This window comes from Gossypium hirsutum, chromosome D09 (genome assembly GCF_007990345.1).
Source record: "Gossypium hirsutum isolate 1008001.06 chromosome D09, Gossypium_hirsutum_v2.1, whole genome shotgun sequence".
Lineage (NCBI taxonomy): Eukaryota > Viridiplantae > Streptophyta > Magnoliopsida > Malvales > Malvaceae > Gossypium > Gossypium hirsutum.
Window position 1 is genome coordinate 27,787,824 of NC_053445.1, and position 72,089 is coordinate 27,859,912.

Genomic DNA, 72,089 nt, shown 5'->3' on the forward strand with positions numbered 1-72,089 from the left:
GAATTTTAATTTACATTTTCAGTATTTAGGCCTTAAGATAGAAAGTTAATCAAAAATATTGTTTTTAACACATTTTGTGGGTGTTGTGACCTAATAGGCTGACATGGGCCTTAGGTTTTACTAATTGGTTTAATTGAGTGTGTAGGATGGAGATATAAAGACCCAATTAATTTGGAAACAAAGGTCGAGTGATATACAAGATTCTTGGACGTCAAAGAACCAAAATAATGACATAAGGCATATCTTTTGTGTTGTGTCGCGCCAAGAAAGGGGTGTGGCACGACATACGTCAACGTGCTGCCCAAGTTCACTCAAATTATTTTCCTCCACATAATCAAAGTTATACAAAGGCCTAGGACATGCTAAAGACCTAATTTGGGCTGTCAATACCTCTATAAATAAGACATTAGGGGTTGAATGTAATCAAGTCGTCTTAGACGCCTTAAAAAACCCTCGTAGTTTAGAATTAGTTTTAGTTTATTTACTTTTCGGTTCTTTTAAATTCTTTTTTATTCTTATTCTTGAATCAGTTTTGATTCAAGGACTTGTTTATTTAATCAAAGTATTCAAATTATATTTTCCTTTGCATTTGTTTTATTTCGTTATTCCAATTAAGAGGTTTGCTACTCCATTTCCCATTCGATACTCAATCCATAATTATTCAAATCTCTTTTCTTATATGAATTGATCGTGTTTCTTACATGGTTTGTTCAATCGAAATTGAGATTATGAATAACATGAGTGGAAAAATCCCTTAGGGGAGATTAACAAGTGGTTGAGAGTGTGACTAATGGTGGATTTGGGATTTCTCGGGATGGATTAGTTGGTATAAATTGTGTGTTCTTAAACTGTTAGGCTTGACAACTCTAATAAGTGATCATAGGCTAGATTACATCAGAAGAAAAGTCGAACCGAGTGACTCATAATTTATCCTAGTTGAGAAAGTGAGGTCTGAAGATAAGTGAGTATCAACCAATTGATTAAGTTAATAAGAGTTGGGAAGTTAGTAATTGCTTGATTGGTGATTAATCCATTTTATACCCCCAATCTAAAGTTAGTTACAATCTCTGAAGCGACTTAATCTTCCTAATTGGTTTATTGATTTAATTCATTTGTTTATTTTTATTTATTTATGTTTGTTCCTCTAAATATATTTTATGATCCATCGTAATATAGGAATTAACTATTACTACATTAACTTAGTATTGTAAAAAGTATTTTCATTATTTGTTCCATCCTCCCTTGGGTACAATCCTCAGAATACTTCAGGCATTTCATTGTACAACTATATTACAATTTGACTCATGCACTTGTAGATATTGTCGTTCTCAATTCTTATATTTATGGTGTTATATTTATTCTATAAATGATAACTCATTTATAGGTGGTCATTGATGTTCTAGAATTGGAGGATAAGCAATTAGCTTACCGATCTCTGCTAAGGCTTCTTGAATATAGATATCTACACCTTCCTCCTTGTCCACTAGTTGGCTCCCTTAAGGCTCTTAAAGGACAATGGTAGTGGGCACTACCTCCTCTATTGTGCCTTATTCTACACAATTCTTTTGTTTAGGGTTTGATGAACCCTCCCCTTCACTTTTACGTCTTTTCTGAGCTTTTTCATATTCCTTTTGAGAAGTTATTTTCATTTTTTTCATTGGAAACGTGGACAGATAATGAAGAAGAACAAAAGTTCAGAGAACATGAACTTAAGCAGTAGAAGCTTAAAGATAATGTGAATCAATTAGTGTCACTGCAGAGCCCTTTAAAGACCCTTTTTGGAAATACAATCAAATCAATTTCAAATTTCACACTAATGTAGAAATGCATGATCACTGCCACTCTCCATAAAAACTTTCCCCTCTAAGATTTGGTTAGAGAAACAAGTCAGAATAAAGAAACTTTCCCAACAAATTTTTGAATTCGAAAATATCCATCATCAAAATGGCGTTAAGTATTTGCATTTGGTTGCCTTCCAAAAGTATCTGAGTCACTTAGACTCGACGCACACCAAAAGAGGACCTCAAGCGCTCGAATATGTTTAGCCTTCGAATGCTATCCTAGATTCTTGGAAATATTAATGACACTTATGTTACCATACAAAGTAGTAGTCATATCAAAATCAATGTTGGATCTGGTGCCATGAGTGTAGTATATTTGTTTGTAAACTTGTAATTTTTTCAAACAGATTGATTAATAAAAAAATTCATTGATTACAATTAATATGCTTTTTATTATTGTCCTCAAATGGGTTTTACACGTGAAGCAAAATAGAAGGAAATTTTTCTCATTGGTTGTCTAATGTTTAATTAATACCAAGCGATATTACGTGGTTGGATCGTAATATGTATATTAGTAGGTGAACCTAAAAATGTCTTTAGTCTAATCAGAAATGAGCAAACTGATTGAAAGACTAATATGTCATATATCAAGTTCAATTTGGGAGATGTCTTGTCTTGGGCATCGGAGCGAATGACTCCCAAAAGATAGATACATATATGTGGCTGACATATTTGACAGTACATTGAACTGGACCCAAGTAGAATAGATTCTGAATACTTTTATAGATTTATTCACTTATGACGTTCATAGTGTGACATACCTAAATCCTGAGTGGATGGTGGAGTATGTATGAGTGACTTGTACACTTTGATGTAAGTGAAAGCCTGAGTTCAAATATATAAGGAATTGATAGCTAGTGCATTGGGTGTATGGCTTTTGCCGTACGTAGCATCGTTCACAACAGTGGAATTCATGACCTACGAAATGGGTAAATCTTATCCTCTTATTGGCATTACTTAGTTGATGAAAAGTAAACATGGACATGGGTCTTGCGTTTTTGTGATGGATGACTTAATTGCTATTCGATTGTAATTGACTTTTCATAAAGGAAAATGTAATGGTTACCATGAGATAAAATAGGATCATATTGGGAGAATGGATATTATCCCAAAGAGATCAATGATATCCTATGAGGTTAACACACTTATGACAATGTCATTGGACGAGCACTGAGTAGTTACTTTCGTAATGGTATGTCGTTAGGGAGAGTTCAGTCACAATACTATAGTGGAATGATTTTGTGACTAAGTAAGTTTATAATTAATAGGAAAAAAGTCAAAACCTATTTATAAATCATTTGAGCCCTTATTACATATGTTCAATTGGTCCCTCCGGTAGCTGATTGAAAACATAAATGAATTGCGTACTTGAATAGAAATGAACAAAACGAATAGGAAAAGAAAAATGGGAAACATTCAAGAATGATTATGGTTTTTTTTAATGGAAAAATTGAATCATTCAGAAATGAATATAGGCTTCCAAAATGGAAATGAAAATGGAAATGATTCATTTACAATTCTATATGGATTACTTAAAAATGATCGAAAAGTTTATGTTTTTGAGCTATTTTAAAACCTAAAAATAAAAATAAATCATTTGGCCACATTGAACATGTTGAGTTGTGAATTATTAAACATATTTTCTTGAAATTTTACCAGGGGATAAATCGTCAAAATTTTATCGAGGGTAAAATAGGGATGAGAAAATTGTGTAATATAAACATTAAAGTTTCTTTTCAGAAATAGAAAAATCATATCAGGTTGGCTCACAATACATAGTATTGGGTCAAAAGGCCTAATAAGTACTCATAATTGGACCAAATGTGAGAAAGGCCCAAAACTCCTCATATAACATGAAAAGGGTGACAACCCTAGTAGGAATACTAGGGTGTGTCATCCACCCCACTCCTACTCTAAGAAGGAAGTTTTTTTTTTCTATTTGAAATAAACCACTACAACTCAACAAGGGTTCTACTTTCTCATCTTATATATAGATGACACTAGTAGGGCATAAAACAAAATTTAGAGAGCTTGTTACCCAGTCGAAAAATAGAGTGATTATTCTCAACTATTAAATATATTTTTCTAGGATAAAAATTCAATTAGTTTCTATTAAAAAAGAGAGAAATTTTGTTTTCACCCCAAATAAAATAGAGAAAACTTTTATAGTTATATGTTCCAATTCAATTGGTTCAAGACCACACTCAAAGTAGTTTGTGGTACAAGAATAGTAGAGAAGATCGTTTGGTTGAAATCCGACAACAACGAACTTCCGTTGAGCCAAAAACACAAGTATGAATCTAGTTAGGGTTGCTAGAATATTGTTCTAGTTAGATTCTAAGTAACTTGGTTAGAAATCAACTAAATAGCCAAGATGGATAATTATGATTCGAAGGTGCTTATTTATATTTCCCGCGTAAACTATAGGCTTTTAAGAAGGCAAGTTCTGAAACATATGACACTTGTTAAATTCCACTAAGTAAGTTGAGTCATATTTATTTGTGAGAGATAAGTTGTGAAAGGGTTATTATTTCTTCTTCCTCCTCCTTAAGTGGTATTTACTAATACCTTCCTTAAGCTTGAATGTGTCTTACATCGATGATCTAGAAGTTATGGTTATTTTATGATCAATGGTTACTTCACATTAGGGTAAGTATTTCAGCTTTACATGTTAAGTTCGAAATGAGTAAATTTATATGTGATAATTGAATAGTGACACTGTAAGTATAAGGTTTTTGCATGAGATTATCAACTATTGAAATGATAAGTAATTTTTATGTACAAGAGTAGTAATAGTGAAATTATGTTTCTAAATAGTGGTTGTTGTTGGTTCAAGATGGATATCTGGATTTGGAGCTTTGAACTATAGTAGGTGAGGATTAGGTGAGTCTTTACTCTGACTCTTGCATGTATACTGTTCATTCTAAACTATATCTATATGAAAGTGATCAAGCTAGAAACTGGAAATCATGGATAATATAGTATGAATATGATACTTATACAACTATAGGAATAAAGTTACGATTAGATTAAGATATAATTTAGTCTACTTGAAATTAAGTTCTATGGGATGTATGCAGTTGTTATGAAATTATGAAATCTTGGGTCTGGGATGTGTCTGGTGTGTAGAGTTTGTAAAGTGAGTTAAGTCACTGCTGTGGTAAATAAGGAAGTTTGTTGGGACAATAAACACAAACTCTGACATGAAACTTTAAAGAAAAAGTCCATGGCCATGGCATAATCTGAAAAATAACTGTTGAATGGTATTTTATCTAATAGGGATCTCTGTGTGTCCTAGGGCAATAACGGGCAAACCTCACTCAATGTGATTTTAGGCAATTCAATATCACAAACATGATAGTTTTGGGATGCCTATGTGACATCCTGTCAGACTTTGTGGCGTACTATGAATGAAACACCTTTGTAGCGTACTCTATATAGATAACCTTTGTGACAAAATCTAACTGGATTACCTTTGTCGCATACTCTGAATGAATCACCTTTATGGTAAAGCCTGACTAGATTTCTTAAAAGCATATTTTGTAATAAGGACTTATAGTGCGTTCGGTATATCGTTTGTTGGCCTCTAATGTGTTCTATAAAGCTTGCTAAGACAGTAAACAAGAGATTTTGTATGATTGCTTGTATGGTGTACTCTGTTAGGTCTACGTGGCGTGAACTGTCAGGAATTTTTGGTAAGGGTTAAATCTAAATGTCTATCTCTATGTAAAAGATGAGTAAATTCTTTTAATTTTGTATGAAGTAAGGCTAAGAGTGAATAAATCTTAAGGGTTTTTGTGAAAAAGAGATGTGTTTCTGTATGTTAAGAAGGGTAACCATCGTAATGATCTGTAAAAATAGAAAGTGAGTGGTATTGTGTCATCTTTTAAAATTATTCAGAATCTGATTTAATGTTATATTGAGTTATGGGATTCTAATATAACATGATATGAAATTCGTCAGAATGGTCTATACAGTGATTTATTAGTATGGATATGTGTGGTACTGAATTAGGGTAGATCTGAGTATGAATTGATGGCATTAAATTCTGCATAAGTATTCACCAAACATATATGTATGCTCCCTTGATAAATGTCAGTGAACAATTGTTTGAAATAAAAGTATGGGTTAATGCAAGGATTATTGGAAGTGGTTTCTGAGGGTATGTTCTATTCAAAATTTACTATGGGACAAGAGATTGACGAAATGTTTGGAAGGATTCCTCAGTTACTTAGATACGAAAGATTGCGTATGATGAGAGCATGATAACTGATGCATAAGAGAGTGGTAAACAGTGGCAGTATTCGTCGAAATAAATGATGTAGAATAAGTGGCACCCAGTAGATCATACAAGATTGTAAAGTATCCATCAAAGTATTATTATAATAAGCTCACTAAGTAATCCTGTACTTACAAGATTTTTTTATTGTTTTTCAGGTATGTAAGAGGAGACTTTGCCTGGAGAGGCAACGCTAGAAGTACACCAAAATAGTGGCGTTGTGGGTCATTATGCATACAGTGGAGTTGTGGCGTAGTTTAGGAATACATGCTTTAAGTCTATATTAATTAAACTTTTAACTTGTAAATATTTATGTCAAGATTGTTGTATCCAAATATATTTTAAATTCTTCCTTTATTTTCATATAATAAGTTTTTAGTTAAATTGTTAAAGAACATGTGTAAAGAAATTAAGAAATTTGTGAATTGTTTTTTTAATGGTTAAATCTTGTGTAGTTACACCCAAAATATGGACCCGGTGAATCTGGTCAGGTTTAGGGTGTTACATTTCTTGTGAAAGAAAAGTTTCATCCTTCAATTGCTTAATTTGTAATCTAAGAAAGTAGCTCAGTTCACCAACCATCCTTATCTCAAATTCAACATTCATAAGCTTCACAAAGTTGTCATTGGTTGCTATAGAAGTGGCTCCAAATATGATATCATTAATGTAAATTTGAGCCAAAGTAGTAAACCCCCTCTTCCTTCTGATAAATAAGGTCTTATCAATAGAATCGCTTCCAAATCCTTGAGTACTAAGGAATTATGTTTGGCTTTCATACCATGCATAAGGTGTCTATTTGAGACAATATAAGGCTTTACTCGATTTGTACACATAGTCGAGATGTGTAGGGTCTTTAAAACCTTTTGTTTGTACCACATATACCTCATTCAAGTAGCCATTTAGAAAGGCACTCTTGACATCCATTTGATACAATTTGATCTCCAGAAGAATGGTCGTAGCAAGTAACATTTTGATGGCTTCAAATCTTACCACTTTTACAAATGTCTCATTGAAATCAACTCCTTCCACTTGAGTGTGTCCCTATGCAACTAGCCTTGCTTTATTTCTAGTTATGATCCTCTACTCGTCAATCTTGTTCTTGAAGATCCACTAAGTGCCAATGATGTTGCTATCACTAGGTCTAGGCACAAGTTAAGAAACTTCATTCCTCTTAAATTATTAGAGCTCATCTTGCATGTCTTGAATCCATTTTGTATCTTGCATGGCTTGAATCCATTCTACATCTTGCAAAGCATCTTCAATATGTACCCCTCGCTCGGTTCAGCTATCAAACCTGAGCTATAGGCTGCAACAACAGTACAATTTGCACTTTTGCTACAATACACAGGTTGACGTAGCTCGCGTAATGACATAGCTCGCACGTTATTATAGCTCGCAAATTTACACAGTACGCATATTACTACTTTATAGACCAGGTTGCACTTAGATACTTTACAAAGAGCTCGCACGTAATTACTTTACAAAAAGCTCCTACATAAACACCATACAAAGTCAATTCACACATAACAATGTTAATAAATCAGTTCGCACACACTTGACAAAGTCAATTCGCATATATATTACAGAGCCAGTTAATGCATTACTACTTACAGAATCAGTTCAAACATATGTTATAGTGAGAGTTTGCATATAAACACAACACGCACATTGTCACAGCTTGCATATTTACACGGTCCACACATTGACACAGTTTACATATAAACACAACATGCACATTATCACAGGTAGCATATTTACACAATCCACACATTGAAATAGTTTGCATATGAACACAGTTAGCATATAAACATAGCTCTCTTATAAACACAACTTGCATATAAACAAAGCTAGCATATAAACACAGCTCGTATATAAGCGCAACACACATATAAGCACAGCTCGCACATTGTCATTGTTCACCTCATAACTATTTATATAAATTTCACATATAATTATCTTACAAGTCAAATACAGTGATAGTTCACATATTCAAGTAATCACATATACCTAATAAGACCTAAATAAATTCACCAAGTATTAAAGCATAACAATGACAATCTTGTTAAACAAATGCTTCTTTCACCGCTTGAGGCATTTCCAACAAACACATATATGAATACTACATATAGCCATTCAAAGTCCAAGCCACATTCATGATCCAAAATACCATAATTCAACATCTCATAACATCATGTTTTCTTACCAAACCATACCTACAAATACCATTTGGATGTCATTCAAGAATCACATTAAGCTATCACCCAACCATAACAATTTTACACTATTCTCATAGCATTACTTCAACCATTCCACATTCAAATTTTGGCCATCATACACACTTATATACATATCATGTAAACATCCAAAATCAAGTATCACATAGGCTCATGTTCATGGGCAATCAAAATGAAAAATATGCAATATGACTCCTGTATACATGCCACATAACCAACTTCGAAACGATTAAAAATCTACTAAGACTGAAGCTGGATAGTTTGAACTCTGGGGTGATCCGATAGACACATTCCGCAAAATGCCAACTATAGAAACAGAAAACAAAATAGAGTAAGGATTTCATATGCTTAGTAAGTTCATAGGTTTTAAAACAGTAACTCAACACAATTAGAAAAATGGAATAGCTAAATAAATAACTTTCCTGTCATCACATTTTGCAACAGTAAGGTGAGTTCACAATAACAAAATCATATAATGATTTAATCTATACATATCAGTCCAATTCAGTACCATTAAATCAAAATTGTAAATTATGCTTGATTTACAATAACCTAATATTATATGAATATTTCCAATTTCAATTCATATAATCATTTAGTCAATTCTCTTTTCATTAACAATTTAGCTAAATGAACTATAATAAACAGATACAGATACACTGGTAACAACCAAAACACACCATATTGCTCATTCAAGCGATAACTTCACTACACATTTGAGCATCAAAGTGCTAAGCCCGTAAAGAATTATATATCATAAGACATTACATCTATCTAGAACACACTATTGTTTCCGTAGAGACAATCAGTAACAGTGATCGCAATAGAGACAAAGCTCAGTAATCCTCAATAAATGTTGGATTCCAATATAAACAGTGAATTCTCCGTACATTAGTATCATCACATATTACATCTAGTACAATGTGCAAATAACCCTATTGGCATGCAAATTCTATCTTATCCTTTCTTACATTCATTCGACACATTTAACACATTAATTCATTTATTTACAATTTAGTCATTTTCTAACCTTTTTATCTGAATTCGTATACAATTCGAAATACATTCACACAACATAAATTTATAATTCAAACACATACAATACATTTTCATATAGAACTATACCATATGAACTTGGCAAAAACGATAGTAAATGAGGTGTCGAGGACTAATCTGTAATTTTCTCTTTTCCTTGATTATCTACTTGTGGATACAAATCTTGATCTACTCAATAATTCATTTCAATTTATTAGTTTCAATCACTTATACTATCTCATTCCATGTATACGACATATTAATTTCACCTTTCACAATTTCCCCAAAGTTTCACATTTTGTTCGATTTAGTCCACAAAACCAAAACAATCATATCTTTCACATTGAAGCCCCACTTTGTAATTCAATTTCAATAAAATCATTCTATAGCCCTATAATATCTATAATTACAAGAATTTCATGCTAATTTTGAATTATTTTCATTTTAGTCCTTATACTCAAAACTAACATTTAAACTTTACAATTTAATCTTTTTTTCATTTCTAAGCTTAAAAGCTAACATTTAAACACCAAATACTTCAAATTTCTTCAATGGTAACTTTCATAAACTTTAATAGCTTTACGAATTAATACTCGAGTTAGCTAAATCGAGTACAACAATATCAAAGCAAGTACTTCAAAAGAAATGGAAGCACTTCACACGTAGTTTTCTACCCTTCCACAACTCATAGGGGGTGATTTGAGTCTTCAGCCTTAGGTGTACCCTATTGAACATATAGGTAGTTCAATTAACAACACTTTTTCAGTGACATGACCCTTTTTCAGTCATCGAGGTCCTGCACAGCTTCCTGAAGGCTTCAAAGGTGTTAGACTTGTTTGTAAGAAATCTCATCGAAGTGAATATCGAATAGTCATCCACACAAACTAGCACATATCTCTTGACACCAATACTCTCTATTTGTATAAGACCTAATAGATCTATGTAAAGTAACTCTAATGGCTCAGATGTTTGGACTTGAGAGACTCTTGATGTTTCTCATTATGTTGCTTACCCTTCAAGCAACTACTACAAAATTTAGGGACATAACCATTGAGTTTAGGAATACCCCTGATATCCTCAAACTAGATCAAATTTTGAAGTCATTTCTAATGCAGATGGCCAAGTTTCTTATGCCATAATTCTAACCAAGAGACACTTACCTTGCTACATTTCATAGGCTAGAGCACTTTGTACTAGTTATCAAATGTCCTAACCACTTCCATAATTTTCTATTTTATCTTGGAAGGAACTTAAAAACCATTTTTAGTAAAGTTTAACAATATCCCTTGGTCACATAGCTCACTTATATTGACAAGATTAACTTTCAAACCATCCACTAGGAGGACATTTTTCAACTTAGGTAAACTAGAAGCATCTAGAGTACCTTTTCCAAGAATATACCCCTTTTTTCCATCAACAAAGGTAACTCTTCCACTAGGACAATCTTTAAAGTCAACAAGAAAATTCTAATTCCTTGTTATGTTTTTGGAACAACCACTTTTAAAATACCACACATCTTTATGAGAAACCTTCAGGGATCTATGAGATATAAGCAAGCACTTTGCTTCTTCCTTTTTCTAGAAAAGTTTCTATTTTGTAGCATTTGAGTGGCTATGTGCAATTGACACTTCAACTGACATTGAGCATTTCCACATCAAATCATGTAATATCTTGAAGCACTTTGGTCTGATATTGCCTAGTTTATTACAGTACTGTCATATGATTCTAGAATGAATAGGTACCTTCTTCCCAGTTGCCACCTTCTTGTCAGTCTTGACTGTGGCAACATTAGTTGAACATTCACCAACTTTGTTTTAACTAGATGCTTTAACAAACACAGCTTTCCCTTTGTTAACAAAACACAGTCCACCTCTTCCAAGTTCTCTTTTGCCAAAATATAGAAATTCATCCAGCTTGATACTCCCAACATTTAATTTCTCAGGTAGCAATTTCATTTCAACCAACTATTTCTTGGTATTGACTAAATTATTCAACTCCTCGGTTAGAAAAGACTCTTTAGCCTCAACTTGTTTGATCTGCTTCTTGTTTTCCTCATTCAATTTACATTCTTAAGTGGCAACTAAGTGTTCAACTCAAATAGTTGTTCCCATTTACTCAACATTGTCTTGTATGTATTTAGAAACTCCATATAAGAACCTCCATCAGAATCATCATCTGCCTCAGCCTTAGAACTAGACATCACACTCGAAGTGGAGGAAACAAAGTTGTTCACTTGTTCTTCATTAGATTCAGAATTGCTTGAAGTGTCCTCACCACTTCATGATGCACACAACACCTTTTTCTTCTTAAAAGTGTTAGCACACTCTACCTATATATGTCCACATCCAAGACATTCATGACACTAGATTCCCTTTTTCTTATCTTTCTCATTCTCCTTCTTAATAGCAACACTTTTTCTCTTGTTCTTAGGAGTGTTATTTAATTTCTCAAACTTCTTGAACCTCTAAACTTGCTTTTTAAATGCCTTACTGAATTTTGGAGTAAGAAGAGAAATCTTGACATGACCATGCCCCGTAGTTCAACCAGCCTTAGCTCCCATCCTATCAAGCTCCCTAAAGGACCCATGACTCGAGCTCGAGCTAGACGCCTTCAAGAAGCTGTTTTAACTTTATGTCTTCAACTTTGGAAGGAGATTCAACTAATTGATGATGATGGAGCTCGAGCTAGCACATTAAAGAATCTTTGCACCTTAGTGCAAACTGACTTCAGCTCCTTTCTAGCTCCTCAAGTTTTATTCAACTCCAATCAGCTCACTTGAGCTTAATTCAGCTCAATTTAAATTACTTTCTTCTCGTTTCTTTTATCATTAAAATAACTTAAGTATTAGCTTTAATTTATTCAATTTAATATAGCTCATGATAAAATTCCCTAGCTCAAATCAGCTCATTAATGGTTTCACATCCTTTTGAGCTAGCCGAATTTAATTACTAGCTAGATCTTCATTTAAGTGTTTTTACTTTGCCATAGTATATTATTTAATGTGTCTAGTTGTTGTTTCATTAAGGACCAGCTGAATATACCTTGGAAATTAATGTGTTCATGAATTATGTAGGTACAGCTCAATGTGAAGGTTCATTAAATGTAAGGTGCATGCACGGCTAGATTCATCATAAAGAAGATTGATGCATGACTACCTTCAACGCATGGTGTGCTGATCTTTGAAATCTCAAGCATCCATTCGGTTAAAGAGTAGCTACTAAATAAATTCCCAAATTATATTCATAAAGGAGGTTTAATGGATGGTGCATGAACAGCTAGTTACATTGAATGAGAGAACACATGAATGTCTAGCTTCATGAATTTTTTACTGATTATTTGGCTCATTTAATTGGAAGATTCATTCATACCCAAGCCGAATCTAGACATGGCCGTTTAGCTCTTTGCATCCAAATTCATCCAACTGAATTTTCCCACATTAAAAGATGTCCATTAAAGAACTAATCATTTGAACCTAGACTTCACATTTAGTAACTTTTCCCATAGCAAAATACTTAGCTCTTAATTCTTGTTGTCCATTCGGCTAGCCTTATGTAATGCTATAAATACTTAGCACATTTTGTTGTAAATAACTTTTGCCAAATTATTAATCGAAATTTTGTTCTTGTAAGGTTTCTTCCTCTCTATCTCATTTGAGTCTCGATTTGACTTATCTAGCTTGCTAGTGGCGTCAACCCGAACTCTTTGAACTTATCACCAATCCGGTGTGGTGTTCATCCATTAATTTATACCTTTGGTTCCTACCTCTTTATAGGTAACGGGTCAAGGTCCATCTTCTTCCTTTCATTTATCCACCTTAAGCGATATAAGTCCCGGGGCAATACTCTTTATAGTATTGAATAGATCTAGAAGCTTGAGTTCTTATTTCTATTCCATCCTATCTATCTACTATTTACTTTACTTCTTTATTTAAACTGAACCTATCAAATATTAAGCCTAACTTATCTTTTGGAACCCTTTTATCTACTTCCGCTCATACTTAACCAAAGTATATCTTTTAATGATTCTGAACGAACTTCTCGTCGATGATTAGACAACTTAAGTTAACTCGACTCAACCTTCCGAGCCGGATCACGTCATTTGGTATCAGAGCTTGCAATAACGAGGAGTGCCGACGTTCGTAGCAAGTCCGAAATAGGTTCGTAAAAGAAAGTTCTGAATTAAAAAAACATTTTGTATTCAAAGTTCTTTTGTATTGTTCAATTGTATTTGAAGTTAAAAAATATATGAAGTAAAAAAAAAGAAATTCAAGTTAAAAAAAAAGAGAGAAATTCGAATAAAAAAAAGAGTGAAGTGTTAAAATCTTTGTTATTCATTCTTGTAAGTCCTGATCAAGTGAATTTCATATTATTTCCATCACCCATCTTTAAAACACCACACTTAAACCGATTTTTTTTTCAGCCTACCCTACACCCATTCCATTATTTCCCTTGTTAACCATTTTAAAACCAACCCCAAAGCAGCAAGTGAGTCTAAGTGAGACGAATTACGAAATTACGAGAGAAAGAATCGAGAGGTAAAAGGCAAGAGTGAGTGAGTGTATTAGAGAGAAAGAAAAAGCCTTAAAACGAGTGCAAACATGAGAGTGAGTGAAAATCATTTTCTTTCCGAGTGAATTGTGAGTCTTTGTAAGTGAGGTTTGATATCCTTATGTCTAGCAGCTCTAAAAGAAATATGGCGAAAAGAAAACCTGTTCTGAATGTGCCAGATTTGAACATGCAAGCTTTATTGCGTGAGGTTGAACGCTTGTTTGACCGAAAATTAGAGCCGATCCAAGATAGACTTGACTATGTGAATGGAAGAGCCCGTCGAGAAAGGACTCCTTTAAGTCCACCAAGAAACCGTGGCCGTCGACCAGTTCAAGACGAAGAAATATCTGAACCGAGTGAGGCTGAGAGCGACCAAGCACTACACCAAAACAGGCTTTTAGCGGCGTTTTTAGTGGCGTTTGGATAAAAAACGCCACTAAAAATCAAGCATTAGCGACACTTTTAAAAAAATGCCGCTAAAGATTAAGTATTAGCGGCGCTTTTTTAAAAACGCTGCTAATGCTTATTTTTAGCGGCGTTTTTCAAAAAGCGCCGTAAAAAATCTAAACCCAACGACATTGTTTTTTTAGTTTTCGGGGCTTTATTGGCGTTTTTTAAAAATGCCGCTAATGCTCAGGGTTTTAGCGGCGTTTTTGGGAAAGCGCCGCTAATGCTCGGGTCTTTAGCGGCGTTTTTAATGAAGCGTCGCTAATGCTTAGTGTTTCATACGCCACAAATCTTATTTGCAAAACGGCGCCCTTTTTAATTATGAAATGAAAATCTTTCTTTTTTTCCCCCTTCTTTTTCCCAAAATCGATCCCCCTCACCCTAGAAATCTCTTCTTCTTTTTTTCCCCATTTTATTTTTCCCAAACCATTTCTCCCGTACCCCAATTCCCTTTATTTCCCCCCCCCCAATTTCCCTAAATCGGCAGCCCTCACCCTAGAAATCTCTTCTTCTTCTTCTTGATTTTTTATTTCCTCAAGTCACTGTATCGACGAAGTGCCCCAAAGGAAAATTTATTTGGGTTTTTATTTTTCGAGAACTTCTTTGGTTTCTCCATTAAAAATTGTTCATCTTTTTTTTTTTACCCTGTTCATTTGCATCGTATCCATTTGTATGTCATCATGCACCTATTTTCCATCTTAGCTAAGACGGTAAGCTTCTCTGAGAAAGCTTTCTTTGGGTTCTGTAAGCCAATATATTATGTTGATGCCTTCTGTAAGTTAACTTGAAGTTTGAAAGTTTCTATTCTTCATTGTGAAGGATGCCATTCTGTTACTTTTAGAGTAATACTTGATATTATACATTAATTTCTTTCAGGCTTTATATGCCTTTATGGATAAATACCTTCATGGTTTGTTTGACCTTGCTAATGACCCTGCAGCAGAAGTGCGAAAATTGGTGAATAGTTTCTCCTTTTCTCTTGTATTCTTATTGTATTTATAATCCAACTTTTGCATGGAATGATCTACTGTAAATATTTCCTAATTTTCCTGTAATTTACTATTGAAGCCTATAAAAACTTGACATGAATTACTTGTCATTTCTGATTTTCTGATTTCAGTATTTATATTGAATACAGCCTTAGAATCAGACATGCTTTGTCATCTAGTTTTTGGTGTTAATGGTTCTTGTCGTTTTCTTCTATAATGAAACTGTTGACATGTTGGACTGTGCAAATATATATATCATGTAATTGAATACTATGAAAAGGCTGTTTTCAACTCTTTTCATGATTTCATCTGTATCATATTTCCAATTTTTTAATAAAGCTAGTGATGAATTGTAGAAAGCTCTCTCATTTCTTCCAAGTTTGTGCATTGTCAGATCAATGTTTCCTTTTCTTTTTCATGCCACATGATCAGGTTTGTGCAGCATTTGTTCAGCTAATTGAAGTCCGTCCATCTGTTCTAGAGGTAGGTATCGCAGTATATTGTAACATCTTTAGTTCATGTCATTCTCTTTTTAAGCCTGTTTACAAATCTGCATTTTGTTTTTTCTGATGTCACTTTCCATTATTTAACAGCCACATATGAAGAATGCAATTGAATATATGTTGCAAGTAAATAAGGACACTGATGATGAGGCGGCACTTGAAGCATGTGAATTTTGGTAACTTTCTTTGTTCATGCCATTTTTAGTTTCTTATTGGATTAAGTATTTTTAAAACTATAATTTTGATAGCTTATGCAGTTTGACAAGCTTTAAACTAATAGTCTTTGGTGGAATGCGATGTCTCTGAAATTAGATCCTTCTTTTTCATTTTTATTTTCAGTTTTCTGTCTCTGCTTGTGTCACAATATATGGGTTGTTAAATATGTTGGAAGCATTTATAGTTTGGTTGCCCATCCTCTAGCTTTGTGTGCTAGTATATTTTAAATTAGATTGTAGGTATCAAGGAATTGAATATTTTTGCCATAATTTTCTAAGTAGTTTCTGTTAGAAATCTAGATTCTTTTTCTTTCTTGCACACATGGAGAGGTTGAAGGCCATGCGCTTAACTTTACTAGTATTTTATCCCTTCTTGCCCCTGGCTAATGTTTATGTTTCAATGTTGACCTTGGTTTGCAGGTCTGCTTATTGTGATGCGCAGTTACCACCTGAGATTTTGAGAGAATATTTTACCACGTCTAATTCCAGTATGCTAATAGTTTGCTGACTTTTATATTTTTGTTCTTTTTTTCCTTTTCCTGCAGAGCCATTTATATGATCTTTAGTTTTCACCTAAAACCTCGATTTCATACGGCACGATTTCATGGTTCTGAGGATGCGAAAGATCATGTAAGTATTTTTTTTCCACTTTTCTATTTTATAGGGATCTTAAACTGTTTCATGTTGTCCATTTAAAGGCGTTTAAGAATTGCATTTGCATTCTTCTATTTTTATTTTACTTTTACTAGATATTGCACGTGGAATTGTTAAAGCCATAGGACACTTCAAGGGGACCTGGTGAGTGGTAATTTAGTTTTGTCTTCTATGACCTAATTAATTGGCCCACTGATTAATGGGCGGGAACATACTGTGTAGGTAAAAAATGAGTCTTTGAATAAACTGAATGAGCTTGAGGAAATGCGTGAGAGACTAGAGGCAAGGAAAGTAGTTATGGCAAACATGTCAACTCGTTGCAAAGTTGCAACAGAGGATGCTAAAAAAAAAGAGGAAATGCTTAGTTATTGAAGTAAGATCATTGTTGGTTGCTGGTACCTCTCTTTCTATAGCAAGAAAGCGATTACATGTGAATCATTTTTATTCTAGCTTAAATTAACTTTGGAATTTCATTTTGATATTATCATGAATGCTGAATTTATGATATATTTGAAGGTTTCTTCTTATTCAGCTTTAGATGTTATTTATTCTCCTCTTGGATCAATAAGACCTCTCTCTTTGCACCTCCACCCCCTGTGAAGGTGGTTGAGGGGCTTAGATGAGATGATTCTCATTCTATGAATTCCTTTGCATAGTCAAGGGTAATCCCCTTCTTGCTGTCCTACTTCTTTGTCTCTTTTTTTAGATAGTTGGTTGGAGTCCATTGTCATGTAAAACACTTGCAGAGGCTGAATTGGACGTAAAAAAAAAATCTATTTTCCTAGTGTCCCGGCCCCCTCTAGAAAAAACAACACATAGAAACATAAAAAAAACCCTACAAAAAAAGGAAAGAAGAGCAATAAAGAAACTGGGGTAGTATAAGCATGTCATTCCGAATCACATAATTTGGTATTACTTTTATGCTTTATGCTGGATTGTATCCAAAGAGATTCCATTATAGTTAGAGAGAAGTCACTGTACTTAAACATGTCTGCTACATTGTGGTTTCCCTTGCTGTTTCACTATGGAGATCTAGGAACAACAAGTCTAGTTGGCATGTTGTTGGATTTTTTTCTTTTTTTTGGCACATTAAAAAAAGAGAAAAGGACCCAAAGTATGAAATATGAAAAAAAGTATATTTAATTCTCAGCTTTAATTGTTTCTGTTTATAATTACCATCTAGGTGCCAGCCAAGCATAACTCTGCATAAGTAATAAGGGTTAATGTTGCTTATCCAAAAAAGAAACAAAAAAGAGTACTTTCCTGTTATGCTGCATCACACTCATCATAATAGCTAAAGACTAATAATATGTGAAAATTGATATATGCTTATTTGGATGGAACAAAAGTTGGAGGGTTGAATATCATATTTTATGTAAAAGAGTTATCCCTTTAATTTTTCTTATTACTATTTTTCAAATTATTGTTGTAATGATTTATGACTCTTCTTTCAGTACTGATCTTTATTCTTGTTTCCTCATGCATTTCTTCTAGGATTGCTATGTTTCTAATTTTCTCATTTATGTCCTAATGCAATATCCAGAGGGTCATGTTTTAAGAAGCATATATGCTCTTTTCAGAATGGTCAGTACACCTTCAAGTAAAGATAGCTTATTGGAAGAATTCTTTCCAGATATATGCATAGCAATATGGACTACAACTCCGTGGACTGTTCCAACCAATGCTGGTATGTTTTCTTTGACGTTTCCCTGCATTTGCCTATATCACTATCATACTTGTCCTTTTCAGCTTGTTAGACATGCATCTTACAGAAGTGTCGCATCCTTTCTTTAAGTTGGAATGGTGGTCTGTATTACAATTATAGCACTTTTGGATTCTTTTTAAAACTTGAGTAGGCATCTTATTTTTGGGCCTTTTGGTAGTATTTTGTCACCATTTAAAAGGTTTAAAGAGAGATTTTGGTACAAATATCATATTAGGAAAATACGCTTGTAACCTATCTGATGTTTACAATAACTGATGTTTACAATAGTTTGGGACTTTTTTCACTTTTGATGTTGATGTGACTTCCTATCTGCATTTGGTACTAAGTAGAGCATGCTGGCATAATCTGTTCTATATGGATTACAGCATCTTATGGGAGAAAAGCTATGTTGTTGTTGTCGTAATTGTAACACATGTCATTGCTATTATTTTTTGTATGGTAGAATTTGCTTACTAAATCTTTACTGCTATTACTCTTATTGATTATGTCCACTCTAAGGAGTATCTAAATAATTTTATGAAAAATTTGATGCCAATTTTTTATCATTACAACAAATGTTATGTTGAATTTGTTGTATTCTGCATGTAGTTAACTTTTCCTCTGTTGCATTTATTTTCTAAATATTGATTTCATTTCTTGAAAATACCTCCATTGTTTTAAACTTATGACCAGATGGAGAAGTTTACGGAGAAGGAGAGGGAGCTTCGAACTAGTTCACTGACTAGAAAACAACCAAATACTGGGTCAAAAGAAACCAGCTTAGATGAAGTGCTATGTAGGTACAAGGAGAGAAAACCTTTTGCCTATGGACTTTGTAATGAATGTTATGAAGAGGTGAGCACCCATGTACCTACTAGGCGTTCCTATCTTCTTTTGCCCGCTACAATTGTACCATTGGAAACTGTTCTATCATTGAAGCTCAAGTTCATGCTGTTACTGGTTGGTGCAGTTCATAAAGGTTTCAAGAGGGCTCGATGGAGGATCAGATCCACCAGCATTCTAGCGTGCTGAGAAAGAGAGACTGGCAAAATAATCTATTCAGGAAAATGCTAAAGTATGTTCTGTAATCATACTTTCTAAAGGTTTAAGGACAGTGAAAGGTTGAAAATCCTAATTGTAATCACTTGATATATTTTACTTTGCCAATGTCATGTGGACACTCAAGTTATTCTCTCACAATCTACTTCTCTCCCTTCCTAATGTGCTAACTGATCTCTTATTTGTGTTATTAATTTATTATTTTAAATTCTAAAATTAAATTCATTAATTTTTATATTTAGTTTTAAAGTTAAAATTTTCATAGAAAATTTAATTTAAATAGTATTTTTTTATCCTTAAAAAGTATATTTAAAGTTTAAATTTAAAAAATAAAACATAATATAATATTTATCATAAAAATAAATATTATTTGATTAAGATAATTTTTTTAAAGATTATGTTTTTAGCGGCGTTTTTGCTAGAAGCGCCGCTAAAGGTTTGTTCTTTAGCGGCATTTTTGATAAAAGTGCCACAACTACTCTGAGGCCAAAAAGGTCAAGTAGGCTGCTATAAAATTTTTAGATTACGCCATGATTTGGTGGAACCAACTCATTACGAGTCAGAGGCAAAATCGCTAGCGTCCTATCAACACTTGGGCCGAGATGAAGGCTGTGATGCATTGAAGGTTCATTTCATCGTATTACCATCGAGAGCTTTTGCAAAAGCTCCAAAATCTTACCCAGGGGATGAAAAGCGTGGAAGATTACTATAAGGAAATGGAAGTTGCTATGATTCGTGTGGATGTGCAAGAAGACCGCGAAGCGACTATGGCACAATTTTTAGCTAGACTTAACCGTGATATAGCCAATATTGTAGAGCTTCAGGACTACGTCGAAATTGTTGACATGTTGCATATGACCATTAAAGTCGAGAAAAAAATTAAAAAGAAAGGTTCCGTTCAAAGTTACTCTTCTTCAAATATGTCTAAATGGAACCAAGGTGCGAATAGGAATTTTCTGCCAATCCAACGAAAGAACCAGTGATGCCGATGAAACCGACTAAGCCTGTAGCCGAATCCAGCAAAGGCAAAGCTATTGAGAACTTTCAAAATTGATCAAGAGATATAAAATGTTTCAAATGTCTCAGAAGGGGCCCCGTAGCGAGCCAATGTCCAAATCAGAATGCAATGGTTATTCGGCCCAATGGAGATATTGAATCAGAGGAGGAGGTTGAACAGATGGAAAATGAAACAGATCCACAGTCCGATGATGAGGAAGAAATGTAATACGCGGTTGAAGGCGAAATGCTTGTTGTAAAAAGAAGCTTAAGTGCACAAAGCGCCGAAAGTGAACCGCAACGTGAAAACCTGTTCCATACGTGTTGTTACGTTCAAGGCAAGGTTTGTAGTTTGGTGATTGATGGAGGTAGCTGTACAAACGTAGCAAGCACGAACATGGTAGAGAAACTTGCCTTGCCAACCACTAAACATTCAAGTCTGTAACACCCCAAACTCGGTCTAAATATTATGACCGAATCTGGCGATGTCACATTGTAACACCCCTTACCCGTATTCGATGCTGGAATAGGTTACGAGGCATTACTATAAGACATACATTTGCATACGTATTAAACCGAGTTACAAAATTTCATCAGAATTAAAACTTTCAAATTATTAACGTGCTTTTATAATTCTTTACAACATATCCTCGAAATATTATATTCATAACAAATAGGGCCTACGAGACCCAATATTTACTCATGTAATTCAAAGCTTCATTTCCATTTCATTCAATTCACATTTCTCATGTTCACAATTCAAATCAAGTTCTCAATCCAATATATATATTTTAATCATCTAAGAATATAATTCAAGTTACACGAACTTACCAGGCTAAACTACAGAAATATAAAAATTTAGGGACATTTTGGTAATTTTCTATTTTCCTCGAATTTCCACCCAATCTTGATATAAATTAATATTTAATTCAATTTATTAATTTAAATAATAAAACAATTCATTTCACGCAATTTGGTCACTTTTTGACATTTTTACCAATTTACCCTTAAAATATTACTTTTATTCAATTTAGTCCTTGAACCTAAAATATGCAAATTGACCATTTTTAATGAGAACTCATGCTAGTTGAATAATCATTTATTTTCCTCCTCCTCTCCATTCCACATCCTTAATGTACATAACATGCTTATATGTAACATTATCTATAATTTCACTATTTATTTATTTGTTCATTCAAAGCTGTCCAAAACTGTTTTAGCGCAAGATGTTGATTACTAAGTTTATAACTCCCTAATTCCTTTTTTGTATAATATTTCCCATCATTTTCACTTATTTCCCTTCACTAATATATCAAGAACTTAAGACTTTATTTAAGAAAACTCTACTATAACATCATTTCCATGCTTTTTCAACAATAAAAAACTTTAAAATATATTGAAATCTTGATGTTCTTACCTTGTGCTATTGATTTCAATATTTAACTTGATTTTCTCTCTTCTCCAGCTTCTATTTCTTGAATCTAACTTGACATTCTAGCTCCCCATTGTCTCCTTATTACTTTTCGCTCTTGGAAGCTATGGAAATTCTTTTGATTTCTAGGTGAAAATAGTGAATTTTTGGTGAGAGGACCAAATTGTAAAAAAAGCAAAACTTTCTTTCTTCTCTTCTCTTCTAACGTTGGGTGCATGGAAAGATGATGATTTTTTCATCATCTTTCCTCCCTTTTATATTAATCACTTAACAATAAAATAATACTAAAAATCTTAATAAAATATTAATTAAATAACATTTATCTAATTAATTAATTAAAAATATCACAAACATCATCATTACCTTCTAGAATTCTCTCTCTCTCTCTATTTGAGCACTTTGCCCTTTATAATCTTTTAAAATTTCATCCTTGAGTCATCACTTAATTTTTGTTAAAATTACAATTTAGTCCCTCAAAATTCTTCACCCTTTTCAATTTGGTCCTAATTCATCCATTTCCCTTAGTTTCTAGATTATTCCACTCTTAAAATATTTACACTACTGGTCCTTCAAATTTTTTGTATTTACACTTTAATCCCTCAAATTTTGAGTATTTACTCTTGGGCAACAGAACTTTTCTCACTTTTGCGATTTAATCCTTTCTTGAATTAATATGTCATGATATAATTCCCAATGTTGCCATAACTCAAAATTTCCCTTTTTGTCACTTTATTTCCTTATTTTACTATCAATGATACCTACTTTCTTACTGTAGTAATTTTCGAGATATTACATTTCTCCCCACTTAAAATAAATTTCGTCCTCGAAATTTCCTTGTTTTATTTTGATCATGAACTTTATCATTTCTATATTCTTTCAATTATCCTTTTCTATCCATTCTTATCACTAACATTTCTAGTTTTTATATCATTTTGTACTTCATTTTCAATAATATTATTCTTTTTACTTAATCGAGTTTTTATTTTCTATCTTTCTTCATAACCAGAAGTCCTTTCTTCATTTAGTTTTCTTAAAGTCATCTCTATCATACTATAGTTCTCTTCTGTACATATTTACCTAGCTTAGTATTTGTATTCATTCTCTATCCTTTCATTTCACAATTTATTTTTAATTCAATATTCAAACATGAATCAGAGGTAAACCTTTACCTTGTAGTGAAAATTAATTAATTAATTAATTATTTTTTTAACAAAGGCACAGTAGATTAGATAGAACACTTAGGATATACGAAACTGATACGGAGGTGCATTATTATGCATTATTAAATAGAAAGCACTAAAGTGTTATATAGAGAACATAAATGTGCTAATAATCGGAGAGCACTAGCATGCTATTAATCAGAGAGTGTGCTAGGGTCCTTTAATAATATACCACTAATATCCTAGTAGTTCTAATCTCATCAACTTGGGCAAATTATATCATGCATGCATATCACTTTTACACTTTTCACATAATGCTTTTACATCCTTTATAATTTAATCCTTGTACTAATAATTCATATATTTATATCTTCTCTACCTTTAATACATGTATTATATTTCAAAATTCATTATTCATCCGTAATTTACTAATAATCCATATCATGTATTTCACATATCACGTTTATATGTTTTGCAATTTAGTCATTAGCACAATATTTCTTTTAGCAAAACAATACACTTTCTAAATATGCATGCAAAACTGAACAATAACCAGTCATAAACCGACCAGACCAACAGGGCTTTCGTCTAACATTATAATTAGCTAACATTCTCACAACATAAGAACTCTATTAGAAATGAACAATTACACATACATATCTCTGAGGATAAAAGAATATATATAATATCCAGAAAAGATCATCATGTTCATTTCGACTGTAACCTTCACACACAGACATCTTTACCACTTAATTATCATTTCTCTGACTAATTCTATTATCACAAACCTCACTTTATTCCATTCACTAAAAAAAAACTTCCAGTTAACACATACATTCTTTAAGTATCATACCTGAATATTTTGTCTTATCAAAATTTAACTTCATCTTTTCTTACTCTCTTTCTTGTTTACTTACTTGCTTACTTAAATAACTCATGATTATAGCTTACTCTTCTCTTGCTGAAATGTTAGTTCTCAATTGGTAACATAATATGTTCTTAAATTTTATAACTCACCTGAATTTGCTATTTATGCTTTTACCTGAACTTTCATGAAACATAACTCGTTGACTATCCCGTTATGCCACATTGGAATAATAAGGATACTTGTGTCTCTTTTCTGATAATAACATGCCAAAGCCATGTCCCAGACATGGTCTTACATGAGATGTTTCCTGTACTGCCAATGCCATATCCCAGATATGGTCTTACATGGGAGTTCTCATATTGGTTCCCATGCCATATCCCAGACATGGTCTTACGGGGGACCTCTCATCTCGGTGCCAACGCCATGTCCCAGACATGGTCTTACATGGGACCTTTCATCTCGGTGCCAACGCCATGTCCCAGACATGGTCTTACATGGGACCTCTCATCTCAGTGCCAACACCATGCCCCAGACATGGTCTTACATGGGACCTCTTATAATCTCAACGATGCCAATGCCATGTCCCAGACATGGTCTTACACTGGCTCACATATTGCCATGGTCCAACCATGGTCTTTACCATCAATTCTTCATTGAATGATCATACTCATTTCCTGCTTTCTACTCAATTTGATCTTCCAATTCAATTTTCATACTATTATAATATTCATAAAACAAACATCATATTATTTCTAATTTAACAATTAAACATAAGATTCTATCATATAAACATACTGATTACACTTATTCAAGCAAGTGTACATAAACATTCATTCCATCTATTTGTGCATATTTACTTACCTTATTTACTTAATCAAATATGTTGAGCACATAACATCATATGCGCGCCAAGCAAACGCAGATGAGCATATCACCATATAAACTTTCATTTTATTCTACGTTTCTACATTTCTCAACTCATGGTTGTCTTACTTCATACGTTAACACATACTTATCATGAATTTTCTATTCATACCTTTCTAAATTTTGTTTCATCATAAACACATTTCAATCACCTCAATAGAAATTTTTTTTAGCATTATTGGAAACAACTCGATTAGAAGTCATCTCTGTTTTACAAAACAATTTCATTGGAGTCGGAAGATATTACATTATCACGAGTAATAATATGGCATGTATAGCTAAACTCACATACGCTATGTTAGTCCGAGAATCGACTAAACCATAGCTCTGATACAACTAAATGTAACACCCTAAACCCGGTCTAAATGTTATGATCGAATCTGGCAATGTCACATTGTAACACCCCTTACCCGTATTCGACGCTGGAATAGGTTACGAGGCATTACTATAAGACATACATTTGCATACGTATTAAACCGAGTTACAAAATTTCATCCGAATTAAAACTTTCAAATTATTAACGTGCTTTTATAATTCTTTACAACATATCCTCGAAATATTATATTCATAACAAATAGGGCCTATGAGACCCAATATTTACTCATGTAATTTAAAGCTTCATTTCCATTTCATTCAATTCACAATTTCTCATGTTCACAATTCAAATCAATTTCTCAATCCAATATATATATTTCAACCATCTAAGAATATAATTCAAGTTACACGAACTTACTAGCCTAAATTGCAGAAATATCAAAATTCAGGGACATTTTGGTAATTTTCTATTTTCCTCGAATTTCCACCCAATCTTAATATAAATTAATATTTCATTCAAATTATTAATTTAAATAATAAAACAATTCATTTCATGCAATTTGGTCACTTTTTGACATTTTTATCAATTTACCCTAAAATATTACTTTTATTTAATTTAGTCATTGAACCTAAAATATGCAAATTGACCATTTTTAATGAGAACTCATGCTAGTTGAATAATCATTTATTTTCCTCCTCCTCCTCTCCATTCCACATCCTTAATGTATATAACATGCTTATATGTAAAATTATCTATAATTTTACTATTTATTTACTTGCTCATTCAAAGCTGTCCAAAATTGTTTTAGCGCAAGATGTTGATTACTAAGTTTATAACTCCCTAATTTCCTTTCTATATAATATTCCACATCATTTTTACTTATTTCCTTTCACTAATATATCAAGAACATAAGACTTTATTTAAGAAAACTCTACTATAACATCATTTACATGCTTTTTCAACAATAACAAACTTAAAAATATATTGAAATCTTGATGTTCTTACCTTGTGCTATTGATTTCAATCTTTAACTTGATTTTCTCTCTCCTCCAGCTTCTATTTCTTGAATCTAACTTGACATTCTAGCTCCCCATTGTCTCCTTATTACTTTTCTCTCTTGGAAGCTATGGAAATTCTTTTGATTTCTAGGTGAAAATAGTGAATTTTTGGTGAAAGGACCAAATTGTAAAGAAAGCAAAAATTTCTTTCTTCTCTTCTCTTCTAACGTTGGGTGCATGGAAAGATGATGATTTTTTCATCATCTTTCCTCCCTTTTATATTAATCATTTAACAATAAAATAATACTAAAAATCTTAAAAAAATATTAATTAAATAACATTTATCTAATTAATTAATTAAAAATATCACAAACATCATCATTATCTTCTAGAATTCTCTCTCTCTATTTGACCATTTTGCCCTTTATAATCTTTTGAAATTTCATCCTTGAGTGATCACTTAATTTAGTAAAATTGCAATTTAGTCCCTCAAAATTCTTCACCCTTTTCAATTTGGTCCTAATTCATCCATTTTCCTTAGTTTCTAGATTATTCCACTCTTAAAATATTTACACTACTGGTCCTTCAAATTTTTTGTATTTACACTTTAATACCTCAAATTTCGAGTATTTACTCTTGGGCAACAAAACTTTTCTCACTTTTGCAATTTAATCTTTTCTTGAATTAATATGTCATAATATAATTCTCAATGTTGTCATAACTCAAAATTTCCCTTTTTGTCACTTTATTTCCTTATTTTACTATCAATGATACCTACTTTCTTACTGTAGTAATTTTTGGGGTATTACAGTAGTAATTTTCAGGATATTACAAAGTCCCTACAAGCTACAATGGCTTAATGAAGGTGTTGTGTTAAAGGTAACTAAACAAGTACTCGTGACTTTTTCAATTGGAAAGTATCACAACGAAGTCTTGTGTGATGTGGTACCCATGCATGCGAGGCACTTACTACTTGGAAGACCATGGCAGGTTGATCGGAGGGTCAAACATGACAATTTTGCAAATCAATACACCTTCGAGCACAATGGTAGAAACGTAGCTTTGGCACCACTAACACCAAAATAAGTTTTGGAGGACGAACAAAGATTAAAACATTCTATGGAACAATTGAGAGAAAATGAAACGAGTAAAGAGACAAAAGAAAAGGAAAAAGAAAATAAAAATAAAAATGAAAAAGAAAAAGAAAGAAAGAAGAAAAATCAAAAGAGAAGAAATTGAGTTGTGAGAAAAATGAGAGCTTAGAAAAAGAAAAAGAAAAGAAAAGAAAAGTGAGTGAGAAAAAGAAAGAAGTTCTGAATAACCCTTGTTTTCTTGTTTCATCATTTTAGGTTAACTCAAGGAAGGAGTTCTGATCACACTTTAATCCTGAAGTGAAACGGTTTGAGATTATTGAACAAGGTAAAATCGAACTTCAATTTCCTATTCCTAAAGGCGAACAAGGTAAGACTTCTAGAAATATTCAACCATTGTTGCTTTATTCGAACGATAATCAAACTCCTGTAGATATATTGACTTTCGAAAAATATTTGATTTCTCAAATGGTTCATTGTTCTTCATGGCTTACTAACGAATCTTTTGAGTTGAATGATGATACCGAGAACATTGTTAACACAAAACATGTTGTCATTGTGAGAATGAATAGAATTGCATTCAAATGGCCATGGCACATTTTGAATGTGCAAGATGATGGATACTATAAACCTTTCTCTTTGCCTGATTATGTTAAGAAGGTTTGGATAAAGAAACATGATTGTTTGCAAACATCCAAGATTAATTATTCTTTGATCCAATTAAGTCCACTTGTTAGTAATATTGACCCATCGAAACTATTGGACAATTTGAGGAATGCATGTTTGAACCAAATCAGATATTGTATTCCAGCATCGTTGAATGAAATTTTCACGCATTATGGGTGCAATCTAACATTGATTTCGAATATCCAGAGATCATTTGGAAGGGTAAAATTCAATTCTTATTTTGTATACAACGGTCCATTATTTGTACTTGAATCGAAGAGGATTGGTCTGTTTTTAACTTATCATAATTTTAATCCTTTACTCTTTGATGTTGTTTTTAGTTGTCAAGTTCTGAATTTTAATCAGATTGTTGTAAGTTTTCTTTCAAGCTTTGAAGTCAACCAAATGCTCGACTTGAGGACAAGTAGCTTTAAAGAGGGGGAATGACATGACCATGACCCGTAGCTCAACCAGCCTTAGCTCCAATCGTATCAAGCTCCCTAAAGGACCCATGACTCGAGCTTGAGCTAGGCGCCTTCAAGAAGCTGTTTCAGCTTTATGTCCTCAACTTTGGTAGGAGATTCAGCTAATTGATGATGATGAAGCTTGAGCTAGCACTTTAAAGAATCCTTGCACCTTAGTGCAAGCTGACTTCAACTCCTTTCTAGCTCCTCAAGTTTCATTCAGCTCCAATCAGCTCGCTTGAGCTTAATTCAGCTCGTTTAAGCTCAATTTAAATTACTTTCAGCTCGTTTCTTTTATCATTAAAATAACTTAAGTATTAGCTTTAATTTATTCAATTTAATACATCTTATGATAAAATTCCCTAGCTCAAATCAACTCATTAATGGTTTCACATCCTTTTGAGCTAGCCGAATTTAATTACTTGCTAGATTTTCATTTAAGTGTTTTTACTTTGCCATAGTATATTATTTAATGTGTCTAGATGTTGTTTCATTAAGGACCAGCCGAATATACCTTGGAAATTAATGTGTTCATGAATTATGTAGGTACAACCAAATGTGAAGGTTCATTAAATGTGAGGTGCATGTACGACTAGATTCATCATAAAGAAGATTCATGCATGACTACCTTCAACGCATGGTGTGTTGATCTTTGAACTCTTAAGCATCCATTCGGCTAAAGAGTAGCTACTAAATAAATTCCCAAATTATATTCATAAAGGAGGCTTAATGGATGGTGCATGAACAGTTAGTTACATCGAATGGGAGAATGCATGAATGTCCAGCTTCATGAATTGTTTGCTGATTATTTGGCTGCTTTAAGTGACTATTCGGCCAAGAAGCATCTATTGGAAGATTCATTCATACCCAAGCCAAATCTAGACATGGTCGTTTAGCTGAATTTTCCCACATTAAAAGTTGTCCATTGAAGAAATAATCGGTTGAACCTAGACATCACATTCAGTAACTTTTCCCATAGCCGAATACTTAGCTCTTAAGTCTTGTTGTCATTCGGCTAGCCTTATGTAATGCTATAAATACTTAGCACATTTCTGTTGTAAATAACTTTTGCCAAATTATTAATCGAGCTTTTATTCTTGTGAGGTTTCTTCCACTCTATTTCGTTTTAGTCTCGATTTGACTTATCTAGCTTGCTAGTGGCGTCAACCCGAACTCTTTGAACTTATCACCAATCCGGTGTGGCGTTCATCCATTAATTTATGCCTTTGGTTCATACCTCTTTATATGTAATGGGTCAAGGTCCATCTTCTTCCTTTCATTTATCCACCTTAAGCGATATAAGTCCTGAGGCAATACTTTTTATAGTATTGAATCGATCTTGAAGCTTGAGTTCACATTTCCATTCCATCCTATCTATCTACTATTTACTTTACTTCTTTATTCAAACCGAGCCTATCAAATATTAAGCCTAACCTATCTTTTGAAACCCTTTTATCTACTTGCGCTCATACTTAACAAAATTATATCTTTTAACAATTCTGAACGAACTTCTCATTGACGATCGGGCAACTTAAGTGAACTCGACTCAACCTTCTGAGCCGGATCAAGTCAAATCTACTCTTGAAGTTCTTCTAATAGTAGAGGCTTTGGGAATTGACACTTCATCAGCAACTTAGAGTGCGATGCTCTTTTCTCCCATATACTTAACCTTCTTGGACTCATCCAAATTCAGCTTAAAATTTTGAAGAGACCCTACCAACTCATCAATCTTAGAACTATCCATATCTTTGGCCCTTTCAATGGTAATCACTTTGATAGAGAATCTTTCAGGCAATGACCTTAAGACATTCCTTAACAATTTAGAGTTCAAATACTCTTCTCTAAGTGCAAAAGCCTGATTTGACAGGTCACGCAATTTGGCATAGAACTTACCATGTAACACCCCTAACCCGTATCCATAGCCAAAACAGGGTTACAAAGCATTATCAAAATTTACAGATCAAGTAAATAGATATTTCACATCATACATTATTCATATCAGAAATCAATCATAAAGTCCCTTATATGAACCCTAGGGATCCAAAATACACATTAGAAATAGGTCAGGACTAAACCGGGTACTCATAAAGTTTTTCGAAAAATATCAAAATTTTCAAAGGTGCAGGGGACACATGCCCATGTGGCTGGCCGTGTTTCTCGCACGATCAATAGACACGCCCGTGTCTCAGGCTATGTGGGCATTCGAATTAGGGACACACGGCCATGTCCCAGCCCGTGTCCAAACTTGGGAGCTCTCTGACTTAGGTCACACGGCCAAATCACTATGTTAGGTCATGTGAACATACTGACTGGCAATAAATAGGTGCAGGGGTCACACGGCCAAGCCACACGCCTACGTGCTAGGCCGTGTGAAAAATTATGAGTATTCTATTTTGCAAATTAATAGATGCAGGGGACACACGGCCAAACCACATGCTCGTGTGCTAGGCTGTGTGATCAATTTTGAGCATACTGATTTGTACAAATTTTAAAGTACAGGGGACACACGCCAGTGTCTCTACCCGTGTGGATGAAATAGGTTATTTTTCTAGCTACATTTCTCACCCAATTTATCTTCCACCTACATTAATACTTTAACACATTCACAAAACAATACAAGACATTTAAATCAAGCGAAAACCAAATTTTATAAATGACATATCAATGCATATGACCAAGAGTCCATATTTATCAAATTAACCAAACACATATATAAACATATTTGTGTTAAATCTACCAAATCAAACCATGCCTCAATATGCCTATTAGTTATTCATCATTCAACCATACCAAAACACACATCAATCATGATATGACCTTATATATACATATCAAATTATACCAATAACAAGTCATGCCAATGGCTAGTTTCAACCAAACATTTACATGCCATCATTGGACAAATTAACCTATACATGCCATTATAAGCAAAATTTAGTTTGCTATATATACCTAAAAGGCCGATGGATAGTGGGATGTAGCTCTTACCAGCTTCCAACCTTAACGAGCTTCCGAGTTACTATAAAACAGGGAAAGTAAAATAGAGTAAGTTTTAAAGCTTAGTAAGTTCGTATAACATGAATTTTAACTTATCATTTGATTCACATTTAAGGTAAACAAATTAAACATGCTCAAACCAATTTGGCCAAATGCCTAAAAACATATCCTCATCAAGCATGTTAGTCATGTAATTCATATAATAACTCATAAATGTACATAGTCATCAAGCAAGTTTCATACACACGTATCTTTCGTCTCATTTTTCAACATATCAAGTAACAACATTTTCATGTATTTCTGGAATATACGGTAATAATTAATTTTGTACTCATATTGTTTCATATCAGAATTTTGCTCGTTGAATCATTTAAAATATTGATGGATACACTGGTAGTACACACTAAGTGTACAAAACTGTAATCAATCAACTTATATAATATCCGTCAATTCATATTCAGGAATGCTCATGTAAGCATTTAATAGGTAGCTCTTTAAAGCCATATAACAGGAAGCTCATGTGAGCCATGTAACGAGAAGCTCATAAGAGCCATAATCGGGAAGCTCATGCGAGCCAATATTGGGTAGCTCCGGAGAGCCATTAATCAGGAAGCTTATACGAGCCATAAACGTGAAGCTCATAAGAGCTAAATAATGAGAAGCTCGTGAGAGCCTATTATTGGGACACTCATAAGAGTTGTGATGTGTCCGCAGCACATGCAGGATCACAGTCGATCGGGAACCCTTAATGACAATGTCATTTGTATCCATCGAATTTATTACTTTCAAACAGGACTATGTACTTGTCAGATATTTTTTCAGATATGTGATCAATATTCATTCATGGCAATCATACATTTCACAATCATAACATTCAATTCGGAAATATAAATATACAATTAGTTACACGAGCTTACCTCGACAAATGTTTGTAGGTTTGAAATATACTAATCCAATACTTTTTCCTTTCCTCGTTCTAACTCCGCATTTGGTCTATCCAGATCTATATGAATGAATTTAAATCAATTCAATCCAATACACACATTTAGAAAAAATACTATTTTACCCCTATGCTTTTGATTAATTCTAATTTTGTCCCTAGGCTCGGAAAATGAAATTCATACAATTTAATGCTTTTTCCAAGCCTAGCCAATTTTTATATATCACAATAGCAACCCATGTATTTCACAAAATTTAAAATTTTTCCATAAATTTTACATCTTTTCAATTTAGTCCCTAAATCATAATTTCATCAAAATTTCCTTTACAAAAGTTGTTTACTTATCAACAACCTTTCATTTTCTACCATAAAATTTCATTATTCAACTATACTCGTCCATGGAAAAACCTTAAAACTTTAATAGTTTTACAAATTAATCCCCGAGATAGCTAGATTAAGCTATTACGATCTGGGAAACATAAAAATCATTAAAAACGAGACAATGATACTCATCTAATCAAGAAAAATAAGCTTACTTGAACTCCATAACCATGGCTAGGGTTTCCACGTCTTATTTTTAGGAAAGATGATATAAATTGATGATATTTTCTTATTTAATTACTTTATCATCTTTTATTTATTTATTTTCCAATTTAGTCATTTTCTTTATTAAATTTTCCAATGATGACTAATCATACTTATCTACTAACTCCTCTAAATGGTCTATTTGCCATATAAGGACCTGAAATTTTGAATTCCATAGCTATTTGATCCCTTTAGCTACTAGAATTCAACTTTTGCACTTTATGCAATTTGGTCCTTTTCATCAAATTAAACATGTAATCAGTAAAATTTCTTAACAAAATTTTCATACGATTTTTATATCATAGTGCAGACCATGAAATAATATTAAAATATTTTTTCTTCTAGATTCGAATTTGTGGTCCCGAAACCACTGTTCTGATTTCACTGAAAACGGGTTGTTACACGCATTAGTTGACCGTATTAGTTCCCTCATGAGCAGTTTGGAGTATCATACTATTTTGATTTGGTGGTTAGCATCTGCCTCTTGAATTGCTTAACCATATTAGTTCCCTCATAAGCAGTTTGAAGAATTTCCCATGTTTCCTTTGCAACTATGCACTTTGAAATACGTTTGAACTCTTGCATATCAATGCCAAAAAATATGACATAAATAGTAGGAGCTTGGAATCCTTTCCAACATCTAAACCAATAGTAGGAGCTTGGTAGACAGTTAGAACAGATCTTCATGCCTTTTCATCGATAGGATTAGTGTAGGCTTTCATTCTAGCCTTCCAATAGATATAGTTATCATTCTCAAGCATAGGAGGATGAGTAATCGATGAACCTTCCATTCTCAGCATAAAGCAACATCATATTCTCCACTAGATACGTTAAATGTTTCCTCTGATGCCAATTGTTGCTACCTTAAGTTGTATATTTGCTCAAAATAAAAAAATGTAATGGAAGTGCTAGTCTGAAGTGGCAACTACGACTTGCCATTGCTAAAAGCTACACAAACAAAATAGAAAGAACACAAAGATTTGTTTATGCATTTCAATTTCCCTACATCTACGGAGCCTACCTTAATGAGTTCCACAATCCTTGATCACAAGTACAACAAGTGATTCACACTCTATCACTCCCTGAGTATTAAGATCTCACATTTATACCTAAAGACTATAACACTCACCTCCAAATGCTCCCCTTAAGAACTTGGGCAGTAAACACTCAATAATGTTTACAAAAACAATTTGCACTCTCTCACAAATAGTTCCTCAAATTAACATATTAGAATGCACTTAATTAGCTCTCTTAGAAAACCTAGACAAGCCCTAAATCATATATTAAATTTCGGCTTGCTATCATCAAATCTAAGTGAATACAATCTTAATAATCAAAGTACAATCAATTAAATATCTGATTTCCAAAATAGCTAGAAGGTCTTCATCAATCATCCTTGTTTCAAGGGTTGATTTGACTCATTTGAATCTATTCCAATCTCCAAATGCTAAGGATTGATATTCCATATATGGACCATAATATCTTCAATAAAGCAACACATAAACAAGTTTAAAGATTTTCTTTATTAAATTCTCAAACCAAATAAGGCAAGTTTTTAAACCACCTCAATGGCAATTGACAGTCAATGGCAGTCTATAGTTGGCACTGTTGAGTGCCACTCAACAACTCTCAGCTCATTTTGTCTCAACACTTTGGTTTTTTAATAATATTATGCATGTTTTATAATTTTTTTGTGCCTAAATGTTTTTTATTAATTTTGTTTAAAATTTGGATTCTTTAAACCTTAGAGATATTTAGATGACTTAGATAATAAATTTGGAGTCGAAAATTACAAGATTAAAAATTATATTATCTTAGGATAGGTGTGGTAAGAATGGTAACTCTTCCGTACTTTTAAACTTAGATTAGTAAAGTAGAACTAAATTTGCTCCTTTAGAATGTTTTTGGTTTAAACTTATGCTATTCTAATTATGACATTTTCGTAACTAAAAAAATTAGTGTCGAGTCATTGTTTAAAGTGTTAAATCATTATTTGGGACTTGAAGTTCGCAAAATTTCCCACATTGGGGTCTATTTTTTTTGTCCAAGTTAGGTGCTAAACTTGGCAATTGTTCCCACATTCAGACCTTAACTTGGAAACTTTTCTCACATTGAGGCTTAAACTTTAAGGTTTTCAAGGGCTAATTTGGAAAAAAAAAAGTTGAAGTCCCAACGTGGGAACATTTGCCATGTTTAGGGTCCAACTTGAACCAAAAAAAAGATTAGGCCCCAATATGAGAACAATTGTCAAGTTTAAGGCTTAATTTAGATTAAAAAGAAGTTCAGGCCCCAATGTGAGAAAAATTATCAAATTCAAGTTCTAAAATGCTATTTAACCCTGGTTTAAAATAGCTTGCGTTTAGCGTGTAACTCTCATTCGACCCATTATGACACAACTATTTTGCTTCAATTGTCGTTATGTCTTGTTATTATTGGTCTTTGCTGAGATGTCGTATGTTTAGCTTTAATGCAGCTTTGTCTCATTTAGTGTATTTGTTTTCGGTGTTTTCTATAAGTGATGATTTATTCTGTTTTCTCCAGCTGCTGTTCTATTTGCTGCATTTTGTATTATGTTCTAAACTACCCATAAATACTCTCACACTTCTAAATTGAAAAAAATTCCAAATTACAGTCTTTAAATTGCTATACAGCAATAATATCAAGTGCCAAGATTACAGATTTTATGGTAATATAATATAATATAAAGAACTTCATGATAGTATGTGTGTGTATATAATGGTGAGGTTTGATCGAAAGACAAGAGTCAAGTAATAGACTGTAACTTGATTTCATGAAAACTGATGAAGTTATGTGAATACCAAAAGTTGACGCATATCCAATACTTCTTGTTGCAGGATACTACATTCAAATCGGACCCGATTGTTGTCTATCCTTAGACAATGATTGAGGTCGGAAAGGGACTTCAACCGGTTGTTGAGTTCTTGGTTCTGGATCTGAAGCTGTTTCACCTCATTCGTTAGATTTTCTAAATGATTCCGCTTACGCATCCGTGACCTCCGTGCTGAAGCCCGGTTCGATATCATTCGCCGTAGCTTTCGTTCGTCGATGGTGGGAACCCGTTGGTTTGGATCTTTAAGGGAGCTGGTACTACCACCGGTGAGGCTTTGTTTCGCTTCATCTGAACCGGTGCCCGACGACCTTGCGGAACCGGTTGATTGGCTGGGCGAGAAAAGTTCCGACCAGTCCCACTTCATGATGTTGGTTTCGATATCAGGAATTGGATCGTTGTCGAGCATCGAATCCGGTGAAAAAGTGGCCGAAACAGTGGAAAACATGACGTTGATAACACTAACAATAAGAACCAAAGAATATGAACCAAGGCTTAGAGGTTCAGTAGGTGGACTGAGAAAAGCTAACAAATGCAATGGAGAGGGCTCATATTTATGGACAAAATTGACCAAGACTGAAGAGCGGTTGGCGTATCTTAAATCACTTATGAAATTATAAAAAAAAAATGTTTTTATAAAATAAGAAATATTATTGAATGTATTTTTATTTTTATATTTTATATAAATTTTAAAATTATATACATATAAGAGCTTAACTTAATATACCATTTTCATTATCTTAATTTTATCATTTCGGTTAAAGTACTTTAAATTTTACATCAATTTTTTAAATATATTTATTACCTAATTTTCTTTATCAACATAATGAATGTGTCACAATCTGAATAATAGTGTTAATTTCATTTTTACGTATTCTTAATATTTTTCCTTTGAATTCCATCCGTATTCCGGATGTGGTAATTTTAATATAATTTAATATGTATTTTAGATCAACTTTAAAAGTTTACTCTTTAAGTGAAATGTTTTAATTTTACAAAACTACATTTTAGCATTTCTTACTTCTTTTAAATTAATTTTTATTAGCATATTCCTAAAATTTCAGATAAATAACTTTTTTTAAATTACTAGACACATACCTATTGCAAACTATAAAGATTTTTTTTTTTGCTTTTACTTAATTTCTTTATAATTCAAATTTTTTTACTTAGCAAGTTATAAAATGACGAAACAATTTTTTTACCATTTTCAAATGATAATTTTATAAGGATAATTCTTTAGTATATTAGAGATGATGTTTGTTAATTCCACAAGTAAAAATAAGAAATCGTCATATGTTTTATCCCAATTATGGAATTTTTTTAAAAAGATGTATTGGTAATTAAAAAAGATAAAATTAAATAATTGGGTAATTATTTTGTAATTTTTCATGATAGAATGACAAAAAAAAATCATAGTTAGATGATATATAATTTTTCTTTTAAAATTTTATAAAAAATTTAAAGCATTGTAATATATTCATTCAATAATTAATTTTTTATCAATACAACAATTCATCACACCTATTCTATCGGTGAAGGGAATATTTTAAAATAATTATGTTTTGAAAAACATTAAAATTTAATAATAGAAGTAATTTTGTTGTGAGTTATTAAATTCAAGTAATCAATTTATACATTTATGATGTTCCAATTTCATAGTAGAATATTTAATTAAGGAACTTAATAGTTTATTGAACTAATATTGTTGACACATTTGGTGGCAAGAAAAATTATTTGCTTGTTTTTGTAGCTAAAACAGTGGTCACAACTTCAGGAATTGTTTCATTGTGTTACTTGCCTATTTTAAAAGTTAGCAAATTTTAGAAAAAAAAGCATTGGGATATTTATTTTGATGATATTTGAACGAGTAAATAATTTTTTTGTCACTTTCTATATTTAAAGATATTGGATTACATCAAGACTCTTACAGAAGTATAATCTTATGCTAATTTTTAGCTTTACTTTATAGAAAAGTGATTAAATTATAACTCTTATGTAAAAAAAACACCTAAGTTTTGCCTAGGTTAAAAAGACTATTGAAGAGTAACCGAGAGCTTGAGAGTTTGATAGAGCAAAAATTTGTTCAACTTAGAAACGTGTATGAGTGCATTATTTCTATAAGCAATCAAAAGAGTCTTTTGAGTTGAAAAGCTAAGCTTTTGAGGGGGAGCTTAGTGGGAGAGTGATCTAGTTTTTGTACAATAGTGGGGTCACTAAATTGGTGATTGTTAGACTAGTGTTAAGACTTAAATCAATGGTTGTATTGTGAGAAAGATAGTGGATCATTACTTTAGGCAAGGCCCCACAAACATAGACTAAGGTTGAACTGCGTAAACAATATTGATATTCATCTTTACTTTTTTTGCACTGTTGATTTCGTGGTTGAAATTGTGGCCATAGTTCCGAGCACCATTTTAGCCACAGTTTCAATTTGCTAAGCAAGTAACTCCCTTATTTATACAATTGGTATCAGAGTCTCTCATTTAACACAAATAGTGATTATCTTGGTTAATATACTTGTTTACAATGGATCTTCGGCCTCATGCCCCCATGCTCGATGGAGCAAATTATGCTTACTACAAAGCTAAGATGAAAACTTTCATGAAGTCAACTAATGAACAAGCATAGAGAGCTATTTTAATTGGATGGACTCATCCCTTCACTAAAGTTGAAAGAGTAAAAATTTCCAAGCTCGAGGCAACCTAGACTATTAAAGAAGAAATGACTGCTAATGCCAACTCGAAAGTAATTTATATTATTTTTTATAGGGTAGATGCACAAGAGTTCAAGAGAATTTCTAAGTGTACTGAAGCAAAGGAGGCTTGGGAAATACTAGAGACAACTCATGAAGGGACTAATACAGTGAAACAATTTAAGCTTCAGATGTTGACAACTAAAATTGAGACTCTGAGGATGTAGGAAATAGAGACCATTAGAGAGTTTTATGCAAAAATCTATGACCTAACTAATAAGGCTTTTGCATTAGGGAGTGAGTACTCAAATTCTAAATTGCTGAGAAAGGTGTTCAAGTCATTGTTTGAGAGGTTCAACATAAAAGTAACTGCCATTGAGGAGACGAAGGATATTGATGCCATGAGGATAGATGAGTTAATTGGATCACTTCAAACCTTTGAGACTAACTTGGAAGAGGCTGAGAAGAGCAAGCTGAAACCTAAGAAGAATATTACCTTTTCACTAGCAAAAACTAGGCCCACTGAAGAAAGCACTGTTATTAAGGAGATACAAGAATAGTTGGCTTTGTTCACTTAAGGGTTCAACAAGATGGAAATGAAGTAGTTTGGAAAGAGTAAACAATCTGAGTAATCCAAGGCTATCTAAAAGGGAAAATGTAAAGACAAATACGAGTAAAAGGAACCTGTTAAGGAGAAGAAACATGGAATTCAATGTCATAAGTGCCATGGATTTAGGCATATCCAAGCAAAATATGTTTATACCCTGAAAAAGAAGAAGGGAAAGTCTTTATGTGTGACTTGGAGTGATGATAAAAGTAGTTCAGAATTAGAGTCCAATGACAAACATGTGGGAAATTTTGTTTCTCTCACAATGAAGAAAGATGAATAAGATTTTTTTATTGTGAATCGATGAAGTGCAATGAAGAAGAGGCACATGAGGAACTGCCGAAAGCCTAAAATCTCATGTTGGAAAAATGAAATCTTCTCAGTGAAGTTAACTCAAAGCTTTCAATTGAGAATGATTTTTTTCAAAAAAAAAAGTCTTTTTGCTTGAAGGACAAGTAGATGGAAAGTTAATGGAGCTTGATGAGAAATTAAAAAGGGCTGAAAAGCTTGAAAAAGAACTAAAAGATACAAGGTAGACTCTTGAGAATTTCAATTGCAGTACTAGCATATTGAATGTGATGATAACAATTGGAAAAATGGATCAAAAGAGAGGAAGACTAGGCTTCATAGACAAACGCAAAGCTATTGTAGAAAATCCTAGAGTGTTTGTTAAAGAAGAAAGTAACCACTGTCCTGGAGAATGCTTTAAATGGGTAAAAGTTCAAGAAAAGTCTAAATTTAGAATAATTTAGCTCAATCTACCAAAAGAAGGATAATTTTTCACTACTGTGGTGTTTCAAGCCATATAAACCAGTGCCACAAACTGTGCCCACTAATTATGTCACTATTCGTAAGAAGAAAAAACTTGTGTGGAGAAGAAAAGATCAACAATGTTTGTTTGTTGCACGTCTATCACTCAAAGTTTCAATTGTTGATATATATTTCATTGATAGTGGCTGCTCATGCCATATAATTGGTAACCTCTCATGCGTAAGTGTTATTTTTTACAATTGGAAGAAAGGAAAGATTTGTGGTAAAGGGACACTTGCAGTTAGTAGGATGCCTAATCTGAAGAACGTACTATATGTTAATGGCATTAAAGCTAACTTAACCAACATTGGTTTGCTTTATGATCAAGGAATGCTTGTAAACTTTGTAAAGGATAAGTGTGTGGTAACCTTAAGGCAGGATGAAGAAATCATGGAGGGTGTCAGGACTTTTGACAATTGTTATAAAGTCTTTTTGCCATCCAAGTAAAACAAGGTAAGAGTGTCTGATCTAGAATTGTGGCATGAGAAGTTGGGACACATTTACTGTCAAGGACTACAAAAATTAGTTTGATATGATATAGTTTGAGGCTTGCCAAAACTAGAAGGAACTATACCTAAAGTCTGTAGAGATTCCCTCAAAGGGAAGCAACATAGGGAGTCCTATAAACTGTTGGCACAGATTCAAACCATAGCTCCACTTCAGCTACTTCACATAGATATTTTTTGACCAATGCAAATTGAAAGTATTAGAGGTAACATGTAAGTGTTCGTATGTATAGCTTCTCTTGTTACACCTAAGTAAGATTCTTGGAGGAGAAATCAGACACCTTCAGAGAATTTAAAAACTCTAAAAAAGGCTCATGATCAAGAAAGAATGAAAAATTAGAGCTACTGACAGGTTTAGAAGTGATCATGGAAAAGAGTTTATAGACTAAGAGTTTGCTGAGTTTTGTGATGAAGAAGGAATTTCTAATGAATTCTCTACTGCCAAGACTTCTTAAAAGAATGGAATAGTAGAAAGGAAAAATAGAACCATTCAAGAGATGGCTTGAGTGATGTTAAATAACAAGGGAATAACTCATAGGTTTTGGGTTGAAACATTTCATACTACTGCTTATGTCATCAACTCGGGTTCACTTGAGAAAAAAGACTTGCACAAATCCATATGAATTATGGCGTGGTAAGAAACCTATTGCTAGATATTTTCATATTTTTGGCAATTTGAGTGATATTTTCAGAGACTAGGAATACCAAGGAAAGTTTGATGCAAAGAGTGATGAATGAGTCTTCCTTGGGTACTTAAATAGAATCAAGGCTTATTGGGTCTACAATAAGCATCTCAAGAAGATCATGGAGTTAATTATTATTGTGGTGTAAGATGAAACAACTCAAAAGTTTGCTGATGTTGAGGAGGAATCTATGACACAAATAGTACCTGAAATTATGCTCAGTGTTTTTGAATGAAACAAGTGAGAAACTTCATTCAAAAATCTATGAAATTTTGAATGTTGATGAAATTAGTGATTCTAGTGATTCAAATGAACATGTTCAACCCTTATCAAAAGAACCATTCCATGGATGATGTTATTGGTGACTTTCAATGTGGTGTTCAAACTATATAGATGTTAAGCCCTAACTATAGAGATATAATTATATTGGTCTGCTATACATCTCAAATTGAGCCTAAAAATTTTGAAGAAGCTTTGAAGGATGTTGATTAGATCAATGTAATGCAGGAATAGCTTCAAAAATTCAAGAGAAACCAAGTTTGGGATTTGGTTCCCAAGGAAGTTCACTATAATGTGATTGGTACAAAATAGATCTTCAAGAATAAAACTGATGAGAATGGTTGCATTACAAGGAACAAGGCAAGGATTGTAGCTCAAGGGTATACATAGGTTGAAAGTATAGATTTCGTTGAGACCATTGCCTCTACTACTAGATTAGAGGCTATAAGGCTACTCTTAGCTTTGTCCACACATTTGAACATTAAATTGTTTCAAATAAATGTGCTTTTTTGAATGGCTACCTAAAGAAAGAAGCTTTTGCGGCTCAACCCAAATGTCTTTGAAGACTCAATACATCTAGATTATGTCTACAAGCTAAAGAAAGCTTTTTATGGCCTAAAACAGGCACCTAAGGCTTGGTATGAGAGATTAACACATTTTCTTCTAGGAAAATGTTATCATGTTGGATTTGGTACCCTAAGTGTAGTATTTTCATCTATGTACACTTGTAATTTTTTTCAAAAAAATTGGTTTAATAAAATTATTCATGAATTACATTAATACCCTTTGTATATTTTTAATGGTTTATGCACACAAAGCAAAATGGAAACAAATATTAGCTCACTAGTTATCTAATGTTTAACTAATACTAAGCAGTACTATGTGGTTGGATTGTAGACAAAACAACAAGTTTTATTAGTAGATGAACCTAAATAAGTCCTTAGTCTAATATTTCATCTATCAAGTTCAATTAGGGAGATGCTTTGTTTTAAGCATCAGAGTGGATGACTCTCAAAAGATGGAGACATAGATGTGACTAACTTGAATGATAGTACATCAAAAAAGACCAATGTAGAATAGATCCTAAATCTGTTTATGTATTTATTCACTTGTGACATTCATAATGTGACATACCTAAAATCCTAAGTGGATGATGGGCTATGTATGCGTGACTTATGTACTTTGATGTAAGTAAAAGTTTGAGTTAGAATAGATAAGAAAGAGAAAGCCGGGGCGTTGGATATACGACTTCTGTAGTGTGTAGCATAATTCATAATAATGAAATTCGTAGCCCATTAAATGGGTAAATGATATCCTCTCATTGGCATTACATGATAGATAAAAATTAAACGTGGCCACAGGTCTTTTGTCTTTGTGATGAATGACTTAATTACTATTTGATAGTAATCGACTTTTTATGAAGGAAGATGTAATGGTTACCATGAGATAAAATAAGACCATATTGGAAGAAATGATTTATCACAAAGAGACTAAAGATATGGTATGATGGTAAGACACTTATCACAAGGCCATTGGATGAGCATTGATTGAGAAACTTTAGCAATGTTATGTAATTAGGGATAGCTCAGTCGCGATACTATGGTAAAATGACTTCGTGAGTAAATGAGTTTATAATTAATAGGCGAAAGTTGGAACTTACTTATAAATCATTTTAGCCCTAATTATATATGTCCAATCGGTCCCTCCACTAGCTTGTTGAAACTAGAATTGAATTGTATATAGAATCAAATTAATAGAAATGGATAGAAATTATATAGTTAGAGAAATGGGTTACATTCGAAAATGAATGTGGTTTCTCACTAGGTACGGAAATGATTTGATAATCAATTTAAGGTTTTTGAATTATTGTTTAATTAAATAATTAAAGTTCGAAAGTGCAATTTAATTAATTGTTCATTGTGAATCTGTTGAGTATGAAAATTAAATATATTTTCTTATAGACTCTTTTATGGTAAACTTGCCATGACTTTAACAGAATTTAAATTAGGTTAAAAATTTTATTTAATTGGAAATTTAATTAATTTAAATTAATTTAATAAAAATATTTATTTTAGGAAATAGAAAAACACGTGTTGGGTTGGATTAAACTATAATGTGTTGGGTTAAAAGTCGAGGAAGCACATATAATTGGACCCGATACAAAAGAGGCCCAAAACCCCTCATAATATGTATGAGGGGTGGCAACCCTAGTATAGTTAACTAGGGTTAGTCGCCCTTCTCTCCTATTAGAACTAGGGGACTTATTTTTCTATCAAATAAGTATTATTTCTATTATACTTTAACTAGGATTCTTCAATGTCTCCCTATAAATAGATGGCACTAGTAGCGCTAAAAATACATAAGTTTCACACAACTTTGAGATGTTGTTATTCTGCTCGAAAATAGTCAGAATTTATTTCTAAGTATAAATTCTATTTTCTAGGAATAACAATTTTATCGGTTTCTATATAGAGAGATTTACTTTCCTACTGAAAGTAAGAAAATTATTTATGGTTCTGTGTTTGATTTGTAATTGTTTGAGCCCACAATCACAGCGATTCATGGTATGAGAATAGTGGAGAAGGTTGTTTAGTTGAAACCCAAGAACATCTAAGATCCGTCTCATACAAAGGATAGGTACTTTTTGAGAAAAAAAGTTTATTCCTATAAATATCATAAACCGGCTCGATTTTCAAATTTTTAATTTTTCGCTGTGACAAAACCATTTTCAAATCGGATTTTCTCCAACAATGGGTATTACAACTAGGTTGCGATATGTTTATAGTATAAATCAATGCCAAAATTTTCTCTCTTCTACATGTTTGGTTAATTTTTTATAAGATGTGATATTCTTATAATTATTAGCATGTTTTGAGTTATCTATGTTAATGAATGTATTTTACTATTTTATTATTATTGTATATATGATAAAGTAATTTTTTCAATGTTGTGGTCCTTAGAAATTAAAGCAGTTGTAATTAATATTTTAATAATTTTTTGGGATATGTAATTAAATCGTGGACTATTATCTCCATGTAGGTTTTATTTGTTATTTTAGAATAATTCATATAAGCTAGAAACAAACATAAGTATCATATAACCATTTTTTGGTGAATCTCGGAGAACCGAAACACATCCAAGACAGTTCGAGACATCACAACCTAAACAAACCAACCGGTAAAATATCAAAGGTCGTTTGGCAACAAAAGTCATTGGTGGTCTGACGATGGTGGCCGATGATGGTGGTTGGCAATGGTCGGGGACAGCTTGACGGTGGCAACAACGAAGGCCTAATGATGGTGGTTGGCAATGGTCGGGGACAGCTTGACGGTGGCAACAACGAAGGCCTAATGATGGAAATGGTCACATCGACTATGGTGTAAACGTAAGTCCGTGGTGGTAATAAACATTCGACAATAGATCACTTTAGTGTTTTTCAAGTCACTTGTGGTTTTGGGGGAAAACTCTAAAAATCAGGATATTTGGCTTTCACCCAGAATACCCAAATTATGCTTTCATGTATTAATTGTAATTTTATTTATTATTTTTCCAAGATGGAATCATGAAAAATTTGGTTGGTGAGAGTCATTTAATTTCATACTTTTCTATGATAGTAGAACGATATTTAAACTGACTGAAAAGCATGTTCATGCATATGTATGATAAGCATGCCATATTTCTTAGGAAAAGAATATTTCATGTACTTTTCATGCATTTATTAATCATTGGTGATTGAAACTGAACATAAAAACCTTGCATGTTTTTAAAGATTGAATTGGAGAAGGTCCTTAAACAAGACCAATGACCTCCATCAATGGTCTCTTGTGATGGCATGACAATTGTTGGCCCCAAGGTAGGTATTGTCATGTGGATTTCGGTAAGGAGATTTCTTTAAAAAGATATAACTTTCTTGTGATAGCACATGATAGTTTGTTGGCCCTGAAGTAGATATTATCATGTGGAATTCATTAAAGAAGTTTTTCGCTTTTTTTTATAGAGGACAACTAGTCATACATGTTATTCACTGAGATTGTCCCAAGATGACTCAATCGTGGTGCATGGAATGATAAATGTTGAGTTGACGATTATACACTCAAGACCATTCTAGTTAAGTAACTTCCCAAGAAGCTATGCTTAAGTTAGATAAGTTAGAATGATGGCTAAACGTAAAGTGATTATTAGTACGTGTTAATTCCTAAGGAATGAGGTTCACGTATTAATTGGATGGAAATCCGTATTGTTACTAGTTCAAGGTCATTTATTTTTATGCTTTCATATAATAACATGATGATATTTAAATTGATTTAAAAGTATGTTCAAGCATATGTATGATAAGCATGACATATAGTTTAGGAAAAAAATATCGCATCTACTTGTCTTGACATTTTAATCATTCATGATTGAAACCGAAAATAAAAAACCTTGCATGTTTTTAAAATATTTAGTGGGAGAAAGTCCCTAGACATGACCTAAGACCTTCATCAATGGTCTCTTGTGATGGCATAAAAATTTGCATGCTCCAGGGTAGGTATTGTCATGTGGATTTCGCTGAGGAGATTTTCTTAAAAGAGATTACTATCATGTGATAGCATATGATAATTTTTTGGCCTTGAGGTAGGTAATATCATGTGGAATTCACTGAAGAAGTTTTTTTTTCTAATAGAGGAAAACTAGTAATACATGCTACTCATTAAGATTGTCCCACGATGACTCATTCATGGTGCATGAAATGATAAATGTTGAATTGATGGTTATACACTCAAGATCATTCTAGTTAAGTAACTTCCCAAGAAGCTATGCATAAGTTAGAATGATGGTCAAGCGTGAAGCAATTATTAGTACGTGTGAATACCTAAGGGATTAGGTTCATGTATTAATGGGATGGAAATCCATGTTCTTACTAGTTAATTAAGATTGCCCCAAGGTGACTTAATTTAATGGGTGTAGGAATTATCGTTGTAACGACTTACAAATGTTTTCAAGGTTTAATGTAAGACACATGAATCATCTTAATGCATATTAAGTGTTGCAAAAGGTTTTTAAAATATTTTCTTAATACAAAGATATTAATGAATGAATTATTTATTTTCTAGTTTGAAAATGTCACCTACTCCCTTACTAAACATACTTACTAAAAACAAATTGAATGGAAATAACTATAAGGAATGAAAAAGGAACCTCATGATTGTCCTAAGTTATGAGAAACTCAAAACAAAAACAAATCTTGATAATAAATTTCCTTCGACCACTCAAGTTTGATAAGGTAGTGTAATTCATGATTTGTGGGTTGAAGTTTGCATAGGTTAGCTATACATTGAGATGAATGTGTATAATTATTAGATGGAAAGAAATTGCAAGTCAAGGTTCTTTAGAAATTACAGAAATAGTATGTGATGTTGCAACGTCAAACGGGTGTTCTAGTGACAAGATTAGAGCTCCAAGCCACAGTGCGACATCTAACTTGGTCACTATGATGAGGCTAAAATAGTATGTCACGTCGCAACATCAAGCTGAAGTTTTTTCAACATTACAATTTAGTCCTAATTCAACCTCGGGTTAACATTGGAGCTTTCGTAAGCTCGTATAAGACCCAAGGATGATTATATTTCATATCATATGCTTGTATTATTTGTATTTTTATGTTAATTGATATTAAATGATTATAATTTGACCGTAGTTGCTCCAACGAGTGTGGCACTTTGTATCTCGGACCTAACAATCGGGTTAGGTATAGGGTGTTACAAGATTACATCAAGACTCTTATGGAAATATTATCTTATGTTGATTTTTAACTTTACCTTATAGAAAAGTGATCAAATTATAACTCTTATGTAAACAAAACTTAAGTACTATATAAACTTAAGTTTTGGTTAGGATAAAAAGACTATTGAAGAGCAGCTGAGAGATTGAGAGTTTAATATAGCAGAAATTGGATCAATTTAGGAATGTGTATGTGTGCATTATTTCTATAAGAAATCAAGAGAGTCTCTTGAGTTACAAAGCTAAGCTTTCAAAGGGTAAACCTAGTGGGAGTGTGATCTAGTATTTTGTACAACGGTGAAGTCACTAAATTGTTGAGCGTTAGACCAATGTTAGGACTTAAATTATTGACTGTATTGTGAGAAAGATAGTGGATCATTAATTTAGGTAAGGCCCCGCAGACATAGACTAAGGTCAAATTGCGTAAACAATCTCGATGTTCATATTTATTTTTTCTGCACTGTTGATTTCATGGTTGAAACTGTGGCCATAGTTCCAAGCACCATTTTAGCCAAAGTTTCAGTTTGCTAAGCAAATAGCCCTTAGAAATATTTAATTTCACTCATTAAAGATTATTTTCATTTAATTAAAATTTGATTAATAGATTTTTTTCATGTGAAATTTAAACATTTTATTTAAATAATATTTTATTTAAATAATATTTTAATTAAGATACTTTTTATTTAATAAATTATAATTAATAAGCTTGTCTATGAAATAGCTAAAATTTTACTTAGAATTTTCAGCAATATGCAGTTATAGAGAACTAATTTAATAAAAAATGGCTTAATGACAAATTTGGCCACTAATGTTTACATGTTTTGTCAAAATGACCCTAATTGTATTTTCAAGCCTTATTTAGCCATCAACGTTTGGTTTTTTTTCTTTTTTTATCAAACTGCTTTTTCTAACAAATTTGATGAAGTACCGTTAAAAATATCAACAGGGATGATGTGGAATATTTTAATGAGATGTAATTTATTACTTAAGTAACCCAATAAGATAATTACATATGAAAAAAAATAAAATAAACAAATCTTTAAAGAAAATAAATGTAATTATCTAAAAAAAGGTTCCAAAATGAATGCATATGTTTGTTTATTGAGAGGTTTTAAAAAGATAATTAATAAATCAACCGAAAAAACTAAATGAGTGCACTCATTTTGAAATCGTTTTTTAGATAATTACGTTTATTTTCTTTAAATTAAGGGTTATTTTTTTAACTTCATGAATTATTTATTTTATTACTTTCCACATGTAATTATTTTATTGGGTTATCTAAGTAATAAATTACATATCACTAAAATATTCCACATCATCCCGTTAACTTTTTTAAGGATATTTTCATCAAATCTTTTAAAAAAACAATTTGAAAAAAAAAGAATAAATGTTGATAGCCAAAAAAGGCTAAAAAAATGCAATTAGGATCATTTTGACAAAACATATAAATGTTAGTGACCAAATTTATCATTAAACTTAAAAAATATATATGTCGTAAGTATAGTTGTTGATGTTATAAAAGAAAGCTTATTATAAAAAGTTAAAATAAAATATAAAAAATAATTTCTACTATAAATTTGACTATTATAACAAAATAGTATTATAACAAGTGGTTATTATAGAAAAGATTAACTATAATTAAATTTTAACTCATTTTTATCATAACGTAACTATATGAAACCACACCAAACTAAATAAAAAGTTTTATAATAATATGGATTATATAAATTATAGACAGACATTCATAAATACATAACTCCAATTGAACGCATATCAATTGTCTAACCTAGTTGTAAAGTTGCGAAGCTTCATGATGATTAGAAGGAGTTATTGTCTCGTTATTTAGTTTTGAACGTTAAAATAAAACAGTTTAAAAAAAATTCATGAAGGATAAATATAGAATTTTGTTTACACGGTTATGTATAAATACAATGTTTGACAATCCGGTATTAAATCTAATGACATCGATATCTAGTTTTATCAACTCATTCCATCTTTCTCCAAATTAAAGAATCTTATGTTTAGGGGTCAAATCTATATTTTCCACGTAGATTCTTCGATCATAGCATTTGATTTCTTAGCAGGAAATCTATATTTTATTTACGATGTCGTAATTAACTTACCTGGCAAAAAATAGGAATTTTCCAACTGAAAAAAGGTAGCGGTTGAGAGTGTAAGATTGTTTGCATCAATGCAAGGCACAGCCCATTTTTATATGACCGAAAGATCAAAAGATTGTTTTATGTTTGCCTAAATGTTTGGTACTATAAAATATTCAACGCTTTCCTCAAATACATACCTACAAATGCTATATTTAGGAAGAGGAAACTTGTGGTTGCTTGGCAATACTTTCAAAAAGTAATTATGAGAGCAAAAACTTGTGGTTGCATCATTCCTTGTTGATTAGCTAAGGTTGCTTGACAGAGGTGGCCTGCTATTTGCCCATTGTTCCTACTTTTTGATTCATTTGTAGGTACTATTGCTAGTTTTGATGAGGACTTGTCAAATGTCTCTGTGTGAGTTCTATTCATGGGCTGATTCAATTCTTAGGGCTTTGTTACTTAATTTTGGGCTTGCATTATGTGGTATATCAAAATTATAGTCAATCTAATGATATTTTTTTTGAATTTTTTTAATGAAACAACACCAATTAATTCATTAACAATTTTAAATTCATGGGCTCATCTTTGATATTCTGGTAGTACGACGAATAAAAATAACACGATGACACATGTCTTGCTTATTTATATTTTATTTTTTATTATACATTAAAAATATATATAACTTTTCAGCACTTTGTGAAATTTAAAACTTTTGGCTTAGCAAATATAAACCATTTTGAATGGTGGAAAACAATCCCCATTGCCGCTAAATTTGGCTTTTGCTTAAGCTATTGACGGCTTAGGGACCAAGGTAGAAGACAGTCCTTTTCCACCACATGTTGTAAGAAATACATAATACCGAATTGAATAGTAAACCAGATATGTGAGATTGAACTATCATCTATCTGTAACATCTTTAAAAGTTTTCCCATAATTATTACAAGGCTTTAGTTAGGGAAATCCATCCGAAATTCACAACTAAACTCTGTCATTAATCATTTTTAGGAGCTGTTTTGGACATTATGCTTTTTCCCCCTCCAAAAATGGGTTCTTGGGGTTTGGCTTTAGTTGTTTAGGCAATTTTCAATTACAGGTTAGGCTTTCAGGTATGGGATTACTTTTTCGTGGTCGGATGCCTTAGTAATTTTGTTAAATATGTTAGTATTTATATGTGGTTGTAACCTTAAATTTTGTATTGAATATTTGATTTAAAAACTGGACAAAAATAAGATTTTGTTATGAATATCTTATTAAGTGAATGCCTATAAATAAAGATTTTGATGAAGCATTATAATCATCCCTTTCGATCAATAAAGTAAATTTTCTATTGCTTTCATATTTTCTTTATTCTTTATTCTCTCCATCTCTCTTTATTTTATAACACATTATCGGTACGATCCTGCTCAAAGTGATAGTTCCTTTTATCGACGATCAAAATTATCTTTCATGATTTTCAATATCTTTGACGGCAAGATGTAAAATTTTACAGGAAATTTCTTTCATTTAATGTTTCATATTTGATTATTATTTTTCATTCTTCTTTCATTATATGTTATCATTTTTTTGATTAACTTATTTTACTTTTTGTTCTTAAGGATGGTGAAAGATTTGATATCGTTATCTATATGAAATCGATAAGTACGATTAACTCTCAAAGTTTGGTTTTTTTATATTTGCTTGGGGATGATCTCTTTTTCTTCATTACAAAAAATGTTTATAATTACTACTTCTCATCCATGGTAACGTAAGTCAATCTAATCAACTTCTTTTAAAATTTGATTTGATTTCTATTAAAAAGTTCAATTTATATAATTCACTATCTGTATCTCTATGAATTTATAAAACCCTTCACATATTTAGTTATTGGGATTTTTATATGGAGGCAATTTTTTTTCATTTTTAATAGAATTGATTGGTTTAATTTTGATTTTGATTAAGATATATGATTATTGTGAAATGTGAGTAAAAATACTTACTTGTCATGAACTTTGGGATATTAACCCTTGTCTATGATAATTTCATAGCATTGTAAAATTTGAGATGAAATTATGTCATAAGAGGTGGAGGGTAGAGAATGTTTTTGTTTAAACTTTTATAGCTGTAAAGTTATTTTAATTTGACATTATAATATTTTGTATTTTGTTGTGGTATGATATATAAAATACACATTATCTAACCACAATGATTTATTAGTGACATGAATTTATTATTTGTTATGTTTAATATATATTTTATTTATACCTATTCATTTTATATGAATAAATAAAATTTTAGAAGATCATAAATTTTTTTTATCAATCATGTTAAAAAGAATTTTAAAATTTTATATTATTTAAAATAAATTAAGCCTTCATTAAAGTTATATAATAAAATGATTATATGCTCCTGAAGAGCTAATATTGCTTCAAACTATAAAAAGCTCTTTAAGAGCTAATATTTTACCTCCTTGTGATGCAAAATTTTGTAAAATATATATACTGTTTTTCAGATCAAGAAGATATATGTTGAATAAAACCTTCTTGTGTTTTACATTAAAACCATATATATAAATAATATGAGATACTCATGTATTTGTATTATATATTCCCCGAAGGAATACATTACACTATATGATTGAAATATCTAATGTGCTCCTGTAATAGTAATATTGTGAAAATGACTTTAACAATATTTTCGAACGATCTCATACCTTCTAGTGGCTAAGCAAAATAATAAGTTACTAATGAAAAACTATGAAATTCTTCCCATTAGTTTTGCTTCATTCCCTGAAGTGAATATAGCAATACATAGCAATTATGAAAAATGAAAATATAGAGTTCATGATTGTTGTTGTAACTGAGGATGTGATTGGAGACTAATCATGAGAACATGAATAGATAGATTTTGATTTGAAATCCACGCATGTTTTGTGATGGTGATTATGAAATAAAGATTCAATTGATGCGTTTAGAATTCTGTCCCACCAAATTTATTGCATTCCTTGAAGTGAATGCAAACATAAAGAAAATAAAATATATAATTATAAACCACTAAAAGTGGGAACATAGTAATAAATAAGAGAACAATAAGAGTTCTGAAGATAATTTTTCAAAGGGTAAAGATAACTTATGTTATCAACGTGATATGAAAGATTATTGGCCACATATGTGGCATATGCCTAAATATTTTGTTTTTGTTAATATTCTTTGAGAAATAATATGAGAATGTAGTAATAAATTCTAATGTAGTAATAAATTCTATCATTATAGATAGAAAGTATTTATCTTATTTGGAACTAAAACAAATAAATATTATTTTAATATTTGATAATACAAAATTAGTCGAAAGCTCTAGAAGAGCTAATATATTAATATCTTGTGATGGTTAATCCATTGATTTTAAAAGATATTTATAATGGATCTTCTATTGAGATTGTGAATGAAAAAAATATTGTATTTCATATGAATCACTATTGCTATAAATATCTATTTCGAAAAGATGAAAAAGAGAGGATTGTGTAATTAATTTATATTTAATTTATAATATTTGTGATCTTCTTTTGTCATCGTCCCCATTAAGGGGTTGAAAGCAAAATATTTGACTATGAAAGATCTATTTATGAGTAATGAAATATGATAATTCTATCTAAAACTCGTTATGGTTGGATGCACCTGAAGTTGAATTTTTTTTAGATATTTGAAGATTTTGATATATTCCCTAAAACGAATATTGCATATGACTGTTTGGAAATTTTATCTATTTTGTTGACTTAGTGACATTATAATCTTCCATTGATTTAGACATTTCTAGTAGTAAATGTCACAATAGCACTTATATGTGGATACAAAGTAAAAGGAATGATAGTAAAATCATTAATCTGTTACAATTTAGTGCAATTGAAACACATGTTAAAGTAAACCAGAAGTTTATTGATACAAATACATTTACTACTTGACGTGACCAGTTAGACCATCCTTGATCATATATGATGCGAAAATTAATTGAGAATTCATATGGACATTCATTAAAGAACCAAAATATTCTTTAATTTAAAGAATTCTCATTTGTTGCTTGTTCTCAATGAAAATTGATTCTTAAAAACTCACTAACTAAAGTTGAGATTTAATGTCTTACATTTCTGAAATGAATATGGGCTCATTCATCCACCATGTGGATGATTTTGATATTATATGATTTTGGTTGATGCATCTACAAAATAATCACGTATGTGTTATCAACTTGCAACCTGTCGTTTTCAAGATTGCTTATTTAAATAATTAATTTCAGATTTTCATATCATGCAATTAAGACAGTTAATCTTGCTAATACTGATGAGTTTATATCTTAGTCTTTTATTGATTGAGTTTGAAAAACTTTTGCAAAAGTTTATTATTTATACGCATAATGGTTTAGAGAAATTATTGATTGAACGTCTCTGATTAATGTCTAAACCATTACTTATGAGAACTAAACTTCCTATTTCAACATGAGATTATATTGATTTACATGTTGTATGCATCAAGCCAATAAATTATAAATACTCCCCATTACAATTGGTTTTTGATTAAGAGCTAAATATTTCTCATCTTTGAATTTTTGTATGTACGTATATATTCCAATTGCTCCACCATAATGCACAAAGATGAGTGAATCCTCAAAGAAAGTTGGAAATATATATTAATTACAAGTTTCTTTATACTATTAGATGTTTTGAATGTATTCGAGATTCAATTATGACATGATTTGTGATTACAATTTTGATTCGATAGTTTTCCGGACATTAAGGGGAGAGAAATAATAACTTGTAATGAGTTAGGGTGAGAGTAATTTGAACCAGAAGTTCAATAAGGATAACTCATTACAAGTTAATTGTTAGATGTATTTACAAACTTAATGAGAATAACCAAGTGTTATATATCATCTAATATTTTAATTTGGATCAAAGTCTTAGTATGACAATCAGTTAGAATAAATAATAGATTGATCAGTTCCAAACATGAAAATTCTTCTAAATGGTCATATAGTGGAGGCGGGTGCTCCAAAAGAGACCCAAGACATAACTAATAAGTAAAACTTAAGAAGAGATTTAGGTACCTGAAACTGAATTTTAAAATAATGAAAATAAGAGATCTCAATAAGTTTTGCCAATTCGAGAAAATGTGGAACCGAATAACAAAAGTGGTCAACAATAATTTTGTATGCAATATTATTATTGAAATAATTAAATAAAAGAAGGACCTTGAATAAATTTATTGAGAAATATAGATATGGAATAAATTGATCAAAATAGAAAGACGCAACTCAAGTACAATTAAATTCGTGGAGTTTTTAGACCAGTAGTCCAAATATCTAAAGGTATAAAGCCAGTGAGGGTGCAATTGAAGTAGTTTTGGAAAAGCGGTATAAAAATATGAAGTTTTTTGTTAAGTCTTGGCATTGATTATGAAAAGATATAATATTCTTTTGTGGTGGATGCAATAACCTTTAGATATATTATTAAATTGACAATTCATAAAATATTTAACTTGCATCTAATTGTTATTGTTACAACCTTTTATGAATCACTATATAGTAAAGTTTATATTAAAATCCTTGAAGAAATTAGGATGCTAGAAGCATGCGAAATTCTCGAGAAATTGTTCATTTATATGAACTGAAATAATTTGAACATATGTGGTGAATTTGACTTAGTGAATAGTAGTTGAAAGAGGATTATAAAATGATCCAAAATACATATTTGTGTTTTTATAAAAGAATTATGATTAAAGTTTGTTATGATTATTGTTGAATCTCCTGAAGATATTAAAATATACTTCCGCAAATTTCCCTTACTCATGACATTTAAAATAATGGTAATATAAATGCTTAGCAAATACATTCAAATAGTCATTTGAAAAACCAGTATTCAAGATTGAATAAGTAGAATATGAGAAAATATGTGATCTTTTCATGAGGGGGAGTAAATACACGTTGCACTCTTTTTCCCTTAATCGAGGTTTTGTCCCATTGAATTTTCCTGGTAAGGTTTTTAATGAGGTGGCATAGTATGCGTATTATAGACTGTGTACTCTTTTTCCTTCATTAGGTTTTTATCCCACAAGGTTTTTCCTAATAAGGTTTTAACAAGGCACATTATCTACCAATGAACATCCAACGAGATGTGTTATGAATATCTTATTAAGTGGATGTCCATCATGATCAAGATAAAGTTTTAATATACTTTAAATTCTAATAGTTATTAGAATTAGATCTCTACTTATTTTATACTTCTTATGCTTATAAATAGAGATTCTGATGAAGCATTATAATCATCCCTTTTGATCAATAAAGTACATGCTCTATTTCTTTCATATTTTCTTTTTTCTTTATTCTCTCCATCTCTCTTTATTTTATCATAGATTTTATGTATTAAGCTTTGAAAGTTATAATTTTTGGATTTTTTAATACAAATTTTTTCATTCTTCTCTTTAATTAAGTTTTGGACTATGAATCATTTAAATCTAATATTTGATGGATACACTTTGCTTTAAAAATTGTCAAGGCTAAATCTTGAAAAATGAGTTTTAGTAACCAAAATTTTCTACTATACAACTTAAGGATGATGACTCATGAATTCACAACTTTGAAAGTGAATCACCCTAGTTCACAAAGTTACAAAAAAAGAAGAAGACATAAAACCAATCATAAAAAAGTATTATACTTCCTATTATTCCATCAAAATAAGCTTTGGATATATGATGTATATACATAAAAAGGAATTTAACTCATTCATTTCTCACTAAGTGTTGCAAGTTTTTGTTTTATAAACAGAGATGTTAAGGTCGCATAGGACTCTTAGGCTTGTAACATTCTAAGGCTTAGAGTGGTATGGATTTAGAGAAATGATCAACTCAAAATGATTCAAGTACTAAAAATAATATAACATATGGCATTGTCCCTTATTTCTCCCAGATTTTTATTATTAAGCTCACCACCTTGTTTCACATTCTCTCACCTCCCTTTTCTGTCCATAAATGTAGAAGATATGGTTTAATATTAGTGAGTATAGATAGCTAGCCAGTAATTGTGCATTTTAAAAGTGAAAGATGTATTTTAAGCTCAGGAATCGATTTTTACTTTGAACACATTCTAAAAATTTTCACTTTTTTCACTTATAATGATTTTGTCGACTTGCTTTGCTTTTAACCCTCACATTGCTTTTGTTCAATCAATATATTTCATTCTAAGTACATTTTAGCAAGAGCCTATACGCACTATATAGAACCTTCTCTTCATTATTCACTCAAATTCATTTTTAAAACCACAATAATGTTTCTACCTAACCCTCAATGTTTATGGTCTGAGCGTAAATCAAGTGTATGATGCGAAAGGTTTAAGATTTACACTCAATTTGGGCCCAAGGATTCAAAGAATAGAGGCCCGTCAAGAAAGGGTTTTTAAAGGCTCAAACTAAGGGAACTAGTGATATATAGCATATAGGTTGGTCCTTTAAGGCTTTTTCCTATTCAAAAAATGTCTTAGTTCATTCCTAAACATCTCAGCAAATATAAAACCAATACATGCCTCTAATTGTAATTCCATGAATAACATTAAATATCAATATATGCATTTACACATCTATCTATATGCTTATTTATCACATGGTCTAAATTTAAAAAAATTTCACATATAGTGATCGCCTCTACTCTATTAGACAATGTAACTAATTGAACTAAGAGATCTAACTCACAAAAAATAGAATTAATCAATCATCATTCAAAATTTTTATAAATTAAAGAATTAATTACACCATATCATCTCACATAAACCATTTATCATTTACACCATGTTTAAGCACCAAGCATAATATCGAAAAAAAGAAAACAAAAACATGTAATTAACAATAAAAAATAAAGCAACATGCAATTTTTTTCTATGTACACCCTGACACTTAAATTACCCATCATCCTCGATGTATTGCCAGAATAGGGTGGCCTACATAAAAAAACAAAAACACACAAAAATTAATATTACAATGACATTAGCAACATTAAACCTCGGTTACTAACCGGCCAAAAATTATAGTTGCAATTTAAGTACTTTTTCGCATTTAACGAGCTTGATTTCTAGTCATTTAATATCATTTATTGCATTTTTAGTTTATTAGTCTAGATTCAGATTATTCAAAAATTAGCATTTTTACACACTTTTTAGTATTTCAAAGACCTGTTAGGCCAATTCAAGCCTCGAGAACGACTAATAGGCTATTTGAGTGTGTAGAGTACCATTCCAAGCAAAGGAGCACCAAGAACAATAGTCGTATCGCAACACAGGGGGTCTGTTTCCAACACTAAACTTTGTTATTGCTAGGGCTGAAAGAGACTCCAAGTCATGATGAGGGCTTCCCTGACATCACGATGGCACAACAAAATTTGAAAATATTCAGTTTTATCTTAGAAAACGACATTGCCATGAGGGCTTTCCTGACATCATAACGACATGATGAGACTTGGAAATATGCAGTCGTATCTCGGATGGCCAATTAGGGTTATTTTCCCTAATTAAACCCTAATTACTCCAAGGGTATTTTAGGCACCTAGCACCCTAATGTTTGCCTTTATAAACAACTTTATAACCTTATTAGGGGGGATGTAACACCCTATACCTGACTCGATCGTCGGGTACGAGTATTAAGTGTCACAATTAACCTGAGTTACAAAATTTGCCTTTTGAACTAAGTTTAATTATAAATTTAGACATTATTGAATTGTGGACCCACATTTACAATACAATTTACTCTAAAACCCTAATTTTTAGCATGTTTTAAAAGCTAACTTTAAATAAATTACTTAACATACAAGTACCTAAAGTTGTACAATCAACTTGTTGTACTAGGTCCTAATATTTACACTTTCTACAACTTCAAATTTAGTTCGAAACCATATACTAGTCCCGACCTAAGACGCGGTTTCTAAGGGTGCCCCTCTATATACATGAGACAACTTTGATGCCCATCGCACTAATTTGGCAGTGTCTGGCTTGGTCCCTTCTCAAGACGACTCCGAAAATCTTTTATCTTGCATACAAAGCAATATAATAGTAACTTCTGATGAATTCAGTGAGATTCTAACTTCTCAGAGAATAATAGTAAAAACAAAGGATTAAAACTCCCTGAGTATCTTAGGAGATCTTTAGTTTGTCTAGCATAGACAGCACCCATATATTGTCTTTAAAAGAATAGTTGAAGGACAATTCAGGCCAACTCAGTTGCTATTTTACTCTTATCGATGAATTCCTTTTTGGAGACTTGAGCTTATTTAGCACATTCTTAAATTTCCATTTCCCCCCTTTTTAGCGTAACTCATCAATTATAAACACGTATACAAATACCTATATTGGCAACTATTATTGGGGGGCCATCATACATCTTGTCAAAATCGTGTATTTCTTATCTTGATCCCCTCATTCCACACTGAATGCAGTATAAACCTACTGGATTAACCCCAACAATGTACTCCTATGACATAGCCTAGCCTGTGCATAAACCACTTCTGTTAAGGAAGACCCATGTATCTACTGGCATTCTCACTTGCTATCTTAAGTATGAAATTTGGCTAATAGACAACAGCCCATTCTTTACAACTTGTTCTTACAGAATAGTCTCATAGGATTTTCCCCCCTCAGACCATTCTATTAAGATACCCCTAAACTGGTAGTTCCTGGCGAACTATCTCTTTCCTAGGTTTCCCTTGGTGGGCTTCCACCTTGGATAGTCCTAAGTGGACTTCCCCACGTTACATAGTCTTAACAGGCTTCTACTTCTTCCATTATTTTCTGGAAGACTTTCCACCCAAGTTAGTCCTTAGCAAACTACCCACTTTTCTAGCTATCTCTTTACCAAATTACTACTTAGAATTTCAAATGTGCTAATCCATTCTGTAACTACTTAGCCAATGATGGTTCTACATTAGCTCTGGAAGAGTCTTATTTACTAATGCCTTAAAGGAAATACCCCTTTCACATATGTTGCGTTTAATACACTTCTACAAGTTCCTCTTACCTTTGTATTTTGGCGAGCATGCTTACCCATATTTTCAAATGTATCATATTATCTTATCAAACTACTTACCACGCGAGTCATACGATAACCTCCCTTTTAATGCCCTGACTGGCTCTTGTTCGTCGTCCTGGCGAACTCTGTCTTTGCCACGAGATGTATTTGTTCACCATTGGATCATGCCATGGCTAACTATGGACTTTTAATTCTGAAGAATCAGTAAACCCCTATCGAGGTGTTTCCCCATAGGACTTGTATACCGTTTACATGGTGTCACCTCGAAGGACTTATATATTGTCATCATGGTGTCACCTTGAAGGACTAGCCGATAACAGTTCCATGATATTGCTAAACTCCTTTGAATCCCATAACATTTCGCCCATTCCCCTATTAGGCCAATTTTTCCTATCTCCATCTACTCCGTCAAAATAATTCCCTCTATACTACACATATAATAAACATGCATTTCACACAAGTCATTGTACTTATAACCATGACATACAACATGCCATTGATTAACACATCAATTCACAACCATTTAGCATCCAGTGAAAATACTTGTAAACGTACATATACTTACACAGTGTTATGCATACAAAACATACTCATTCACCATATTCATACACAACCTTGGATTCAAACAAACTCAAAGCCGACAAATGTATACCATACAAGTAACACAACATCATCAATCACCCAAAGATATAGAAACTCACGTTAAATCTATCGTCCTCGTCAACTTAGCTTGCCCAAATGCCAAAGCCTCAGTTATCCTAGTAGTTAACCATGACAACCATATATATTGGTTAAATCGAAGGTGTTCAAACCTTAAAAACCAAGAATCCATTATTATACAGAAAATTTTCAAGATTCCTTACTTTTCTCTTCCTCTAATTCACGAGTACGAAGAGACTTATAAGTTTACCACCTTAACGAATTCTCTACTTTCCAGTATCGAGTCTCACATTCACTGTCTCATGTAGAGCTTTCTTTAACTTTATCTTCTTTAGAGAAACCAAAGAAAATGATGCAGATGAGAAGAAAATTATAAACATAATTGAGAAGAATTCCTTTGCAAAAATGACCCTTCTCAGATATATATCCCTATTTTGCATGGTCTCCATAGTCCAAAACAACCGTCCATCATTAATCATTTTGTCTCCCATTAAGAAACTAGTCGGGTAATTTCACACTTTCTCTATTTTGCTTTCTATGTTGCGAGATCGGGCCTCCCATGAAGCAACATAGTGTCTAGTATCGACCCCGTTTATCCTAGATTACTTCCTAGGGTCGTCACTCCTAGGGTTTAAGCATGCATAATTTATTATCAGTTAATTCCTATCTAGAAACCTAATCCATCCGTTAACTACTCCCACATCCAGTTGTTAATCGTCCTAAAGATTTAACCTCTCATAGATCTAGATGACAATACTATTAAATTTAATTTAAACATGCAAAAGAATGCAAATAAATTAAATAAAAGAAAGGTAAGAATTTACTTAATTAATGGAATCGGATGCAGTCAGAGTTGTGTAATCTTGTAATCGTTAACTAACCTTCGATGTTTGAATAAGAACAATGAAATAAAAGAGAAAACTTTTATAGAAAAGGCTTAGGTTCAAACCAAACGTAGTCGAAAAGAACAAAGAATTTTTGGAAATGAAATAAAAACGTAACAAAAACTACAACTCCTAATGGCCTCCCTAAACTTAGGAATAACCTTCCTATTTATAGAGACATTTAAAAACCCTAACTAGCTTAATTGGAAGCCCTAGGCTCGAAATATATCGATTGTATGGATGAATTTAACCTTCTTTGTACTTTCTCTCCACATTTAGCCTTGTGCCGTGACACACTATGATTGTGTCGCAACACGATATCAAAATGTTGTATTTGGTCTTACGGCTTTCTGTGTTACGTCTTGGTAACTCGTGCTTCCCTTGGATGTCATTCATAAGGCTCTTGAGTGCTAAATAATCATTTTGCAAACTCAATTAAACAGAACTACCTAAGGCCCAATTTGGCCTAGTAGGTTAGTAAACGTCAATTTATGTGTAAAAACACTTATTTTTGTACTTACGCTACTAGTGCTGAAAACAATCCCCTAAAGTACCAAAATGTACCAAACTACCACCACATTTGGTGGTAGGTCAAAAATGTTTTCAAGATATTTACTTAATACAAAGATAGTAATGAATGAATATTTTATTTTTAGTTCGAAAATGACTCCTACTCCCTTATTAAACATACTCATTGATAAAAAAACAAAATAGAAATAATTATAAGGAATAGAAAATAAACCTCATGATTGTCTTAAGCTGTGAGAAACCCAAAATAGTCAGTGATAATAAATGTCCTCTAGCCAATCAAGCTGAGGCTAGAAAATGTTGGAAGGATTTTGATAAGATAGCTCATTGATATATGCTAATAAGTGTGACTAAAATCTTTTTTAAGCAACTCGAGAGTTGTAAGATTGCTAAAGTGATTCTAGACATACTAGAGGACATGTTCAGAGGCCATGCTACCTTCGCTCGACAGTTAAATATAACTAGTTTAATGAATGCCCGACAAAAGCCTGACACTATGGTCAAAGACCATACGATTACTATTATGGGATACTTTATCGAGGTTGTGGATAATAAGGCCAATCTAGACCAAAACACATAAATAGATATGGTGTTCAAAAGCTTGTCCAAGGATTGTGCAGGCTTTAGGGCCGCATATAACCTTGGGAGCAAGAATCTGATACTTACACAACTCATGAGGGAATTATAATCCTATGAGTTGGTGTTGAATGGCGATCAACTTGTCCAAAAAGTAAAAGCAAACTTAGTTGTTGCTCTTTCCTCTAAAGGGAAGGGAAAGCAAGCTAAAAGAAATAAGGTTAAGCTATCTTGGCCACCTTAAGTGGAAAGGAAAAGAACCAAGAAGCCTAAAGACTTATCCAAGTCTAAATGTTTCTTCTGTAGCAAGAAAAAGGCACCTCAAGGTAAATTGCAAAGAGTGGAAGGATTACCTAGCCACCAAGGGAAAATGTATGAAACTCTTTATGATAAAAGCTTGTTTAGTGAAAGATTCAATATACAACTAGGTTATTGATTTTGAAGCCACTAAACATGCGCGTTTTCTCTATAACGGTTTGAGGAAACAAAAGATCTTAGAGATAAGAGCCTATTGTTGCGGACCAGAAATGGGACAAGTTTGGTAGATTAAGTAGTGGGAGATGTACATTTTTATTTTGATAATTCTAGGAATATTATTTTAAAATATGTTTTTCTATGTACCAAGTTTGAAATAAAACTTAATTCTATTGTATGTTTATATAAAGACGACTTGATCATGACTTTTAATAATAGTATTGCAATATTTAGAAATTATCAACCTATTTGTAACAGATGGATGTCAAATAATTTCTATTTTATTAAACCAATGATGTCCACACACTTGAAACTAAAATTTTGAATAAAAGACTCAAAACTTCTCACTCTAATGAGTTGTACTGTTGACATTTGAAATTGATCATATTAACCAAAACTGAATAATTAGGCTTGTGAAAGATGTCACTTTAAGTTTACTTAAAGAAGTTGATCTTCCATAATATGAATCTTGCTTGGATAATAAGATGACTAAGTGATCTTTCAATGCAAAAGGAATTAGGGCCGGGAAACCCTTAGAACTTGTGCACACCAATGTATGTGGCCCCATGAACATCATTGTAAGAGATGGTTATGAATATTACATAACCTTTATTTTTTATTATTTCAGATATGGGTATGTATACCTAATGTACCGCAAAAGTGAAACTTTTGATAAATTCAAAGAGTTTCATGAAGAAGTGTAGAAATAATTAAGTTTACCCATAAAGGCACTTCGGTCTGATCAATGTGAGGAATATTTATCGAATGAGATCCTATGGTATCTCATAGAGAATGAAATAATGTCCCAGTTAACTGCGTCGGGCACTCCACAATAAATAACATGGCAGAGAGTAGAAATCAAACCTTGTTAGACTTAGTTCGATCAATGTTAAGGTATTCAAAGCAGCCAATTTTTTGGGGGGTATGCATTTTAAAAGACTTTCTATTTCTGAATATGTACCAACCAAGGTGGAATCTAAAACTCCATACAAATTGTGCAATGGAAGGAATTCAAATCTAAATTATTTGAGGATTTAGAGATGCCCAGCCCATGTATTAGATAAATATGCGAGGAAATTAGATTCACAGAAAAAATTGTGTATTTTGTAGATATCTAAAAAGAAGAAAGGGTGGTTTGTTTTATAATTGACCTATCGTAATTTGGTGTAGCAAATTAAACTAGTTTTCACTTTTGAGGTGCTTGAATACAAGTATTTTTGTTATGTTTTAGTTAAGTTTTCCTAGTTTTATTTATATGCAATAAAATCTACAAATTGAGTCTTTTATTGACCTTAGGGGCTGAATGAGGCCTAAAGCAGAGCTAACGCACTTTGTGAGTGTGTAGGAGGCCTTTAAAAGGTGTACTCAACCGATACTGGTTGTTATGTCACAACAGGGAGAGTAGAACGGAGAAAGCTCAAGACTTCCTTCGATGTCGCGACACCATATCCCAAGAGGAGTACACCTGCTGCTATGTCGCGACCTAGCCCATGTTTTAGAATTTATTCTAGGTTGTCCTCATTGTTCTCAAAAGATCTGAATTGTGGAAAGCATACAAACTTTGTGGACTTGCGATTTTTTTCAATGTAATCAGGCTCTTTCATATATTTTATACTATTGATTAAATTAGAATGCTTTCTCTTCCTTATATGGGGGATTAGTGAGTGGAGGTATGATCTATTGGCTCTTTTGTAGGGTTACTCAACGGATCTGTTGTTTGGGAAAGGAAGAATGTGAAACAAACCCTAGGCCGACAACCTCAGGAAGTCATCAAGGTGGAAATTAACCCAAAATTGGTATGGCTTATTCGTGAACACCTTTACCCCAAGCCATTTTGGACTATAAAGTTGTAAGATAAGTAGTCCTTATTGACTCGTTATGTTAGTGGAAGATCGAAAAATCCTACTAAGGTAGCGACTAGTTGATTGATAAGGAACCCAAAATGAAAGTTAAAGGGGATTACCAAAGCGAGCTAATCACCCATACTCAAGATTTGATTCATTCTCCTTTCTATCTCTTGAAGTTTATTTCTTTTATGATAAAAACCCTAAAAATCCTTTATTTTATGTTTTCATACTATAACTAATTTAAAGTACTAATTAGATCTTTTAGTGTTTACGTTATAATTGATTTGGCACTCACCTCTCTTGGGTACGGTCCTCGAAGTACTTGCTTAGTCCATTGTAAAACTATATTACAACTCAACCCATATACTTGCGGATACCACCTTGTACTTCTATATTTTATTTCAGTATTCACACTCTAGACGTTAGTACGTCCGGAGGAGGTCAATAACCCGAAAAAGCAAACAATAATAGTGTCAACTCATGCTACTTTCCTTAAGGAAAGTTACATGAATAAATTCAAACCTCAAAATAAAGAAGTACTCGATGAACTACCGATAAAAATACAAAGCCCTATAGAAACTATTTCAAACCAACTTTTAATAATAAACCTACAAATGATCAGTAGCATATGGTGTTTCGTCGTAGTGGGAGGGTTTCTCACAGGCCTAAGTTATTCTAATCTGACGAAGTGTTTTAATCATTGTGTCTATCAAATAGGAAGGTGATGTCCCACTCACCTATGATGAAGCGATGCAGAGTGTTGATTCCAAGCTTTGGGAAAGAGCTATGAAAGTTGAGATAGATTCTATGAATTGCAAAATAGTGTGGGAACTTATAGGCTTATCTGAAGGGATAAAACCCATAGGGTGTAAGTGGATTTACAAGAAGAAAAGAAATGCGTATGGTAAAGTGGAAACTTACAAGGTTAGAGTTGTAGAAAAATGTTATACTTAGAAAAAAAGTTATCAATTATGAAGAAACCTTCTCTTCAATTGTCATGCTCAAGTCAATCTGTATATTATTATCCATTGTGACAACTCTCAATTATGAGATCTGGCATATGGATGTGAAGATAGCATTCTTAAATTGCTATCTTAAAGAGAGCATTTATATAATGTGACCCTCCAGATATATAGCTAAAGAAAATGACCATAAAGTTTGCAAACTGCTTAGATCCATATATGGACTTAAGCAAGAATCCCACTCATGGAATCAAATATCTGATCAAGTGATCAAAATCTTTGAATTTAAGAAAAATGTAGATAAACCATGTGTTTATAAACATATTGGGGATAGAGAGGTGGTCTTTCTCGTTCTATATGTCGATGGCATTCTACTCATTGGAAATGATGTAGGGACAATGTCATTGACTATGGTTAACTTAATAGTTTAGCATGAAGGACTTGGAATAAGCTAATTTTGTTCTAGGCATTTGAATCCTAATGGATTGAAAGAACAAAGTGATAGCATTATCATAAGCTTCATACATAGACATGGTATTGGAACGTTATGCAATAATCGATTCTAAGAAGGGAACTCAACCCTCTATATCAGGATTTCATCTTTCTTTGGAGAACCATCCTAAAACAATAGAAGAAAGAGAACATGTGAGAAAGGTTCATTATGCTTCTGTAGTAGGAAGTTTCATGTATGTTATGTTGTGCACAGGTCTAGATATTTGTTTCGCAATAGGGTTGGTAAGTCGATATCAAGCAAATCCATGTCTAAGACACTGCAAGCAGTTAAGCATATACTTAAGTATTTACGAAGAATGAGGGATTATATGCTTGTATATTCTGGAGATCTTACTCATATCGGATATATTGATTCTGACTTCCAAATGTGTCAAGATTTAAGCAAATTGACATTGAGTTGTGTTTTTGTCCAAGGTGGACAGTTCATAATGTGAAGAAGTGTCAAGCAGACTTGTATTATTGACTTCACTATGAAGGTCGAATATATGGTATGGAAAAAACTATGGCACTGTAATAGTGTGGATATAGCTAAACCCCAAAAAAACCACATGAGGACAAAACATATTGATAAAAATTATCACAAGAGAGGCAATGGTAGACAAAATCATGGATATAGTCAAAATTTGCATCAAAGGACAACCTTGCGGACCCATGTACGAAGACTATACTAGCTAGGGATTTTGAAAAACACATTGAGAGCATTGGAATGCAGAATATGACTCATCTACTTCACTAGGGCAAGTGGGAGATTGTTGGATCTTATGCCCTAAGTGTAGTATATTCATTTGTACACTTGTAATTTTTTCAAACAGATTGGTTAATAAAATTATTCATGAATTACATTAATATCCTTTGTATATTATCCTCTCATGATTTTTGCATGTAAAGTAAACTATAAGCAAATATTAACTCTTTGATTGTCTACTGTTTAACTAATATTAAGCGGTATTACATGGTCATATCGTACTACATAAAGATAGCTTATATTAGTGAACGAACCAAAACATGTCCTTAGTCTAATCGGACAAGAGCAAATTGATTGAAATGTTGTCTATCAAGTCCAATTGGAGAGTGAATAAATAGTGTGGCATACATTAATCCTGTGTGGATAGTGGACTATTGGCATTACATGATAGGTGAAAAGTAAACGTTGCCATAGGTCGTTTTTCTTTGTGATGAATGATTAATTACTATTTGATAGTAGTTAGCTTTTCATGAAAGAAGATGTAATTGTTACCATGAGATAAAATAGGATCATATTGAGAGAGATAATTTATCCCAAAGAGATTAAGGATATCTTATGAGGGTAACACACTTATGACAAGATCATTGGACGAGCACTGACTGAGTAGCTTTCGTAATGGTATGTAATTGGGGACAGTTCAATCACGATACTATAGTGGAATGACTTTCTGAATAAATGAGTTTATAATTAATAGGTGATCAGCTGGAACTTAGTTATAAATCAATTGAGACCTAATCTGTAACACCCTCTACTCGAACTGAATCATCAGATTCAGATATCGAATGATACAACACATAAACACTTAGCAAAAATTTTACAACGGACATATAATCATTTTTCTAAAACATACTTCTTATTATTTTATTAAATGTCTTCAGAAAAAAAATTAAATAAAGAATACATTTAAGAATACATTAGATTTTCAAAGCAGCCTGACGTTACAGCTTAAAATTTTGCTCAAGACAAACCCTTCATGACGTAGTGTACTAAGCACCATGCTCCTACGATACCCTCTATATGCATAATAATGCAACTTTAACTACTACCCTGGTGCAATCTTGGCTTGGTCCCTTCTAGTGTACTCTATCTTAAAGCAAAACCTACAACACAAAACAACACTTGTAAGTTCAATCAAACTTAGCAAGTTTTAACTCAGATCATATTGAAGCATTAGTTGTTGAATTCCATATCTTGAGGATTATGGATTTTCTCACTGTGTTTGGTAGATACTTCCTTAATATTGGGCATATACATATGCGCTACCTTTCATACTCAACCATCCTACACATAGTTCACTCATTGAGCAAATTCTAGACTTCAACACTTAATACATATCTCATTCATTTTCGGAAAAAGAATACACTTCTTAGAAGGATATCCATACATAACCTACCTTCGACGGATTCTCATTCAGTCGGATGTTGAATACCTCCCCCAAGATAAGGTATTCATAGATACTATTCTTAACAAATTCTTATACTAACTGATCTTTTAAGATGAACTTTCTACAAATCCTACATTTGGCGGATTCTTATACTGAATTGATAGCTATCATATTACCAGTCAGATTATGTCTTAAATCAACCCAGATCACAATTTATTCTGATGGATAAAATCTTCTAAGTCATCCTGTGGAATCTCAGATAACCATGTTATATATCAAGAGAACACTCTGATTCGATAGACAACTTATACTTTAGATAACCTTTTTATATACAACGTAAAACACTCAGACTTGGCGAATACCAGATAATTCAAATTACTTCCTTTCATAGCGTAAACAAATTTAGATCTGACACACTCTTAAACTACTCATAATTAAAAAGACACCAAATTACTTGTACTGACAGACTACTATAGCAGATTCACCCTTCATAAGCACTATTGAGAAATCTTTCAGTAGATGCCTTTAAGTAATATTCAATTTCAATATAAATCTACCCAAATAGAGATGTTCTCAAACTTATCCAAATCTCTACCACATAGTTATCTAGTAAAGAAGTCTCTAAACTTACCCTAATTTTACCATAAAATAATTATCTAGATCTCGCCTCAAGGGCGCTACAAAATATGCCACACAGGCATCACAAAATACGTCACAAAGGCTTTACAGAAAATGCCACAATGGCTTTAGAGAATGTTATGTGTTTACTGCCCCAGTGGACTATCTCAAAGGGTGTCATGGGTTTTTCCCTCATGGTCTTGTATATAATTTCATGCTCGCTCTTCTAGTCCGGTTTACATCTTATAGGAGGCAACACCATGAGTATTCTCATTGTCATATGATGTCATGGGTCTCTACCACATGGTCTTACATATATTTTCATATCGTGATCTGCCAGTCCAGTTAACAATGTACCTGCCCTACTAGAGGAATCACAAACGGTTGTGTTGCTCATTTAACACATAACACACTTACCTAGATTCATGCACATGCTCCTAACAATTCCATACTCTTCCACACCTGATTTCACATGCGTACATACCATACATTATCTTATTCATGCAGCAACTCATATAGCTCATTTGTTATCATACAGTAACCTTACGATACATCATACACACATAAACTCATTAGTTATCAGAGTAGACATCAACATATGAATTAATCATATATGAGTTAACATCCATGAGCCAGGTTAGAGACTCACCTAAAACTCACATTTACTGTAGCTCAGAGTTCCAAATCTGATTATCTTCCCCGAACTAGCAACAATTATTTAAAAGAACATGGGAATACCAGTAAAACCTTGTTTACAGATAGTTTACCAGTATATCAATTACATGCAACCCCACTTTTAGGCCTCCTATTCACTCATTACTGTATTTATGCTTCTTAACATCCTTAGTATTTCAGAATCATAACATGCAGAGCTATCAGACTTAATAAGAGATTGAAACATCCACCGATTATCCCAAAAACCTTAGCTTCTAGTTTAACGAAGAAGAAAAGAATATTTTAGGTCTAAGAAGAATAACCAGAGTGTGGAATAGAAGGAAGAGAATCCATCTGGATGTTCCATTCATACCATATATATACTTAGTTCCTCTTAGTGGATCATGACAAGTGTTGACTGTATATAAAAATTGTCCTTTAAATGCCTTACAAAATTTGGTAGAAATATGAAAGAGAATCCAATGCAGATGTTGTTCGGGTAGTCAATCCATTCAATTGACTCCTAGCTAATCACATTACAGAACCCACCTTGCACAACATTCGAGGAAATCAGGCGTACTATACCCTTGATGGTAATTCTCATAAGGTGTGCTCTTAAAGATAATTAAGTCTTCTACAGTTTCCTCATACACTTGATAAGTTCTCTATATAAAAAACTCTGGGGTGTATCCCTTCTTAAGCATACACTCCCATGGGCGCACTCTTTCATTTCGAAGAAACATCCCGAGATGAAATCCTCGAGTTCTACACGGGTGGGTCAATTATGCGCTAGGATTTTAACTTGCCAAAATTTTGAAAAGTGGTGGACTATACTACAATAGTGCGTCCAAACAGGGAACCTTTACGTCTATTTGCCTTCTACTCAGATCTGCCAAATTTGGGGTATGACATAATCACATATGTCCAATTTGTCACTTTGCTAGCTTGTTTAAGCTAGAAATTAATTGTATGATGAATCAAATGAACAAAAATGGATAGAAATGATAAAGTTAGAGAAATGGATTACATTCGGAAATGAATGTGGTTTCTCACTTTTTTCAAATTATTATTTAATTAAATAATTGATGTTCGAAAATGGAATTAAGTTAATTGGTCATTATGAAATCCATTGAATGTAGAAACTAAATATATTTTCTCATAAAAAATTATTTTATGGTAAAGTTGTCATGATTTTAATGGAATTAGATTTGAGTTGAGAAAATTTTTAATTGGGAAAATTAATTTAATAAATAATGCATATTTTGTGAAATAGAAAAACATGTACTGGATTGGATTATATTATTAAGTGGTCGGTTAAAAGGTCAGGAAGTAGATATAATTGTACCCAATATAGGATAGGCCCGAATCTCAATCATAATACATATGAGTAGGGGAAGAACACCCTATTAGCTCCACTCTCTCCTAGTTGAACTAGGGGAATGGTTTTTCTATTAAATAGGCATTAAATTCATTATATTAATTCAAATAGGTTTTCACTACCTCTCTCTATAAATAGATGGGACCATTATGGCTAAAAATACAATAAGTTATATACAACTTTGAGATATTGTTATTCTGCTCGAAATTAGTGAGAACTTATTTCTAAAAGTAAGAAAATTATTTTTCAGGAATAATAATTCTACCAGTTTCTATAAGAGATATTTACTTTCCTACTAAAAGTAAGAAAATTATTCTTATTTTGTGCTTGATTTGTAATTGCTCGAGCCCACACTTGAAGCGGTTTGTGGCATGAGAATAGTGGAGAAAATCGTTCAGTTGAAAGCTGATAACATCTAGGATCTATCTTGTTCAAATCACATGCACTATTTCAGGGGAAAATTTTATTTCTATAAATATCACAAAAAGGATTGGTTTTCAAAATTTTTATTTTTTCACTCTGCAAGAAAACCGTTTTCAAACCGGACTTTTTCAAACAAATATATCATATTATACGAGAGGCGATGATAGACGAAAGATGGATGTACTCAAAATCGTATTGGAAGACTATATGAGTCTAGTGCCCTTAGTTTTGTGATATCACCAAATGTATTTGTAACTTTTCAAACATACTAGTTTAATAAAATATCATCATTTACATTAATATCCTTTTTATTATTTTCTCAACAGTTTTTGCATGCAAAGCAAAATATAAGCAAATATTAACTCACGAATTATCTAACGTTTAACTAATATTAAGTTGCATTAAATGGTTGGATCATAATGCGGTAAGACAACTTATATTAGTAGATAATCTAAATGGTCCATAGTCTAATCAAAATTGAGCAAGTTGATTAAAGGACTATTATGTCATCTATCAAGTTCAATTAGGGAGATACTTTATCTTGGTTACAGGAGTGGATGACTCTCTATAGATATAGATATAGATGTGATTGTTTAGACTGACAACACATAGTATAGGATCCAAGTAGAATAAATCCTAGATTCAATTATAGATTTATTAACTTATGACATTCATAGTGTTGCTTAATTTAATTCTAAATAAGTCTGAGTTTAATTAGTGATAGAGCCAAAATTTGGTACGTTGGGTATATTACTTTTGCATAACATAACTTCACTTGTAATAGTGGAATTCAAAGCCCAATAAAGGAAAAATGATATCCTCTCATCTGTATTACATGATAGATTGAAAAGTAATGTTGTAATGGGTCATTAGTCTAAGAAAAATAATTTAATCATTATTTGTTAGTAATTAATTTTTTCATGAAGGAATATGTAATGGTTACCATGAGATAAGATAGGATCATACTGAGTGAACAAATTTAACTCAAAGATATTAATGATATCTTATGAGGGTAATACATATGACAAGGTCATTGAATGAGCATTTGATTAGTTGCTTTCATAATGGTATATAACAAGGGAGAGCTCAGTCATGATATTTTAGTGGAATGACCCCATGACTAAATAATATTGTAATTAATAGACGAAAAGTCAAAACTTAATTACAAATTATTTTAGCCC

General features: G+C 32.3%; 3 protein-coding genes across 3 annotated transcripts; 2 read left to right on the forward strand and 1 right to left on the reverse strand.

Annotated features, from left to right (window-relative positions):
• The first annotated feature begins 14,731 nt into the window (after positions 1-14,731).
• On the forward strand, positions 14,732-16,890 carry LOC107890434 (transportin-1). Its single transcript, XM_016814846.2, has 6 exons — positions 14,732-15,093; positions 15,260-15,340; positions 15,805-15,855; positions 15,966-16,051; positions 16,511-16,720; positions 16,840-16,890. The coding sequence occupies exons 1-5, from the start codon at positions 15,064-15,066 to the stop codon at positions 16,596-16,598; spliced, it is 336 nt and encodes a 111-aa protein (XP_016670335.1). The 5' UTR covers positions 14,732-15,063; the 3' UTR covers positions 16,599-16,720; positions 16,840-16,890.
• Positions 16,891-16,894: 4 nt separating this feature from the next.
• On the forward strand, positions 16,895-19,670 carry LOC107890433 (uncharacterized). Its single transcript, XM_016814845.1, has 3 exons — positions 16,895-17,117; positions 18,288-18,431; positions 19,143-19,670. The coding sequence occupies exons 2-3, from the start codon at positions 18,426-18,428 to the stop codon at positions 19,479-19,481; spliced, it is 345 nt and encodes a 114-aa protein (XP_016670334.1). The 5' UTR covers positions 16,895-17,117; positions 18,288-18,425; the 3' UTR covers positions 19,482-19,670.
• Positions 19,671-35,526: 15,856 nt separating this feature from the next.
• LOC107892807 (basic leucine zipper 4) lies at positions 35,527-36,369 on the reverse strand. The gene has a single exon (XM_016817856.1). It carries the CDS (start codon positions 36,239-36,241, stop codon positions 35,753-35,755), a length of 489 nt encoding a protein of 162 aa, XP_016673345.1. The 5' UTR covers positions 36,242-36,369; the 3' UTR covers positions 35,527-35,752.
• Positions 36,370-72,089: the final 35,720 nt, after the last annotated feature.

Excerpts from the sequence above, each read along its gene's own strand:
- LOC107890434 (XM_016814846.2), top strand. The coding sequence starts at position 15,064 with ATGCACCTATTTTCCATCTTAGCTAAGACG. Across the intron at positions 15,094-15,259 it reads TTTCCATCTTAGCTAAGACG|GCTTTATATGCCTTTATGGA; the intron begins GTAAGCTTCTCT and ends AATTTCTTTCAG. Across the intron at positions 16,052-16,510 it reads CTTGAAGCATGTGAATTTTG|GTCTGCTTATTGTGATGCGC; the intron begins GTAACTTTCTTT and ends CTTGGTTTGCAG.
- LOC107892807 (XM_016817856.1), bottom strand. The coding sequence starts at position 36,241 with ATGTTTTCCACTGTTTCGGCCACTTTTTCACCGGATTCGATGCTCGAC.